Below are 69661 nucleotides of genomic sequence, written 5' to 3' on the forward strand. Positions count from 1 at the left end.
GCTCACGGAGACCTAAGGCAATTTTGAGGAAGCCTATCATTGGATATACAAGCCAAGTTATATAATGAAAATTTTCCACTAGCTATATGGTGGTGACAAAACGAGAGACTCTCAATCATAAAGATCAAGGTGCTTAATATGCACAAGTGTGGAAAAAGTGGTAGCATTGTCCCTTCTCTCTTTTTCTCTCATCATTTTTTTTTATTTTTTTTGGTGGGCTCTTTGGCCTCTTTTTTTTTGGGTGGGCTTCTTTGGCCTCTTTTATTTCCTCACATGGGACAATGCTCCATTAATGATGATCATCACACTTTCAACTCAAAACTTAGAGCAACTATGACTCTATATGGAATGCCTTCGGTAGTGTACCGTGGCAATGATCTAGCATGGCATAGACATCAACGGAAACATCATGCTAGCTATATTATGATCATGCAATGACAATGTAGACGTGGTGGCACATGTCATGGTGGTAGTTGCATGGCAATATATTTCAGAATGACTTTGAAAAAGCCATAGTAGGTAGGTATGGTGGCTGTTTTGAGGGAGGCTAATGGTGGGTTTTATGCACCGGCGAAAGTTGCACGGCACTAAGAAGATAGTGATGGTGGAAGGTGAGAGTGCATCTAAACCATGGACTCAACATTAGTCATGAAGAACTAATATACTTGTTGCAAAAGTTTTATTAGTAATCGAGACAAAGCATTCAACGCATACTCGTAGGGGAAGGGTTGGTAGGTATAAACCATCGCGCGATCCCGACCGCCACGCAAAGGATGACAATCAATATACTAATCATGCTCATATTTCATCACATAGCGGTTCACCATACGTGCATGCTACGGGAATCACTAAATTCAACACAAGTATTTCTAGATCCACAACACCTTACTAGCATGACTTCAATATTACCATAACCACAACTCAAAACTAATTGAGATGAATCAAACTTCTCTAACTATTCAATGCACATGAAGGTGGAAGTTTTTGTATCCCTTTGGATAACTACCCCTTTTGAGACTACTTTCAAAGCATAGATCAACTACCAAGCCACGCACCGCTGTGCTCTAAAAGATATAAGTGAAGCACACAGAGCAAAAGTATCTAGCTCAAAAGATATAAGTGAAGCACATGTGAGCTGAATTGTCTACCAAAAGATATAAGTGAAGCTCGACAAAATCACGGTGTGTGCATGTCTCTCTCTAGGTGTGCAGCAAGGATGATTGTGACACAACAAAAATAAAAGATTCCTACGATACAAGACGCTCCAAGCAAAAACACATAACATGTGGTGAATAAAAATATAGCCCCAAGTAACGTTACCGATGGATTGAAGACGAGAGAGGGGATGCCTTCCCGGGGCATCCCCAAGCTTAGGCTTTTACGGCATCCTTGAATCTCTTGGGGTGCCTTGGGCATCCCCAATCTTGAGCTCTTGCCACTCTTTATCTCTTTGTCCATAAGAACTTCACCCAAAACTTGAAAACTTCACAACACGAAACTTAAACAGAAACTCGTGATAACATTAGTACAAGAAAGCAAACCACCACTTCCTTAGGTATTGTAGCAAACTTAAATTCTACTTGTGCTGATGTTGGATTACTGTATTTTCACTCTTCCATGGCTAATACCCCCCGATACTATCCATAGTTTCATCAAAATAAGCAACCAACACAACAAAAACAGAATCTGTTAACAGCAGACCAGTCTGTAGCAATCTGTATATTTCATATACCTCTGGTACTTCAAAAATTATGAAACATTACGACAGTATGAAGAATTTGCGTAGCAATCAGCTGCAAAAAGAATCAACTCAAAATCACTTACAGAAAAAAATGAAAATTCTTTTCGTGAGCAGAAAGTTTCTGTCTTTTCCAGCATGACCAAACGATCATCCCCAAGACTAATCATAACGGTTTTGCTTGACACAAACGCAAAAAGAAACACAAAAAAGACAAAACAGAAAGAAAAAGGATAGATTCGTTGGGTTGCCTCCCAACAAGCGCTTTTGTTTAACGCCCTTAGCTAGGCGAAAGGAAAACATCTCTAAGTCTAACATACTTTCTATGCATAGGCATTTTATAGGAAAACAAATTGGCAAGACAACCAATAGCTACCATATGCAAGGAAGAAGAAAGAGACAATAGCAATCTTAACATAATGAGAGGTAATTTGGTAACATGAAAGTTTCTACCACAATATTTTCCTCTCTCATAGCAATTACATGTGGGATCATATTTGAATTCAACAATGTAACTATCACAAAGGATATTCTTTTCATGATCCACATGCATGCAATGTTGATGCTCTTCAACAATAGTGGGATTATCATCAACTAAAGTCATGATGTCTCCAAACCCACTTTCAATAATATTGCAAATATCATATTCATCTTGAGGCTTGAACAAATTTTCAAGATCAAAAGAAAAATCATCACCCTAATCATGATCTTTGCTACAATTAGTGGTCATAGCAAGACTAGCATCCCCAAGCTTAGGGTTTTGCATAATTTTAGCATGATTGTCACTAATAGAATTTATAGTGAAACCATTGCAATCATGATTTTCATCCAAGGAGCCCTCGTGAATCACTTCATGAATTTCTTCCTCACAATTTTCAGATTCACGCATCTTAAGCAAAACTCCATAGAAATAGCCAAGTGCCCTCAACTCACTAGCAATTCGTTCCACATAAGTGGGTCTCTTAAAGAGATAGCTAGTGGATGAGGATCCATATCAAAGGATTTTTAGCAAGCAAAGATGCAAGCTAAAAGAAGGCACATGGTAACACAAGCAAACAGAAAGCGAGCGGAAGAAGGGCGAACGGAAAAAGGCAAAGGCAAGAGAAAACGACAAAGGAGAAAGGCAAATGAAAACGACAAATGTGAAGTGGAGGAGAGGAAAACGAGAGGCAACTGGCAACAAAAGTAAATGCAGGAGATGAGTTTGTGAGACCTACTTGGATAGATCTTGATCTCTCCTCCCCGGCAACGGCGCCAGAAATACTTCTCCTACTGCAACAAAAGACCCTCCAATGGCGTCAGGAATAGGAGTGTTGCTTGATACTCCCGCGCCAGAAATACTTCTGCTGCGGTTACGCCTTAAGGGACTTCCTAGGCAAGTATGCAAAGGATTTCCCCCGTGGCCTTGGATCCTTGCGTTGGTGTTCCCTCGAAGCGGAAAGGGTGATGTAGCGTAGCGGTGGTAAGTATTTCCCTCAGTTTGAGAACCAAGGTATCGATCCAGTGGAGGAGTATCACAAGAGCCTGCACAAACACAAAAAGCTTGCTCCCAACGCTATGAAGGGGTTGTCAATACCTTATAGATTGTTTGCCAAGTGAGAACTGAAAGCAACAAAGTAACAAAGCAAAGTAAAAGCGGAGGTGTAAACGATGGATCTGAATAGACCCATGGGGCGTAGTGTTTACTAGTGGCTTCTCTCATGAAAGCAAGTAGACGGTGGGTGAACAAATTACTGTCGAGCAATTGATAGAACCGCGCAAAGTCGTGACGATATCTATGGCAATGATTATATCTATAGGCATCACGTCCAAAACAAGTAGACCGATACTTTCTGCATCTACTACTATTACTCCACACATCGACCGCTATCCAGCATGCATCTAGTGTATTGAGTTCATGACGAATACAGTAACGCCTTAAGCAAGATGACATGATGTAGAGGGATAATCTCAAACCAGTGATGAAAATCCCATCTTTTTACCCTTGATGGCTACTACTTAATGTGTGCCTTGATGCCCCTACTGTCACTGGGAAAGGTCACCACATGGTAGAACCCAAAACCAAGCACTTCTCCCATTGCAAGAATCATAGATCTAGTTGGTCAAACAAAACCCAAAACTCGGAGAGACTTACAAGGATATCAAATCATGCATATAAGAAATCAGCAAAGACTCAAATATATATCATAGATAATCTGATCACAAATCCACAATTCATCGGATCTCGACAAACACACCGCCAAAGAATATTACATTGGATAGATCTCCATGAAGATCATGGAGAACTTTGTATTGAAGATCCAAGAGAGAGAAGAAGCCATCTAGCTACTAACTACGGACCCGTAGGTCTGAAGTGAACTACTCATGAGTCATTGGAGGGGCCATGATGATGAAGAAGAAGCCCTCCAACTCCAAAGTCCCCTCCGGCAGGGAGCCGGGAAGGGTTTCCAGATGAGATCTTGCGGAAACGGAAGATTGCGGTGGCGGAATAGTATTTTCGAGGCTCCCCTGATTTTTTGCTGAATTTTTGGGAATATATAGGCCAAGGATCTAGGTCAGGGGGCGGCCAGGGAGGCCACAAGCCCTGACACCGCCGCCTTCCCCTGGTGGCGGAGTGGGAGCTTGTGGGCTCCCTGGAGCCCACCTGGCTTGGCCCAGAGGCCCCCTGATCTTCTTCCGTTCGGGAAAAAATCATTTCGGGGTTTTTATTCCGTTTGGACTCCGTTCCAAAATCAGATCTGAAAAGAGTCAAAAACACAGAAAAAACAGGAACTAGCACGTGGCACTGAATTAATAAGTTAGTCCCAAAAAAGATTAAAAAGGTACATAAAACATCCAAAATGACAAGATAACAGCGTGAAACCATCAAAAATTATAGATACGTTTGAGACGTATCAAGGCCCTAGGATTTACAAGAGTCCTAGCCACGCTACAAATTGTGGTCTTCCTTATCTCTAAGTCGCCGTGCTTTCCAAGACTGAAAACTCCTTGGCGGCCTATCCTCTGTATAGCTCCTGAACCGTCATCCGGCTCTTGGGCCCCTTGGGCCAAGGCTTGTATTACCAATGGATGAGTCACCCCTTTAGTGACCCGGCCTAGCTAGGGCGGGTTACACGACAGGTAATATCCCCAAGAGCCGCGCCCGGCCCGCTCGAGGTCGTGGCTGCAGCCACCCGTGCTGCACCGCCCGGCCGCCGCCCGTGCCAGGCCATGGCCGCGACCGGCCCTCTCAAGGTCGTGGCCGCAGCCGCCTGTGTCGTGGCTGCCCGCTCCACGCCGTGGCCGTTGAGGCGACAGTTACGGGGCCACACAAGAGGACGAAAGGGCATCTTCTCCCTTCAGCCGTTTCTGGATTTAGCCTTGGACCTTATCTTAATGTTAAATTGGTCCAAGTAAATTCTGATTCGATCCTCATGCTTACGAATCTTTACACTTTAGCTCTACACTTTACTGCATTTTTCAATTGAGCAATCTGGCTCCTTGGATTTTGCATTTCATCTTTTTTTCTGTTGAGTTTTAACATTCCAGAAGATACGTGGTTGTTATATGTGGCATGTTCAATGTGTTTGTTATTTTAGCAATAGCTGTAACATGTCTTATCAGTACAACGACATTGTTTTTATGATTGAGATTAAGTTTTTCTTGCACAACAATATTGATTTGCGATTAAGAGATATATATTTTCTCGCAAAACAATCTCATTGCGATTGAGATCAACTTTCTCTCGCAAAATATTAATTCACTTTGCTGAATTATCTTGCAACTTGATACAAGATCATCTCACTTAATTTGAGGTTTACACAATTCATTTTTTTTACTTGAGCATCAAGTTAGTAACATCATTACTATTCATTATAATAGTAGTGTATTTCTGTTGAGTACCGAGTTGTATTCCAGATCTTAAGTTGGTGTAATATATTTCCACGTTTATCACGTGTTGAGATTAATTGCGTCCATTTGCAATAGAGATTTTTAATCTCTTGCAACTATAAATTCAGTACCTCGAGAGTATTGTATCTCCGTTGAGTACGATGTATCCCGGAGTATTTTCTATGATGTGTCTACTTCCATGTTAAACACATGTCGAGATCAATACGTCTATTTGCAATTGAGATTTTCAATTTCTTACAAATACACTTGCAAAATTCAAAGTGATTTTCTTCAAATTGATGCTTGGGATCACAAGGTATTCATTTGGATCTACTGTTTATGCAGATTATCGATGACTAGTGATAAAGCCTACATTTTGTTTTGACATTATGGTTGCTTTACAAAGTGTTCTCCCACACATTTTTCTAAGTCGTGACATAAGGCATTACGAGTGAGTATCTACTGATTTCATCAGATTATACTCCCTAGTGTTGCGAGATCTACTCCATTTTGGAGATTATCTTCAAGGTGTCATACTTAACAATTTGAATTTCACATTAATGGTTTCAAGATAATTTCTTGAAATACCCATTAATTTTGCTAGGTTCATTACAAGACCAACCATGATGGTCTTTATTACTGAATGTAAATTAATTATCTCTGGTTTACCCATAGAGGTAACATATGGCTATAGAATTTGAGGCATTCGCCCTCAATGGCCACCACAACCCTTTCTCGGCTAAGGACAACATGACCACTCTTGTGCCTCGTGAGATAATGTGTGAAATCCAAGACCATAAGATTCCTCTCTGGTGAGGATCACACCGCTAACAGAAAAATATTGTCTTATACATCATAAGGTGTTATATTGATTCATATCTCAGCATCTGGTATTCTGTATCAGCAATTCTTGAGACATAATGAACCTCAAGGTCAAAGGTTTGAAAGTCAGTTCAACCTTCAACGTGAGATCACCAATGATGACAGGACCTATGGGCATGGAGAACGTGGTAGTTGAATATGCCTCAACCGACATGCTTGGAGACTATGAATAGTCCCTCAATCTCTTGAGTGGTCAATATTTATTTATGTCCATTTATGATGTTGTATTAACAACATAAAGTATTGTTGTCATCATATATTGTATATCACAATATATTGTATCAACACTTTGGTACAAATACATTTGTATGTATTTTATATATGTGACAATGATTTTCATATTGAGAATCTTCATGTCTATATATAGATTTCTACGGGCGTCAATCTGATGAAAGATCAATTGTGACTTGTGGACATATGCGCCACGAACTCTATACTCAAGGAAGTGAAATATTTCCACCCTCGTTGAGAGCAAGGCGATATTTTAAAATCTCTAGATGCAATGAGGTATTTGTTGGCTCAACTTGAGTCATACTTACTATCCGTGTGGGTACTCGAGTAACGCCAGGATGCCTTATTGCTCCTGGTTTAACTCGTACCCTACTAAACTATAGAGGTGTCCGTCAAAATAGTTTCCATAGCGAAACTTATGATGACAACAGAGATGACTAACTTCTCTTTACCATATACAATGGATATGGCAAGCACATTCTCTATGTATCATCTAGATTGAACTACATATATTACAAAGACGTACCACATGTTGCGTCCAAGATAATTTTCCAAAATGTCTTGTACATGACAAACTTGTCATACTCGCTTTGGTCATCGAGACATTAGGTTGAAACCGAAACTATCAGCAATTCCAATAGTTTATGATTATTATGATGCTAAATTCTAACAACTTTTGGATTTTTGTGCAGTACATGTGACACAGGGAAGCTAATTTTAAGGCTCGCGCACCTTAAAGTCTACGCTGAACTACTCAGACTCCTTGAATGTATCAAGTTGAGGCAAATGGCTCTTTCCATTCATTGACTAGACTATTCAGGCGTTCCATGGTTGTAAAAGGCACATCTACATGATGGTCTTAAAGTGTGTGCTTTATTCACACAAAAACAATTGGCTCATTATCCTCACATCGATTTCAAGCAAATCGAATGGACGAGTTGCAGGATTCTCCTTGTGTGCCTTCTCTTTGGCCCTAGGATTGAAGTTTAGCACTTTGTACTATTTGTCTAGACTAAAAATGGTCTGGTAGAATCGTATCCAAATAATTAAGCTCATTGCATGATCTTTACTTGCAATTTACCAACTTTACGTTGGAGTCATGCAATTTTACACGCTCATGACCAAACTGCATAATATTATTCCCCTACATCTTTGATACGTGGAAATCTACCAAGTATTTCCCATTTACGGTAATTCAGTTGCATACCGATATTAGCACCTCACATACATCATTGGCCCTTCAACATATAGTTGGGATCTATGTGAGGAATAACTGTATTCCCGTCAATACCTCAAGCCCCTCACATGGGGAGTTATTCAAGGCCAGTATGCTAATCCAATGAGGAATATTTCCAGGCATTAGGGGGAGAATTCAAGTACCATAAAGGATGCCAGGAAATTAGTGGAATGTTCAACGCATTTCTGCTTCAAATCCACGTACCCAAAGATCTGAACCATGCATTCAAAAGATTTGTAGCACATTGCAAATAACCTGCCAGGTTCATTTACTCACTATAAAGGTGTCACCCAATCCTACAATTCTATAAAAGTATGCCTGAAAGAGTGGAGGTACCAACAAAAACCACTCCACTCCCCGTTCGAGACAACAGGGGGAGATGTATGGCAAAAATACATCGGGATTCAGCTTCTTGCAAGCAAGGATATCAAGGCCTATGAATCAGTAAATGCAAGTCAACTTCCCGTTGACAGACACCTAATGGTAGCATACCCAGTGGATGGGAAACCTTCACCAACCCAGCTCATAGTGCACATAATGATTGGGACATCGGAATACCCGACTCAATCGCATTGGGAAATATCGAGCAGTCACCATGGATAACGATATTTCCATCAACTATATCTTGATATATATATTCTGGAGAAACATATAACCGGAAGTCTACAAGTGTCGACACATATTTCTCAACTAGATTGCAAAACCCTTTCAAATGATTTAGATCCAAAGACCATGGCCATGGCATAGTGTGAACAACACTCGGACTGAACTCAAGCAAAGGTTATAATCTAGGTAGAAATAATCTTGCTCAATAATGGGAAGGTATTCATAAGCAATACGTACACCAATTTTCTTCTGAAAACAGAATTGAGAACAACAAGGTGGTGAAACATACAACAAGTATTGTAGAACAAGGGTTCACGCAGATACCCAACTATTCTCGAGAGGTGGAATCTCTTTCCCATAAATTATATCATTGGCAGTGCAAAATCATCTATCTCTGCAGTTGATAGATGTAGTGATCACATATCCATGTGGATCACTACATTCAAACATATATGATTGATTCGGAGGGAATCTCACTTTTGATTCGAAATACAAAATGCAACATACATTGTGTAAAATCAATAAGTCACCATATGACTTATTATTATCGTCGGTACATTTGGTACAACCGACGTAGTGAGTTCCTTATGCACAAGGATTACTCATATAATGATGATTATCCATGTTTGTGTGTATGCACTGACGACACATGTAATCATCTAAATGACGGAGTTTACAATGAAGGATCTGGGTAAACTAAAATACCGCTCGTTACTACGACATGAGCACCTTCATTCATACATTATGGTATACTATGTTGTCTATATCCGAAATATATTGGTGAAATTCATTGTGGACAAATCTTATCCATCCTTAACTCTCATGGTAGTTCATTCTCTAGACGTAGATAAAGATCTATTTAGACCAAGAGATGATGGAAATAAGATATTGGGACTCAACGTTCCATAATGACATTGGATCCACCAAACACAATTGGTTGGGAAGAATATCTATCGATATCTCCAAAGGCATCAAACATGTTGTCCTGGTTTTTCAGTTTCACAGAAATGTGAACACCGATATCTTTGGATACATCGATCAGATCCCCACTATGTCGGATCCTAGACAAGCTTAGTGTTCCTACTAGGTGTGGTAGCCCTCTCATGAAGAGTCTTTGAAACCGATCTCATGGCTACATCCACCAACCATTATCTCAACGATAATGTCTCGTGTGTTGCCCGGATGCAAACAGGTTACTAATAAGCAATATATTTATATTGCATATCTTGCAAGTTAAGTCATGTGACTCATTTCTTCATGAAGTCTCTACCAACTTTTTCATTCCAGAAATATGTTCATGGAGTTGGTATGTGACGGCTTTGAGATTTGCAAGAATCGGGGGGAGTATCTTCCTGAATTGTTCATGTTCAATGCATCATATTGTACTCTTTTTCCCTTCATGAGTTTACTTTACAGGTTCTCATAAAGGTTTTTAATGAGGTAATATCAACATGAGATCATATGTCATACTTTCTGTTTCCCCATTGGAGTTTTTAGGAAAGTATATACGACATATTTATTGTCGTCTAAACTCTATGGGTTTTCTCGTATGGAGTTAAAAGAGACAATAATCATTATATGTTGCATCATTTTCTCCTTATTTTTCCCATTGGGTGTTGAAGGAGTTTTAGCAACATATCAAACACATATCTCCTCATATTTTTCCCACATGGTTTTTGAAGGAGCTTTTCAAGATGATGATACTATATGGACAAGTGCAGATTAGGGGGAGTGTTAGAGTTAATTAACATGCATTAATTAAGGGGGAATCTTGTTGGGGTATCGTAGCATAAATTCAAAAAATTTCCTACGCATGTTCAGATCTTCCAATGGAGAGACCAGCAATGAGAGAGGGGTAAGAGCATCTTCGTACCTTTGAAGATCGCTAAGCGGAAGCGTTGCTAGAACACGGTTGATGGAGTCGTACTCGCAGCGATTCCGATCTAGTGTCGAACAACGGCACCTCCGCGTTCAACACACGTGCAGCCCGGTGACGTCTCCCGCACCTTGATCCAGCAAGGAGGAGGGAGAGGTTGGGGAAGAAGACCAGCAACACGACGGCGTGGTGTTGGTGGAGAGACAAGGTCTCCCGGCAGGGCTTCGCCAAGCGCCGGCAGAGAGGAGGAGGAAGAAGTGCAGGGCTGCGCCGAGGGAGAGGGAAAACTGTGTCCTCCAAAGGCCAAAAGTGCCCACTATATATAGGGGAAGGGGAGAGGGGGTGCCACCCCTAGGGTTCCCACCCTAGGGGGTGCGGCAGCCCTCCCAGATGGGGGGTGTGGCGGCCAGATGGGGAGGAGGGGGTGGCGCACCCCTCTGGTGGGCCTAAGGCCCACCTAAGTTAGGGTTCCCCCCCTCTTTTTCTTTCCCCTGCGCCATGGGCTGAGTGGGGAGGCGCACCAGCCCAACTAGGGGCTGGTTCCCACCCCCACTTAGCCCATCTTACCTCTTGGGGTCGCAGCCCCCCTTCGGTGGTCCCCCGGGACCACCTCCGGTGGTCCCGGTGGTCCCGGTACGTTACCGGTGATGCCCGAAACACTTCCGGTGTCCGAAACCATCCGTCCTATATATCAATCTTTACCTCCGGACCATTCCGGAGCTCCTCGTGACGTCCGGGATCTCATCCGGGACTCCGAACAACTTTCGGTAATCTCGTATAACAATTCCCTATAACCCCAGCGTCATCGAACCTTAAGTGTGTAGACCCTACGGGTTCGGGAGACAGGCAGACATGACCGAGACACCTCTCTGGCCAATAACCATCAGCGGGGTCTGGATACCCATGGTGGCTCCCACTAGCTCCACGATGATCTCATCGGATGAACCACGATGTCAAGGATTCAATCAATCCCGTATACGATTCCCTTTGTCTGTCGGTATAGAACTTGCCCGAGATTCGATCGTCGGTATACCTATACCTTGTTCAATCTCGTTACCGGTAAGTCTCTTTACTCGTTCCGTAGCACGTCATCGTGTGACTAACTCCTTAGTCACATTGAGCTCATGATGATGTTCTACCGAGTGGGCCCAGAGATACCTCTCCGTCACACGGAGTGACAGATCCCGATCTCGATTCGTGCCAACCCAACAGACACTTTCGGAGGTACCCGTAGTGCACCTTTATAGTCACCCAGTTACGTTGTGACGTTTGATACACCCAAAGTACTCCTACGGTATCCGGGAGTTGCACAATCTCACGGTCGAAGGAAAAGATACTTGACATTAGAAAAGCATTAGCATACGAACAATACGATCTAGTGCTAGGCTTAGGATTGGGTCTTGTCCACCACATCATTCTCCCAATGATGTGATCCCGTTATCAATGACATCCAATGTCCATGATCAGGAAACCATGATCATCTATTGACTAACGAGCTAGCTAACTAGAGGCTTGCTAGGGACACATTGTGATCTATTCATTCACACATGTATTACTGTTTCCTGTTAATACAATTATAGCATGAACGATAGACGATTATCATGAACAAGGAAATATGATAATAACAATTTTATTATTGCCTCTAGGGCATATTTCCAACAGTCTCCCACTTGCACTAGAGACAATAATCTAGTTACATTGTGATGTATCGAACACCCATAGCATTATGGTGCTGATCATGTTTTGCTCGTGGAAGAGGTTTAGTCAACAGGTCTGCAATATTCAGATCCGTGTGTACTTTACAAATATCTATCACTCCAGTTTGGACATGGTCCTGGATGGAGTTGTAGCGGCGCTTGATGTGCTTCGTCTTCCGGTGAAACCTGGGCTCTTTGGCTATGGCAATGGCTCCAGTGTTATCACAGAAGAGTGTCATAGGACCCGACGCGCTTGGAACCACTCCAAGGTCGGTGATGAGCTCCTTCATCCAAATTCCTTCATGAGCCGCTTCTGAAGCAGCTATGTACTCCGCTTCACATGTAGATGCTGCCACGACTTCTTGCTTGCTGCTGCACCAGCTCACTGCCCCACCATTCAACACATATACGTATCCGGTTTGTGACTTAGAGTCATTCGGATCTGTGTCGAAGCTAGCATCGACGTAACCCTTTACGACGAGCTCTTCGTCACCTCCATAAACGAGAAACATTTCCTTAGTCCTTTTCAGGTACTTAAGGATATTCTTGACCGCTGTCCAGTGTTCCGCACCGGGATTACTTTGGTACCTCCCTACCAAGCTTATCGCAAGGTTTATATCAGGTCTGGTACACAGCATGGCATACATTAGAGAGCCCACGGCTGAAGCGTAGGGGACAGAACTCATCTTCTCTCTATCTGCTGCCGTGGTCGGCGACTGAGTCTTACTCAATCTCATACCTTGCAAAACTGGCAAGAACCCTTTCTTTGAGTTTTCCATATTGAATTTCTTCAATATCTTGTCAAGGTATGTACTTTGCGAAAGACCTATGAGGCGTCTCGATCTATCTCTATAGATTTTGATGCCTAATATGTATGCAGCTTCTCCAAGGTCCTTCATTGAAAAACTCTTGTTCAAATAGGCCTTTATGCTCTCCAACATCTCTATATCATTCCCCATCAATAATATGTCATCCACATATAGTACGAGGAAAGCTACAGAGCTCCCACTCACTTTCTTGTACAGACAGGCTTCTCCGTAAACCTGTATGAACCCAAACGCTTTAATCACCTCATTAAAGCGAATGTTCCAACTCCGAGATGCTTGCACCAGCCCATAGATGGAGCGCTGGAGCTTGCATACTTTGTTAGCACCTCTAGGATCGACAAAACCTTCTGGTTGCATCATATACAACTCTTCCTTAAGATTCCCGTTAAGGAATGCTGTTTTGACGTCCATTTGCCAAATTTCATAATCATAAAAGGCGGCAATTGCTAACATGATTCGGACTGATTTCAGCTTCGCTACGGGAGAGAAAGTCTCTTCGTAGTCAACTCCTTGAATTTGTCGAAAACCCTTTGCGACAAGTCGAGCTTTGTAAACGGTTACATTACCGTTTGCATCAGTCTTCTTCTTGAAGATCCATTTATTTTCTATGGCTCGCCGGTCATCGGGCAAGTCCACCAAAGTCCATACTTTGTTCTCATACATGGATCCTATCTCGGATTTCATGGCCTCAAGCCATTTGTTGGAATCCGGGCCCGCCATCGCTTCTTCATAGTTCGAAGGTTCACCGTTGTCTAACAACATGATTTCCATCACAGGGTTGCCGTACCACTCTGGTGCGGAGCGTACCCTTGTGGACCTTCGTGGTTCAGTAGTAACTTGATCCGAAGCTTCATGATCATCATCATTAACTTCCTCTTCAGTTGGTGTAGGCATCACAGGAACAACTTCTTGCGTTGCGCTACTTTCCTGTTCGAGAGGGGGTGTAATTACCTCATCAAGTTCTACCTTCCTCCCACTTACTTCTTTCGAGAGAAACTCTTTCTCTAGAAAGGATCCGTTCTTGGCAACAAAGGTTTTACCTTCGGATCTAAGATAGAAGGTATACCCAATAGTTTCCTTAGGGTATCCTATGAATACGCATTTCTCCGCTTTGGGTTCGAGCTTTTCTGGTTGAAGTTTCTTCACATAAGCATCGCAGTCCCAAACATTAAGAAACGACAACTTAGGTTTCTTGCCAAACCACAGTTCATACGGTGTCGTCTCAACGGATTTAGACGGTGCCCTATTTAAAGTGAATGCTGCAGTTTCTAATGCGTATCCCCAAAATGATAGCGGCAAGTCGGTGAGAGACATCATAGATCGTACCATATCTAATAAGGTGCGATTACGACGTTCAGACACTCCGTTGCGCTGCGGTGTGCCAGGCGGCGTTAGTTGTGAAACGATTCCACACTTTCTTAGGTGTGTGCCAAACTCGTGACTCAAATATTCTCCTCCAGGATCAGATCGTAGACATTTTATTTTTCTGTCACGTTGATTCTCAACCTCACTCTGAAATTCCTTGTAGACATTTTATTTTTCTGTCACGTTGATTCTCAACCTCACTCTGAAATTCCTTGAACTTTTCAAACGTCTTAGATTTTTGCTTCATCAAGTAGATATACCCATACCTACTCAAATCATCGGTGAGAGTGAGAACATAACGATAACCACCGCGAGCTTCAACGTTCATTGGACCACACACATCAGTATGTATTATTTCCAATAAGTCGGAGGCTCTCTCCATTATTCCTGAGAATGGAGTCTTAGTCATCTTGCCCATGAGGCACGGTTCGCATGTGTCAAATGATTCAAAGTCAAGAGACTCTAGCAGTCCATCAGTATGGAGCTTCTTCATGCGCTTAACGCCGATATGACCAAGGCGGCAGTGCCACAAGTATGCGGGACTATCATTATCAACTTTGCATCTTTTGGTACTCACACTATGAATATGTGTAACATCACGATCGAGATTCATCAAGAATAAACCATTCACCAGCGGAGCATGACCATAAAACATATCACTCATACAAATAGAACAACCATTATTCTGACTTAAATGCGTAGCCGTCTCGCATTAAGCAAGACCCTGATACAATGTTCATGCTTAAAGCTGGTACTAAATAACAATTATTAAGGTTTAAAACTAATCCCGACGGTAGATGTAGAGGTAGCGTGCCGACGGCGATCACATCGACCTTTGAACCATTCCCGACGCGCATCGTCACCTCGTCCTTGGCCAGTCTCCGCTTATTCCGCAGTTCCTGCTTTGAGTTGCAAATGTGAGCAACAGCATCGGTATCAAATACCCAGGAGCTACTACGAGCGCTGGTAAGGTACACATCAATAACATGTATATCATATATACCTTTAACGTTGCCGGCCTTCTTGTCCGCTAAGTATTTGGGGCAGTTCCGCTTCCAGTGACCTTTTCCCTTGCAGTAGAAGCACTCAGTCTCAGGCTTGGGTCCGTTCTTTTTCTTCTTCCCGGTATCTGGCTTACCGGGCGCGGCAACAGCTTTGCCGTCTTTCTTGAAGTTCTTCTTACCCCTGCCTTTCTTGAAACTAGTGGTCTTGTTGACCATCAACACTTGATGCTCCTTCTTGATTTCTACTTCTGCAGACTTGAGCATCGAGTACAACTCGGGAATGGTTTTCCCATCCCTTGCATGTTGTAGTTAAGCACAAAGCCTTTGTAGCTTGGTGGGAGAGACTGGAGGATTCTGTCAATGATAGCATCATCCGGAAGTTCGACTCCAAGTGAAGTCAGACGACCGTGTAACCCAGACATTTTGAGTATGTGCTCACTGACAGAACTGTTCTCCTCCATCTTACAGCTGAAGAACTTGTCGGAGACTTCATATCTCTCGACACGGGCATGAGCTTGAAAAACTAGCTTCAGCTCTTGGAACATCTCATATGCCCCGTGTTGCTCAAAACGTCTTTGGAGCCCCGTTTCTAAACTGTATAACATGCCACACCTGACCAGAGAGTAGTCATCACTCCGCGCTTGCCAGACGTTTAGAACGTCCTGGGCTACTGCGGGAGCGGGAGGGTCACCTAGCGGCGCATTAAGGACATAAGCCTTTTTAGCTGCTTCAAGGATGAGCTTCAGGTTGCGAACCCAGTCCGCATAGTTGCTACCATCATCTTTCAGCTTGTTTTTCTCTAGGAATGCGTTGAAGTTGAGGTTGACGTTGGACATCTACAATATTTATCAAGACAACTTTTAGACTAAGTTCATGACAATCAGGTTCATTTAATCAAATTAAGTATGAACTCCCACTTAAATCGACATCCCTCTAGTCATCTAAGTGATACATGATCCATGTTGACTAACCTGTGTCCGATCATCACGTGAGACGGACTAGTCACCATGGTGAGCAACTTCATGTTGATCGTATTCAACCATACGACTCATGTTCGACCTTTCGGTCTCTTGTATTCGAGGTCATGTCTGTACATGCTAAGCCCGTCGAGTCAACCTAAGTGTTTCGCGTGTGTAAATCTGGCTTACACCCGTTGTATGCGAACGTTAGAATCTATCACACCCGATCATCACGTGGTGCTTCGAGACAACGAACCTTCGCAACGGTGCACACTTAGGGGAATACTTTCTCGAAATTTTAGGAGGGATCATCTTATTATGCTACCGTCGTTTTAAGCAATAAGATGTAAAACATGATAAACATCACAATGCAATCATATAGTGACATGATATGGCCATTATCATCTTTGCTCATTCGATCTCCATCTTCAGGCATCGCATGATCATCATCGTCACCGGCGTGACACCATGATCTCCATCATCATGATCTCCATCATCGTGTCTCCGTGAAGTCGTCACGCCAACTACTACTATCACTACTACTATGGCTAACCGTTAGCAATGAAGTAAAAGTAGCAAGCACAAGGCGTTGCATCTCATACAATAAATTAAGACAACTCCTATGGCTCCTGCCGGTTGTCATACTCATCGACATGCAAGTCGTGAAACCTATTACAATAACATGATCATCTCATACATCATACATGCAACATCACAACTTTGGCCATATCACATCACATGTCAAACCCTGCAAAAACAAGTTAGACGTCCTCTAATTGTTGTTGCAAGTTTTACGTGGCTGATTTGGGTTTCTAGCAAGAACGCCTTCTTACCTACGTGACAGCCACAACGATGATATGCCAAAGCTATTTACCCTTCATAAGGACCCTTTTCATCAAATCCAATCCGACTAGAGTAGGAGAGACAGACACCCGCTAGCCACCTTTATGCACGATGTGCATGTCTGTCGGTGGAACCAGTCTCACGTAAGCGTACGTGTAAGGTCGGTCCGGGCCACTTCATCCCACAATACCGCCGGAAAAGAATAAGACTAGTAACGGCAAGCAAATTGACAAACCATCGCCCACAACTTTTGTGTTCTACTCGTGCATAGAATCTACGCATAGGAAACCTGGCTCGGATGCCACTGTTGGGGTATCGTAGCATAAATTCAAAAAAATTCCTACGCATGTTCAGATCTTCCAATGGAGAGACCAGCAACGAGAGAGGGGTAAGAGCATCTTCGTACCTTTGAAGATCGCTAAGCGGAAGCGTTGCTAGAACGCGGTTGATGGAGTCGTACTCGCAGCGATTCCGATCTAGTGCCGAACAACGGCACCTCCGCGTTCAACACACGTGCAGCCCGGTGACGTCTCCCGCACCTTGATCCAGCAAGGAGGAGGGAGAGGTTGGGGAAGAAGACCAGCAACACGACGGCGTGGTGTTGGTGGAGAGACGAGGTCTCCCGGCAGGGCTTCGCCAAGCGCCGGCAGAGAGGAGGAGGAAGAAGTGCAGGGCTGCGCCGAGGGAGAGGGAAAACTGTGTCCTCCAAAGGCCAAAAGTGCCCACTATATATAGGGAAGGGGAGAGGGGGTGCCACCCCTAGGGTTCCCACCCTAGGGGGTGCGGCAGCCCTCCCAGATGGGGGGTGTGGCGGCCAGATGGGGAGGAGGGGGTGGCGCACCCCTCTGGTGGGCCTAAGGCCCACCTAAGTTAGGGTTCCCCCCTCTTTTTCTTTCCCCTGCGCCATGGGCTGAGTGGGGAGGCGCACCAGCCCAACTAGGGGCTGGTTCCCACCCCCACTTAGCCCATCTTACCTCTTGGGGTCGCAGCCCCGCTTCGGTGGTCCCGGTGGTCCCGGTACGTTACCGGTGATGCCCGAAACACTTCCGGTGTCCGAAACCATCCGTCCTATATATCAATCTTTACCTCCGAACCATTCCGGAGCTCCTCGTGACGTCCGGGATCTCATCCGGGACTCCGAACAACTTTCGGTAATCTCGTATAACAATTCCCTATAACCCCAGCGTCATCGAACCTTAAGTGTGTAGACCCTACGGGTTCGGGAGACAGGCAGACATGACCGAGACACCTCTCTGGCCAATAACCATCAGCGGGGTCTGGATACCCATGGTGGCTCCCACTAGCTCCACGATGATCTCATCGGATGAACCACGATGTCAAGGATTCAATCAATCCCGTATACGATTCCCTTTGTCTGTCGGTATAGAACTTGCCCGAGATTCGATCGTCGGTATACCTATACCTTGTTCAATCTCGTTACCGGTAAGTCTCTTTACTCGTTCCGTAGCACGTCATCGTGTGACTAACTCCTTAGTCACATTGAGCTCATGATGATGTTCTACCGAGTGGGCCCAGAGATACCTCTCCGTCACACGGAGTGACAGATCCCGATCTCGATTCGTGCCAACCCAACAGACACTTTCGGAGGTACCCGTAGTGCACCTTTATAGTCACCCAGTTACGTTGTGACGTTTGATACACCCAAAGTACTCCTACGGTATCCGAGAGTTGCACAATCTCACGGTCGAAGGAAAAGATACTTGACATTAAAAAAGCATTAGCATACGAACAATACGATCTAGTGCTAGGCTTAGGATTGGGTCTTGTCCACCACATCATTCTCCCAATGATGTGATCCCGTTATCAATGACATCCAATGTCCATGATCAGGAAACCATGATCATCTATTGACTAACGAGCTAGCTAACTAGAGGCTTGCTAGGGACACATTGTGATCTATTCATTCACACATGTATTACTGTTTCCTGTTAATACAATTATAGCATGAACGATAGACGATTATCATGAACAAGGAAATATGATAATAACCATTTTATTATTGCCTCTAGGGCATATTTCCAACAAATCTCCCTTTGTCTAACCGCATGCAGTTGCCTGCTTGGCCACCGCTGCGTCGGTCGTCTCCTTCCCGAACAGACACCTCTCGTGATCGGTCACGTATGGTCCACCTACATAAATACCTTGACCATCTAATGAAAGAGGGATCGAATTGATTACGGTTCATTGCTTGTCTCTCATTTTATTCTAACATTGCTTGTCTCTCATTTTATTCTAACAGTTGAAATTTCATAATTTTGTTTGTTATTTCATTTGGTGTGTGAGATGTTTTTCTTTCATAACGAGGTGTTTTGGTGGGTTTCTTGGCATATGATTATTTGCTATATGCTAATAAACTCATACTTATGTGATAAAATTTATTACGTTGGAGGCCGCATGTATTATATTGATGTTACATTGTCATATATTGATCCTTCTTTTTTCTAGATGGTGAGAGATGTACCGGACTGATCTGTTTTTTTATTAGGCTGGTTGTTGCCAATTAATTGAAAATTGTTGACCCCATAAAATCATGAATCAAATCCAGGAAATATATTAACTGAATGAGAGAGCTCCTAGAAAAATTATCGACCTGCTCAAAATTGTAAATCAATTCCCGAATCGAGCACAGAAGTGCCCAAAAATTTGGCAACATGGAAGGTGGTTTTTTTTTTTTTTTTGACAAGTAACATCCCTTTATTGATTAACTCACATTAATACAAATAGTTTGCCGGATGCACTCCGGAATAGAAAGGAAAACCTCACTAGAAGTAACACTAACACAAGATTTAGCTAATGCATGTGCAGAACCGTTCAGAGCTCGTCCCACATGGACGAAGGAGGACGAAGTGAGCACACTGGTTAAGTTTTTGATACCACTAACCAGAATACCCACCGGAGATCTGTCCAGTGCCGTGGAGTTTAGCCTTTGGATCAATGAGAGACAGTCAGACGCGAAGATCGCCTTCCCAAAGCCCCTCTCTGCTACAAACTCCACGGCTCGACGAACGGCCAAGGCTTCAGCTTCCTCGGGAGATCTAAGTCCCTGGATCACATTCCTACAAGCTGAGACAAAAGAGCCTAAGTGATCACGGATGATCACCCCCGCACCCATCTTCCCATTGACCTCAAAGATTGCCGCATCAGAGTTGACAAACACCGTTCCCGGCGGCAGTGGAGACCAAGCAGCTGGGGTTTTTGGCTCACACTTAGAAGCCAGGGAATGGGTAGGGGCTTGTGAACGGATGAGGTCAACATAAGCGAGAATTCTCGCACTTGTCCCAACAGGACTGGGCTTCGCTGTGGAGTTTCGAGCTTCATTCCTTGCATCCCAAACGTGCCAGAAAGTAACAGCCAGTACCGTTTTTTGAAGCTCACTGGACCTCTCAAGGAAATCGAAGAGCCATTGTGCATGGGTGCCAAAACCCTTTCGGTCCAGCTTGAGATGAACACTCCGTTTCACCTCCCTCCACACCACTCGAGCAAACTGACAGGTAAGGAGAGCATGCTCGATGCTCTCAATTCTGCCACAGAATACGCACGGACCGGTATCCGGTACCCGCCGTGTGATTAACTGGATGCCGCTTGGAAGACAGTTGTGTATAAACCTCCATAAGTGGATTATCATCTTACCCGGCGCATTGATCTTCCAAAGACGCTTCCATTGATCGTTGTTGTCCATTCCATTGGAGCTAATGCCGCAGCCGGTCCTGCTCCGCCAGGAAAGGAAGCTCGCAGACCGAGCCAAATTGTAGCCAGACCGAACTGAATACGTGCCATGCCGAGTAAATGGCCAGCAGGGGAAATCACCGTCCATTTGTGCTGAGATTGGTAGCTGCAATATCTGGTCTGCTATCCTTGGTGCGAAGAAAGCATGCACATTTTCATGATTCCATGCATCACCTTCCTCCACCATTAGGCACTTTACCGTAGCATGGCTGGGGATAGGAGATAGAGAACGAAGCATCTCCGGAGAGAACCCTGGAACCCAATTATCCATCATAATCTTCACCGAAGCCCCATCCGCGATGCCCCATATGATGCCTTGATACAGCAGGTCCCTCCCATGTAGTATACTTCTCCATGTGAAGGATGACGAACGCGGCTTGGGAGCGTGCCAGAAGCTCGTATCGGAGAAGTACCTGCCTTTGAGGACTCGGGCGCAAAGGGAGTCAGGGACCGTGAGCAGGCGCCACCCCTGTTTGGCCAGCAAGGCCTGGTTGAAAAGGCCGAGATCGCGAAATCCCATTCCTCCCAGTCCCTTAGGAGATGAGAGCCACTTCCATGATCTCCAATGAATTTTCCTTTTACCATCCTCAATTCCCCACCAGCTATTAGCTATAGCCGATTTGATTTTGTTGCAGATTGCTAGAGGTAATTGGAAACAGCTCATGACAAAGGTAGGAATGGCCTGAACAACCGCCTTCAGCAGGGTCTCAATACCAGCCCTGGAGAGGGGTCTTCCCGAAATTCCATTTAGATATTTCCACACCTTGTCATATAAGAAACTGAAGGTTGCTATAGGGCCACGCCCCACAGATGTTGGCATACCGAGATAGAAATCATTAAGATCCTCATTTTGGACTTCCAACTTAACCTTCACTGCATTTTTCACTTGATCAGACACATGGTGGCCAAAGAAAACCGATGATTTTTCCAGATTAATCAGCTGTCCAGAGCCATCACAATAACTCTGTAGAGTGTACTTGAGAGCATCCACACTCTTATCATCACTCTTTGCAAAGAAGATGCTGTCATCTGCAAACGGTAAATGGGATATAGGGGGACCAAGTCTACCATTGCGAATACCATAGAGCTCACCTCGGTCCTCCTTTCGTTGTAGTAAACATGACAAACCCTCCGTGCATAAAAGAAACAAATAAGGGCTAATAGGATCTCCCTGACGAATACCTCTAGATGGAACCACCGGCTCTGTCAATTCTCCATTAACCTTGACAGCATAACGGACGCAGGTCACACACCGCATCACCGATTGGATCCAATTTGTGTCAAAACCGAGCTTACACAAGCAACCATGCAGGTAGGCCCACTCCACCCTGTCGTAGGCTTTCATCATATCAATCTTGAGAGCAAAGAAAGGTTTCTTACTTCTCTGGTTGCGGATGGAATGTAAGCACTCGAAGGCAATAAGGGCGTTATCAGTAATTAGTCTACCAGGGACGAACGCACTCTGCTGTTCTGAGATGATCTCCGGTAAAATCACTTTCAGCCTGTTTGCCAAGACTTTGGAGGCTATTTTGTAGAGGACATTGCACAAGCTTATTGGGCGGAAGTTTTTCAACTGCTTTGGCTTGGCAACTTTCGGAATCAGGACAATGATCGAATCACAAAGCCCCTCCGGGACCTCTCCTCCACATAAGAAGCTCCTCACAGCACTACAAATCTCTGTTTTAAAGAAGTCCCAATGCGTTTGATAGAACAACGCCGGGAAGCCGTCCGGTCCCGGTGCCTTCGTCGGGCCCATTTGGAAGAGGGCCGTCCCGATCTCTTCATCAGAATATGATTTACAGAGATCCACATTCATTGCTTCAGTAACCTTCGATGGAATAGCATCAAGAACTGCATCCATGGATGCACACGGGTTAGCTGTAAAGAGTTGTTCGTAAAAACTATGAACCAAACCTTTGATTTCCCCTTGTGAGTCACACTTTGAGCCATCATCCCGGACATGGAAGGTGGTTTTGATTGTTCCAGGGGCTTATGGCCCGCCCAACCGGCCAGGCCATCGATCGCTGTTTGCCAATCACAATACGCCTCTGGTTGTCATGGTTATAGGGTCACCTCTGCTCTGTCACCGGTCGCCTGCAACGCACTCCTCGTCGTCATCTTTGTACACATGACAACGGGGATCGAAGACAATCTTCCAAATTTAATCACAAACGATGCAAACAATTATTTTCATGATTTTAGTTTCACCCCCAAAACTCATGGTACTCCGTTGGATTTTATACAAAATGGCATGATTTATGCATGCATTAAGAACAAAAGAGTTGTCTGGTAATAAAAGAAAACTGGATGAAAATCGAAGAATTACCCAGTTAATTAATAGAAACTGTGTGCAAAACCGTCACAAATTACTATGGGGCATCACACAAAACACACACACACCTCAACATAAAGGGCGGGTGCCTACCTGGTCTCTGAGCCCTACCTCCACGCTCGTTGGCCCAGAATCCCGTGCGATGCCGATCTCCTCCTTAAAATTTCTCATAAAAACATCTCCAACAGCCTTGCTATATAGACGACGCGTTAAAAAAGTAGTCATTTTAACGCGCGCTACCGTTCCAGTCACTTCAGCGGACGCGCAAAAACGACATGCGCGGCATATGTAATTCAGCGCGCGGGAGAAAACGCCATCGCGCGCCGCTTATTTGCTGCGTCCGCTCCCGCGCGCTAAACTCTCGAGCGCTCGCGCGAAACTCCACCTACACATCCAGCCGCGTCGTCGTTGCCGCCCACGCCACCCCGTTTTTCCGACGACCGTTCCGGCACTTCCCCGATCTGTATTTCAGTGCGGCTGCTGGAGCCAACGCCTAGCGCCGCGCTAAACCTGGCGATGGACGTGCTGTAAATCAGTTTTTTAGGCGCCGGACGAAGCGCGTCTGTTGGAGATGCTCTAATACTAGGCTGGATCGTGATCTCCAGGACAAAAGTTGTGAGATGACTGTTTTGTAGCTATATTTTGTCGTAAAGAGCTTTGTCTTTGGATCCTTTTAGTAGCTTGGTTGGCTTTGTTTTCAGTTTGTTATATGGGGCAGTCTACTCTGTTCCCTTTTAGGATTATTGGTTACTGTTTATCTTTTGTATGGTATTGAAAGAAAATGAAGGGGACTCAAAGTTAACACTGAAAAAAAATTCACTAACTGTCATTTTTTTAGTTCAAGTAAGGTTAAAATTTTGATATGAAGTTATGTTGAACACTAAAAAATAACTCTCTCCCTGTTGATCTAAAAGCCTCAACATAGAGGGTCCGTCAACCCAAACCTTACCATAAAGGCAGTGCGGAAACACAAGAAGGCATATGCCATAACTCAGCCATCCATGTCGAAGCCAGTGTAGCTCGAACAGACGACATATCGTTGCCACAATGGCCCCACCATCGCTCTGACCTCAGCGCAACAAAATAACCAGAGACAATCCACGGATACGCTGAAGAAGAGCTAACTACCACGAAACTCTCTAGAGGATGAAACAACACTAAGGTGACGCCATTGTTTGATCACACCGAAACTAAGGTTTTCCCCGGAGTGAGGTTCATGAGAGAGGTGTGCTGAAACAATACAACAATGCCTCAAGAAGGTGTTCGAACCACCGCCATCGTTGGTCACAGGTACACTACTAAGACTATTGGCTTTTAAGATAGTAACTACTCCTTTATGGTTTATTATGTGGAGTACCAGTTCATGTTAGAACTCAACTTAATACCGTCCAGGAACACTCCATCAAGTTGATGCCCCTCAAAGTTTTGGAGGGGATAAAACCGTTACGATAATCCACTCTGCTGATAATTCCAGGTAAGTCTTTTCTTTCTTGAATGTCCTTTGAAAACCATCTCAAGGGACAATTTAGAGAGAGAATGGTTTAGGGCGCAACTAACTTTGGCTGTGGTTGGCTGTGGTGTCGAGAGTGTTGCAGGTCATTTGGCTACTTATCGCGTTGACGGCACACCCCCATTTGCCATGTACAAATGCATGTTCTAGCCAATGCAATCAAAAGATCGATCCGATGAAGGAGACTAGACAATACATTTATACATAAAACACTCCCTTATGTGTGGCTCCCTCATGCCTAAACATTAACAGAAATGGAGTGCAATTTAATTGCCCCAGCCGGGTCTTGAACTCGACCTCTTGACTCCGATGCCATGTAAAAATGCATAACCAATGCAACCAAAAGACCGATCCGATAAAAAAAAACTAAGCAATACAGTTATACGTCAAAAATACCCATCACATAACCTGACCTTGCTGGACTGGTGTGAGCTGGTGAAAACAAAGGGAGTCCTAGCTAACAACCAACTTATGATTAAAGGGAGTCCTGGCTAACAACCAACTTATGATTACCCCCTCTCGCAAGCATCCGCAACTATGAAAGAAGATTTAAGAATAATCTAACCATAACATTAAACTGGGATTTAAGCTTCTGTCACTCTCGCAACCCATCATCTATTTGTTACTCCACAATGACTTCCCTTAGGCCCATAACATGGTGATCTAGCAGTGAGATGCAAGCCAACAAGTGGTAACTCTGCAATTCACTTTCAATAAAATGGAACGGTGCCACGAGGGCTTTTTATCTAAAAGGATTCAACCTCGCCATCTGAACAATAACAAAATCCCCAATGAACATGAAACCAGCCTCAAGAGAAAAACGAACAGGAAACTTATCTTCTGCCCGCTGGCAAACTAGTGTTCAACTTAATCCTAAAAAAAAGTGTTCAACTTAACTGAGGCTCTTCTCAACCCAAAAAAAAAACTTAACTGAGGTTGCCTCTGGAACAAATCAGACAGTTGCCAGAGATAAAAAATTAACATTTGATGAAACAAACGGGGATCTGACCAAAAATTTCAGCATGCAAAATTTATCTTTGGATGTAAAAACGTGTACAGGTTCAACTATGCTGAATGGCCAGTGCACAGTGGTTTCATACTAAATGCAATATTAGGCCACAAGTACTTCAATAACAATTAAGGACTGGCCTAATATTGAAAGCAAAAAAGCATCCCCATCCTGAAGATGAAGACATTCCCATACAGCACAGGCAGCAGGCAGAAGACGGAGACTATGCAGTGCAATCCAGGCAGCAGGCAGAAATATAGTCGTGTTGTCGACGATAAAATGAAGCGCACAGATGAAGTCAAGACTATGCAGTGCAGTGCAGGCAGCAGGCAGAAATATAGTCATGCTGTCGCCGATAAAATGAAGCGCGCAGATGAAGATGAAGTCGAGACTATGCAGTGCAGTGCAGGCAGCAGGCAGACTATGCAGACTGCGAAGAACATGAATGCCGAGAATAATGCTGATGAAGTCTGCAGAACTGTAAGTGGATTGACTCTCGGTGAAGCCAAGATGAAGTCCACAAAACTGTTTAAATGGATGACTCTCGGTGAAGCCAGCCTCATCAAATTCCTTGATGCTCAACTAAAGAGCGCAGCTCAAGGCCCATTTTCTCCCTATGAACAAGATGTAGATTTAGTTTCACTCGAGTGCTGCACGGTCAATACCTTGCTGACTCCTGGTTCTATATACAAAATCAATGGCCTGGTTACTTCAACAAGTTGCACTTGTCAGCACATCCAAACTTAGCAATTTGAGATAAAGAGATTACTAATTTTGAAGGCAGCTCTTCAACGAAGAACATCGGAGGCATCGCAGGCAGGGGATAATGGAGGATGCGCGAAGCAGTAAGGGCGTGCGAAGAATGAAGAGCGAACAACAAAACCACGAAGACAACAACTGAAGAGCCGTAGTTGGCTGAGTCGTTTAAGCAGAAGTGCAGGACGATGCCTTCTTAACACACAGAAAGACAGGTAATAGGTCTCAGTTGCATACCACATCCACCACATAATTTTTTTAATGACAGAATCAGAAGCAAACATAAACTATAGATAAAGTTGAAACCTTAACAGAAGTCAAGAAGTTGACGTCAGGTCTCAGTACTCCTAGCAGGCAGAGCTAAAGAGTAACTTCTCGCAGAGAACATGCATCGGACACAGGCTTCAGATCTAACTCCGGCTGCGGCGATACCTGGGAGAGCAGTCCAGTATGAGAATGGAACACGGTAATTTTTATGAAGAAATGCAACAAAGCAGACAGGTGATATTTCCACAGAATCTGCATTACCCTTTAGCATCAGGAGAATCATCCCTGGCACGGACTGGTGACTTGCTATAGCTGCGACCACGGGCTGGGGCTGGAGAAGCACTGCGGCGTCTTGGAGAGCGATCACGAGGGCTGTAACTTCTGTTTGCAGAGTAGTTAGTTTCTAAGAGTTCATCCTTCAATCATAATCCTAGGCATAAAATGACCACAAAGTAGGAGATGCCCATAACCAACAATAACAAAAAGAAAAGAAAAACGAGGCACCCCAGCTTGTCATGGCAGGTAGAAGAACAAGCAACCATTTTTAACATAAACAGTTACAAGGAAAGGAACAACAAAGCTAACCTAAACAACTGGGACTTATAAAATACTGAATGCATTAACAAAATTTGTTACCTTCTGCCATAGCTCGGACTCCTGCGGTACCTAGGACTGCGGCTGCGGCTGCGGCTCCTGCTGCGACGCCTTCCACTGCCCAGACCCCCAGCACCAATACGCAGACGACATTCACGAGCAAAGTGCCCAGATTCACCACATTCATAGCATTTCATATCAGACCCACCACGATCACGACCGCCGCCGCCACCACCACCACCACCACCACGGCCTCCACGGTCACCACGGTCATTGCGAGACAGCTCAACCCTCCATCCATTCTTGCCTAATAAAAGAGAAACAAAACATTGGAATACGATCTATGAACACGGATGAGATAACAAAGTGTGCATCTGAAAAGGCAATGTTCATGATCTAAGAACTCGGAAAGATTGGCTAGTGGCTAGGATGTGTATATAATCTCAAAGAAAAGAAATTATTTTCTAAGTTTATTAAAAGAAAAGATATCATTTTCTAAGTTCTAACCATTGAAAGCTTGCTTCCTTAACCCAGAAAAAGAGCAAAAAAGACTGCAAGTTCTACATAATTTTGCTAATCAGACATTTGCCATTAAAATCAGATCAGGAAACAAAGTAATGACGTAATGTCCTGCCCAAGATTCAAACAAGCCTCCACAAGAGAAATGGTTACATTACCATCTAGATCACGAAGTGCATCTTCAGCATCCCGCTTGTCATCAAAATCAATAAACGCAAAACCAGGTGGTTTACGTGCAACCCATACACTACATTGAACACAACAGCCAGTTAAACATGTCAAGAGATAGAGAAAATCTTAATTTACACCATGCCATTAAGTATTTACAAAGGAACAACTGGTCATCTCATCAGCTGAATGATACAAAAGATATGAAGTTCTGAACCACACTATTTTAAAGGAAAAAAGTGTTCAAGGTTCATACACAATTAAATAAGCAGCATGTCTCGGTGTCCAAAAACTCAATTTAAAAGTCCATACTTGTACATCAGAGATACGAGTTCTTAAGACAAGCACCACTAGAAGTAGAAAGCATTTCACTGGGTAGCAGGACATGTTTGAATATACGAGTTACGAAGAGAGTCGATTCAAACATGAATGAAATTCACTAAATAACAACTTCAACTGTAAACAACATAATTGCTTCAAAGAACAAACATCCATTTATAAGCACTGGCATGCATGATTATCCTTGCGGTACACAATGAGTGAATTCACGCATAAAAAAAAATCCATATAAAGAAAATACTGCGAAGGCAAAATGTAATGAAACTGACCTTCGCAAAACTCCAAACACACGAAACTCATCTTCAAGTTCCCCAGCAGTCACCCGGGCATCCAAGTTGCCAACATACAAGCGGGCCATGGTGAACAGATCCCTGTGTTCAGTAAAGAGAAGAAGCAGTTATAATGAGATTGCTCTTCCCGAGGTACACGAGCAAACACGGCAGGTAAAGCCGACAAGATCCTATACACTTGTAGGTCATCAACTCATAGCACAGTGTATGCCAGCCTAGCAAGCAAATTTCCTCAAGTACTTACCGAGAGCAGTCGTTATAGTAAAACCTCAAATCCTATCCAGGAGAAACAGCAACAACGCCCAACGCCCAGATCTGGAATGTGGAGATCTGGGGAGTCCCCGTAACATCAATTCGACTACAGCCCTAACAAAAACTCCGCGAGTTTTCTACATCGAGATACTGCCTATCCTCGTGCTGAAAGCAAACGCAAAAACCGAGGGGGCTGATTCCACGAACATTTCGAAGGATCCCCAAAGCACCGAACCGGGAAGAACTGGTGCGAATCCGTGGAAAACAACCGAGACCTAGGAGCTGCGAAATCAAGCCGACCTATCGCCCATCTAGCTCAGAATATCGCGACGAGGGGGCCGTAACTACTTGCCGACTGGTTTCTAGGGTTCCGAAACTTGGACGCCGTGGAGGGTTAGGTAGGGTGGAATCAGATGGAATCCGGGAGTCTAGGGATACCTGCGCCGACGAGGGGCGGGAGCTCCGTTCGTAGGGGGAGCACGGGCGAGCTCTGCGTCGCGGCAGCGACGGCGGCGGCGGAAGCGAGGCTTCCGGGTGGCTTGCGGGAGAGAGAGAGGGGCCGGTGGTGATACACGGGTGCCTCGTTTTATTTATTTTTCCTAGGGGATTTGTGTGGACCTGGTTTGATGCGTGCACGGGCGGGCGCACAGGGCTAGTGGGCTTATTGGGTTGGGCTGTACAATGCACCATACTTGAAGGGAAAACATCACTACAAAACACTTGAAGGAAAAAACCACAACATTCTTTAAAAAAAATCATTGCCAAACTAATCTCCCTTTGTATTTGTAATAAAAATCATTAAACCTTTTTATTTGGGGATATATATCCTGGAATTTCCCTAAATATATCCTCCGGACAACCCTAGAAATATCAGTGCACATGTATTTTAAAGTATCAATATTTATCTGATTATGGGATTATCAACAACTTCTTTGTAAGCAATAAATATAAGAAAATATGTTATATTGCATGATTTCACTTTGTATTACATAAATATGTATCCAAATTTCTACACTTTTTCTAATTTTCAGACGTATGTTTTCGATTTAGTTTTAGGTCGTTTTTTCATCCGTCCGATAAGCACGAATCTCGACGTCTTTGTTTTCTGTGCGGGCTTTCTTCCTTCTCGGTTGCGGGCTTGCGGGTCTGCGTTCCTCCGTGTTTTTTTTTCTGAATTCCCATTCAGTAGGTGTGTAGCCGAGAGAAGGGATTTTCTCAGGGTGGCCGGAGACGGCGGCGGAGGCTGCTGGAGGTCCATGGCGCGCGGCGAGGCGGACGCAAGTAACGCGTCCACGCGGGAGAGGCACTTCCCTGCAATGGGGAGGGGTACCAGAGATGGTCTGGTGGGCTCGGCGGAGCTGTCCCGTCGGGCACTCCTTCAGCCAGCAGCCGTCGCAAGGGCGGGAGGTGATAGCCGTCGTCGCCGCTCAAGCGGAAGGTACTGGTGTGTTCGCTATTTGTACCCCCTCCCCTCTCCCCCCCCCTCACTCCCCGTGTCTGATTTTTAATTCAAATTTTCCAGTTGACCCTGAGTTCAGCATTTTCAGCAAACCTATCATTCTACATGTGAGTTCAGCATTTTCTAAATCAAGCCTGATAGAAATTCTCATTCTGCAGTCATGTATGTTTTTGTGGGTTCAGTACCATCAATTAGAGGGTTCCGTACCACAAATTGCTCAGTACCATCAATCAGTATTTGGGTGTTTGTAGTTTACTGTTATAGTAGCTTGTATATGGTAATGGGTACTTTCATTTTCAGTATCGAGCTAGCGAGCGAATTGAATCAAATTAAATCTTGTATTTTCCAGTTTATATTGTCATTCGTTCATGGTTACGACTGCAGAATGAGAGGCATATTGGGTTAATTGTTTGGGGAGAAATGCGATCCAAAAGTCTTTTCTGCATCATACAGGCCATATGCTTGTAAATAAGCAAGCAAATGCATGGAGTTAACTCATTACCTGTCTTGGGATTTCTCATGTTTTGTATTTAAGATTACAGGTGAGATGGCGAACCTGAATCGATCACTCCAATGATGATATCTTCACCATACTTTGCTTTTTTTTAGTAGTCCAAGTTGTTGTGCTGGCTGGTTATGGTCAAGGCCAAGGAAGTCTCAGCTTAGTTGTGTGCATTTGGTGAAAATTGTTAGGCTTCACAGAGACAACTTCAGGAAATTCTGCATTCAAAATCTATGTTAATTAGCTTATGCCGATCATACAAGTAGATATAAGGTTTGTATATATGATATTTTTCATGGGTACTTTCTTTTTCAGTCACATTTATTCTCCTCCCATGCAGGTGTGCAGAGTTTGCGGGTCACAGGTCATCATGTAGTGGGTTCGAACCCAACTACGACCCTGATGGTGGTCTGTCGGACAGCGATGGTCTTGAGGATAGTAGTGCATCGACTGATGATGTATGATCATGTTTTAGTCATTTTTTGCAGTGGTTTATGGCCCTGATGGTTGACTAGTTTCTTCCTTCTTCTTTTTTGTTTATTCATATTTTTGTTTTGCAATAACAGGAGAACGTGTCTAGGCAGAAAAGGTTGTTAGAGGATGCTTTGTTTGGTTTTTTCAAGAAGGAGGTATGCTTCCTTTTTATTTTTTGTTAGTTATTTTTTTTTCTATGACGGCATTTCCTGTGTTTTTTATGTCACCTTTCTGACAATGCTCTATTTTTTTGTGTATGTTTATTCTTTGGGAAGGCTACTAAATCACTCAAGAGAGATTTCTCAAAGTTTTGCCACAATGCCAAGTTTTCATCCCATGTTGTTTTGTCAACTCTTAGTGATTTTTTTCTATAGTTTCTGATTTTCTTATTTTCTTTGTTCCGTTCTTTTCAGTTACTGATTTTATCACTTTGTGTTTCTTCAGAATAAAAGGCTAAAAGCACCAAGTGTGGGAAGGGATGCATTCAGTGTGTATTCTGGCAAGTATTTCTCTGAAATTATCAAACGCATGCCAATAGGACGGAAGGATGTTATCTCAAAATACAGATATGAGTGTCTTCTAAAGTATGAGAGAACAGAAGTCCCTTCTCCTTTTGTCAGATGGCTTGTTGGTTGTGTCGATACGGTGTCCTCGCAATTAATCATTGTCGATGAGAAGATTATAGAGCTGTCCAAACAATCTGTCCATCTTGTTTTGGGTTTGCCTAAGAGTGGTGTTGTAGCAATGCCTAACAAGGAGAGTGGGAAGAATTTCATTCTGTCTCGGTTCAAATTAGCAGAGCTCCCCAACGTCACTTACTTTGGCAATTTGCTCATGTCGTCTGAAGAGCTCAGCGAAGAAGATACTTTCATTTGCTTTATGATAGTACCTATGTCATGTTTCTTGTTCCCTTCTTCAAGCAATCAGATACACACCGATGTCTTTTCGATTCTAGAAGATCCTTCTGCTACAAGGGGCTTCGATATGTGTTTTCTCGTCTACGAATGGATCCTATCTGGCATCAACAAGTATGTGATGTTGAGTAGGGAAACTGGCCGGAAACCGAAGGTCTTTGACTTTTGTGCCTACTGCCTCGCGGTTGGTCTTTTACTTCTTTCTCTTTTTATTTCCCTGTGTTGTTTGTGCACCTATTTATTTTTTTGTTCTTCCTTTTCCATGTTGAATATATGTGTGATTTTATTTGTTGGGCGTAATTTGTCAGGTCTTATACCTTGACAAAGCTTGACTTTGGTGTACGGGTGGTCGATCAAGGCGTCCCTAGAACTACTGCTTGGAAGGGGAATTTGATAAAGCACTTTTCAGAACTTGATCGGAAGAGGAGCAACTTGTTCGGAAGGAGACAATTCAAGAAACATGTATGTTTTTTGTTGCTGTTATCCTTGATTATCATCTTTCCTTTGGTCTTCATAAATGTGCTGATCCATTTTTTTGTTGTGGGGCCAGGATGATTCCAAAGCACATGTTGGGGCTCGGCATAGCAACACAAGGTCAATGGATGTGTCATTAGCCTTCAAGGACAATTTGATGTCTACTTTCGCTAATGTGCTACCTGTTCAGGCAAACGGTTTTATCTATCTTTCTTTTCTTCATTTTTTTGCTTCACCTTATATGTTTCTCTTTTTTGTGTTCTTGTTTTTTGGTTACTCATCTAGTTTGACATTACTATGTTTTATCTTTTTTCAGATCATCAATGGCATCTTGGAAAGCACCCACTCTCTCAATACTAAGCAGCGTAGCTTGCAAAATATCCAAGAAGAAACCACGTTAAACGTGCTGAACTTCTCGTCTAAATACAAGAGATCATCACTTTTCAGTGTCGCTGGCGAGGAGAATTTTCAAAAAACAGGATCAACATTTAAAGAGAGTACTAGCATTTTGATTGAGAAGGGAAAAACCCATTGTGAAAGGAGTTCCGGTATGCTTGTGTTTGTTAGATAGTAGTTGTTCTTTTCGCGTTCTATTGCTCTAGTGTCATTTTTCTGTTTTTATATCCACCCCCCATATCATTGTTTTTTAAAAAAATTGTTTGCTTTTCTTCAGCAGCAACCGTTGGCATGCACACTAAGATTGATGAGAAGCTCAAGAAGGAAGTATCGTGATCAAAGACATACTCCCTGAAAGCAATAACGACTTTGCTCCATCAGCTACAACTAGCAAACATCAACCTGCACAAGCGAGTAACAAATTTACATCGCTAGAGCCTATAATTGATAGCAGATTGTCTACAGTTGAGAAGAACTTACACGACGCAACAGGTTATCATGCTGCAACACCAGAGTGTATGATAACAAAAATTGTAGGGCCTAATGACAGATCGGGTAACTCGTCTTTTTCATCGCTTTTCTCATTCAATTATATGTATTTTTTGCATTGTTCTAATTTTATTGTTGTCCTTTATATTTAGTGATGCCCTTATTTTTTATTTTTGTAACTGTAGCGAATACTTAATCTTACTGTCCTTTATATATTTTTATGATTTGGAAAATTGTGAGTGATTTCTTATTTTTTTGCTCTCAGCACCTCGATTGCCTATAGCAAAGAAAGTTAAGGCGAGGGTGTGTAACCGTATGCATCATGAGCAAGAGTTGTCCCTGCTGAACACCTACCCAGCAGGGTCAAAAGATCGAAGCTCTTTTTTTCAGTACAGTGTTCAACATACTGAGGGTACTTTTGTTTCCCCCGCTGGCCGCACGGATGCAAAATATGTTATTGGGTCTCGGTTAGTTTCTTTAAAAGCAAAACAGAGCAGCTATTTGATGGTAAACAAGATGTCTCAATTGACTCGCACCAATTTGTCTAACGAGTTCAATGAGAAGGTCTGTTATTTTCCTTTTTTCTTGTTCCTCATTCTCTCTCTCACACCATCTTTTTTCATGTATTTATCATGCTTTAAAAAATGACTCTCAATGTGTGTAGGATTGCCAGAAGGATAATACAGTGGAGAATGCCGCACATGCAACCAACCAGGTTTCAAAATGCATCAACAAACTTGGGACTAAAGAAGCACCAATTCCATTGGGTGATATGCCCCCCCAACCACCGACATTGGTAATTGTTTTGTGCTTTTTTTACATTGTTGTGTTTTCTCAGCATTGCTATTTTTTCTTCTTTTTTTAGAATCTATAGTTTGATCCTTCAATTGTTTTCTTTACTTCTGTTTCTACAGGTGGTTGAGAGGCTTTCAAATGTTAAGATCACTAGTCCAACAAGTTTTGGTGTTAGGCAAAGTCAGTTAGCCAAGAATGCAGACGCTCTATACAACAATATGCTCGCAGCTGTTGTGAATTGGCAACATCAAACCGCCACAAGTGCTGAAGATATCACCTACATGCCAATGAAAACCACAGAGCATATTATCATTGATGAAATTGAGAAGGAACTAGATAACAACTATGACGCAAAAGATGACTTGATAATAGTCAAGGAGAGAAGCTTTTGACCCTCCCCTTTGAGCAAAACACAAGGTTCCCTGTTTCCGAGGAAGAGTGCAAGAACTATAACACAATAATTGAACTAGCATACACTAAAGGTGTTCAAAAGTATGTTTTCTCAATCCCCTTTTTAGTTTTTCCTTTGTTGGCATATTTTTTCTTCATTGTTTTAATTGTAATTTTCTAATTCTCTTACTTTTCTTTCTGTAACATACATACAGGAATTATGCTTTGATGTTCCCAAGGGTTCATTGTAACTACATATCATTGGGCCAATGCCTCATGCCAACCGGTCACATGGATAATTTTCTTCTTCCTTGCATCTGCCGCAAGTTCTTTGAGGACTGCCACCCAACGGTCTCTCGAAGGCATCATTTTTTCCCACATATTGGGGTAAGTTAGTTGAGTTATCTATCATCTCCTCTTTTTGGTGTGTTTACACCATTTTTGTATTATGACTGTCCTCCTGCTCTTCAATTGAACTTTTTTTGTGTTACATTTTGTTACTTCATTCCAAGAGAACATCTTGAATTATAGAAGCAACAAGCAATTAAAAACGATCGCGTTGTCTTTTGTTGGGGCAGCTTCAGCAAGGAGGAGGAAACGACTGGATAATTCAGACAGGGTTAGTATCTTTTTTTTGTTTTTTGTTTTGTGTATGTTGTTTCAGGTTTCTGTCCATAACATTTTCGGTATTCTTATTTTGTGTTTGTAAATTTCTGTTCTCTTAATATTTTATTTTTTTCATACAAAACAGTTGTTCTTCCCTATTGTCATTCAAGGCCACTGGATAGTTTTCGCTGTTGATTTCCATTATAAGCTTTTTGCTTTCTTGGACTCACATTATGGCAAGGATTCAAATTTTCACACGTCAATACGAGAGAAAATGGTAAGTGTTCATTTGATCTTTTTTCTTTTTGTATCCTCACAACACATTTTTGTAAAATGTATATGGTGCTCGATAGTCTGCATTTTTTTCATCTTTTTCTCTAATGCAGATCGACAACTTCATCAATTTGTGGGAAATCATATTTCAAACTAAAGAACACGATTTTCGTACTTTCAAAAGGATGTACCCTCATGTGCCTAAACAGGGCAACGAGTTAGTGCCCCCTGAAAAACCCGCGTTGTGCATGTGCTTTCATTCATTTATTTTTTGTTTTATTTCTTATGAAATAAATATTTTTTAGGAATGATTGCGGTATTTTCGCTGTCAAGTTCATGGAGTTATGGGAACCAGCTATGGATATGAGGAAGTGTTTCTCACAAGCCGACATAACACACATAAGGATTCAATACATGAATCAGCTTTATTTCTGGAGTAAGAATAGCACCGACAAGCGTGTAGTTACCGATTTCAACTTAGAGGTATATTTTTATTTATTTTTTATTTTATTCCTTTTACGTTTGTCATTATGTCACCAATTTCTTTTTGTCTGTACTTGTGTCTCAAGAGTTTTGTTTCTGATTTTGTTTTCCTCTTTTTCTTTGGCAGGGTGATTTTGTTGGAAACCATGGACAATAGAAACTGCTGATCTATGCTCTTGGGATTTTGTCAGATGGATATCAAGATGGGGAATTCATCATCTTTTATCAGCCAGTTCGCTGCGGCCTGCACATGTGGCTTTTTTTCTTCCTTCTTCTAGATGTATCCGAGTGCGTCTGGTTGAAAAGAAACATTTTTGTGACATGGGTTTTTTGTTTGTCAATGGGGCATTTAGTGACATGTATTTTTTATGGTAACAGAGAATGTGGGACAAGTTATTTGTTTGTTGTAATATCTTTTTTGTTCTATGTACGATGATAAAGCAAGACATGTATATATGTTCGACAAGTTATTTGTTTGTTGTAATCTCTTTTTTGTTCTGTGTGCGATGATAAAGCAAGACATGTATATATATCTTTTTTCCTTCAGGTTGAACCATACAGTTTAAGCTCATATGTTAATCAGTTGTAGCATTTTTTTCTATTTTTTCAACTTAAATTGCACATATATTATAGCAGCATACTGCACACACACACCTTGAGGATAGACACAGTTGAAACATCACCATGAGCAGAGACACAGTTAAATACCATTAACAACATGAAGTAGCTTACAAATAGCATAAACAACATCAATGTGTCCCAGATTTTTTGCCTTTTTTTGTCCTTGTCGCTTTTGATAACCAAAAAGCCGAATAGTTGACGTCGCTTCGAATTCTTCATCTACTCCCTCGCCTATGTTGTGGCCTGAGTAGGTAAGCTGCTGCAACTACTATTTTTAGTTTTCTTCTTCTTAGCATCTTTTGCCCCTGCGCGCATAGATAAAAAAAATTCTTTTTTGTTAGTCAATTATTTTTTCTCCATCAAATTTTGACTAATCTTATTGAAAAAGGTTTTATTTAGTATCACCTAAAGCATTTGTTTTTGTCTCATTTATTTTCCTAGACCTTTTCTTTTTCGGGATGTTGTATTCTTTGTCAAGATTAGGACACTTCTTTATTGTGTGGTCATGCTCATTGCAGTGGCTACACTTGTAAAATCTTTTGGCTCTTATCCTTTCAGGAATTGTCATCATTCTTGGTCGCCCTTTTCTGTGTACCTTATCGGGATTCAGTAGCTCAATAGTTGAGTTTTTGCCCATGCTATCTGGCATAGTGCTGAGGGTTCCTATTGTTAAGTGTGTACTGTTGCATTCCTCTGTTTGTGCATCATGTCCAGCTACATCTTCTTCTTTGTCCATGGCATCAAAATGTTCATCAGCCATGTCCATCAATGTCAGCAGGTACTCAAACTTCTTCTGATTCTTTGATGCAGCTGTGCCTACTTGCATTAGCCTGAACCCAATAACATTATACCTGAGAGAATCATTATCTAAATGCATAGGAACCGCCTTGCTTCTCTTCATCTTCTTGCTCCTTTTCCGCCATCTGTCGATTATGTATTTTTCTGGTATCTCGTTTATCTCCAAGTGCAGTATCACTTTCAGTATATGAGAGCACATAATGCCATACTTTTCAAACTTGCAACATATGCAGGAACATTCCTCCCTATCAGTATCCACTTGCACTAGATAAAGCCTCGCCCTATGTTCTTTCTTGTGGTAGTTCTTTGCCTGGTACACTGTGTATAACTTCATTTTTTCCTCTTCTCTAATTTGCAACCTTGTTACATCATTGAGTATGAACTGAATTTTTTTGAAGATGCTTATATTGTGCAGGTTGTGAGCTTGTCTTTCGATGTAATAATTAATTGAGAACGATCTTGACGAAACTTTCTTGTGTAATGCATTGTGGTCCAGCTCATCCTCATTTGCATGTATGTTGTCTAGTATTCTCTGGTATTCTCTTAGAAAGCTTGTCATGCTGAACTGTGGCCCAACACCTTTTTTGAACAATGCGTTTGTGCCCTCACTTCTGGTTGTTGTTTGAATGAACGGGAAGAACTTTGTTTTGAAGTATACTGGCACAAACCTTTTCCTCGCTGCCCACATGTCTTGGAAGAATTTCACCTCACCCACTTTGTAGTCATCAATCATCTGTTGCCAAAGTGTTTCAAACTCTTTTTCTGTCAATGAGTGGTCTACTATGTCTTGAAACTCCTCATAAAGTCCCTCATTCAGTTGGAACACTCTGCCCATTTTTTCTTTAGCTTTTTTCTTCACATGAAACAAGCATGTCCTATGGGTTGCTTGCGGGAAGACATATTTTATTGCATTCTCCATGCCTTTGTCTTGGTCAGTTATTATTGATCTAGGGGCTTTGCCTCCCATTGCTGCTAGGAACTGTTGAAACAACCACTTAAAAGTGTTAGCACTCTCGTTGACAATAAGAGCACAAGAAAACAAGTATGTCTTCGCATGTGGAGAAACACCAACAAAAGGGGCAAACGGGAGATTGTATTTGTTAGTTAGGAATGTTGTGTCAAAGCTGATGCAATCCCCATACTCTTGGTACATAAGTCTTGACCTTGCATCTGACCAAAAAACACTCATGACCTTGTTCTTTGCATCTACCTCTATTGAATAACAAAATCCAGGGCTCTCGGCTTGTTTCTTTTGGAAAAACTGTTGCACTTCCATCACATCAGTATTTTCCATTTCTCTGCTTATGGTTGTTCCGTAATTACTCACTTTCCGTTTGTTGTACGGTAGTTTGTCCATACCTTCCCTTATGCCAGCACCGCTACAATTTTTCTTGTTGGAATGTTGCACTGTTTCATTGTTCTGATCAAAGCTTTCTCTTTTGCAGTCATGTAAACGTGGGACCTAAAAAACCTACTCCCAGGGTCAAGTGGATGGTTATGTTCTAGATGGACATTTGTTATGCGCCACACCCCATCTTTCAAAGCAATCAGTATTTTGACTTCACAATTTGTTTTGTCTATAACAGTGCTCTGCCTTTCTGCAATCAGCTTTTCCCTCTCAACCTCCGTATTGTGTCCATACTTGTTGCATTTTAGTGTCACTCTTGTGACCTCCCCATCTTTTTTTTGCTGGTCGTGCGGGAAGTCGAGACGATTGATATGGAGAAACCAGCTACGAAGGCGTAGAAGTTTAAGAATTTTTGAGCCTCTTCCCTTGTTTGAAATTGCATCTCTGTTGCAGGTTTCAGCTCACTGTCAATGCTTCTATTGTTCCCTTCATGAGAAGCATGTCTTTCACTCTCCAAAAAAGCGTATATGGTTTCCTCACTCATGTCGTTCTCTTCATTCTCATTGTTTTCTGTTTGTTGTCCATCTGCATCAAGCGACGTGCCTTGCTCCCGATCCTGATCGTCATAGGAACATTCATCAACAGTTGTTTATTGATCCAAATTCCAAGTATGAATTTGCTTTTTTACTTTAGTCCCTTCACCTCCTGCATTATTCGTTTCAACCTGCATATGAAAAGCATACAATGATATGTTAGTTTATTTTTTTCATCTGTCCCCACAATAAAAGATATTGCATTAGATAACTAAACTTTTTTAATGTGCCCCCACCCCCAATAAAAGATATTGAAATAAATAACTATTTTTTTCATGTTTTGTGGAACTAACCTGGTCCAGCTGTATATCATCAAACAAGGTTGTCCTCCAAGGATCTCCATCAGTCTCATCATTGGAGACATTGTCTTGTTGTTGGCGGACCGGAATCATTGCATCTTCTTCACCAAGATTGGGACTATGAGTTGCATAACTCTGTGGCCCATCCATAAAGACACCCATTGTCACGCCCAAGATGCGACCCTATCCTCAATTTGGCACGAAGGCCTCGTCAGGGATAGAAGCGCATCTCGTCGTGTCACAAGAATGGATATCGTTACAAGTACATGTACTGAAAAGAAGTGATATATATACAGAGTTGGCTTACACTCGCCACAAGCTACATCAGAGTCACATCAGTACATTACATAAACATCAAGAGTAAGAGCAGGGTCCGACTACGGACAAAAACAAACGACAAAAGAAGAACGACGTCCATCCTTGCTATCCCAGGTTGCCGGCCTGGAACCCATCCTAGATCGATGAAGAAGAAGAAGAAGAAGCAACTCCAAATGAACAATCAACGCGCTCGCGTCACGTAACCTTTACCTGTACCTGCAACTGGTGTTGTAGTAATCTGTGAGCCACAGGGGGACTCAACAATCTCATTTCCAAAGGTATCAAGACTAGCAAAGCTTAATGGGTGAGGTATGGTTAAGTGGTAAGGTTGCAGCAATGACTAAGCATATATTTGGTGGCTAACTTACGAGTACCAGAAATAAGAGGGGGAAGATCTACGCATAGCGGACGTGAACTACAGATGATCAAATGAATGATCCTGAACACCTACCTACGTCAGACATAACCCCACCGTGTCCTCGATCAGAGAAAGAACTCACGAAAGAGACAGTCACGGTTACGCACACATTTGGCATGTTTTAATTAAGTTAACTTCAAGTTATCTAGAACCAGTGTTAAACAAAGTTTCCACATTGCCACATAACCGCGGGCACGGCTTTCCGAAAAGATTTAACCCTGCAGGGATGCTCCAACTAGTCCATCACAAATTACCACAAGCCGCATAGAAATCCTCAATCACGAAGCTCGCGATCTCGTTGGATTCCCTAGTGGAAAACCTCAACTCTGAGATTACCCAAAGCATCACCGGAATCCCGATGCACAAGATATTTCATCAAAGGTAAAACTAATCCAGCAAGGCCGCCCGACGTGTCGACGAACCCGATAGGAGCCGCGTATCTCGTTCTCAGGACACGACGGATGGAAAAGCCTACAGGTGCCAAACCTCGAGTTGCCCCGTGGTGGCCCCGCAGTCTGTCCAGTTTGAACCAACACTCATGAGGAGCACTGGCCCGGGGGTTGATTAAATTATCCTCGGGGTCCGGAAAGTCCCTATGCAATTTTATTAGGTGATTAGGCAAATGTAGTACCAAAGTTGGGCCTTGCCAGACCAACTTTAATCTAAAACGAATTATCAAGGGGGTCCCCATAACAACCCCGATCATGTTAGGAGCGCTCAATTATGGTACATAACACCGGTAGCCGAAACTAAGGGGGCAAAGGTGGAACAAAACACCAGGCTAGAAAGGCCGAGCCTTCCACCTTTTACCAAGTATATAGGTGCATTAAATTAAATATCATTTAATAGGGTGATATAACAAGGAACCCAAGTTATCACCTGGAAGCAACTGCACCTGCAACTAGCAACGCTAACACAGGGTTAAGCAAGCAGTAACATAGTCAATCAGTGGTTTGCTAGGTTGAACAGGTTGAAGGTTTCATGGCATTGTTGAGAGGCTGGTATTTAACATGTGGTAGGCAACGAGACTTAATCGATAGAAGCGATAAAACTAGCATGGCAATGATAGTAATGGTATCTGGGGAAATGGTCATCTTGCCTGAGATCCCGCTTGGAAGAAGAACAACTCCGAGAAGTCGGCGAACCAACGTAGTCGTACGGGTCCTCACATTCTGACACGCTTGCGGAACTCTATCGAGACGGAGCAAACCGGAAACAAGCATCAACACAGATATTCACCACGGCAAAAGCAAGACATTATGCAAACCCTAATATGATGCATGATTAGTTCATCTATGCAAGGGATGGAATGCAATTCACATCACGCAAACACTACACTTTAAGTGAAGCTCGATATGCGACGGGTTGCATATCGACAAAACTCCATGATTAATTATTTAATTCACTCCCAATTATTTACACGGCATTATTAAATGTTGTTAACATGGCAAGGGGGTGAAGCACAAATTAATCTACCTAGCTAAGCATTTTAAATGAGGTCGGAAATGACATATAGCACCTCCGAGACGACCTCACATGTTAATTTACAATTCTGTCCAGGTCTGAACTAACACATTTAATTAGTTGTTAAACAGCAACACAAATAGGTTCACGTAATTCTACGCGTTGATACAAACAATTTACACATAGAAATCATCTCCAACGGAGCTACGGTTCAAAAGATACAAGCACCGCAAGATATGATGACATGAATGCAATATGTGTGCAACGACGGTCACGAGCACTTTAAAACATACAACCAGCAAGAGATAATGAAACTACATGAGATTCTAAGCAATTTTCATGTAGGACACGATCAAATCGGAGCTACGGTCAACAACTACGAGCAAAACCAGAAATCACTACAATCTGCCAAAATCAGCCACATAGCATTTTCTACACCCCACAACTACGGGCTACACAACTCCGATATGCTCAAGCAAGGCATGGCACGGAAGAGGGCAAGAAGCACTACTACAAACAACTAACAACAACTAGCATGGCATCATGGATCACTAGGGAAAGAAGTCACAAAAAGGCATCCCACTCACTATTTCAGACTTAGTGAAAATTACACCTCATGAAAGTGCAGTTTTCGGTCTGAAGGCATATTGACAGCAGCAAAACCTATAGATACATGACTCCAAATGGCATGAAAATTTACAGCATGCTAGAGAAACACAAGGGGTACAACTAAATCCATTGGACCAACCTCAAAAGAGCTACAGATCACAAGATGCAAGCAAGACAAGACAACAACAAAATATAACAGATTCCAGACTTAGAAATATTTCAGCTCCTCAAAATCAGCACTATTTCTAGCAACTTGAGGGCAATCAAACCACACCTAAACATGCTTTTCTATTATAACTAAAAAATACCAGGGGCTAGACTAAACACCCAAGAACAACTCCCTAGTTGACAACTCCGTCAAACGAAGAACAGATTAAATCCTACGAATTAAACAAAAGGGCAACATGGCAAAATATCTCGCGAACTAACTTACTCAAAAGCTAAAACTAATTGCACAGAAAAATCCCATGGATTTTTTCTACCCCGAAAACATATAAAATATGTGGGGTTGCACAACAAAATAATGCCGCACATAAATGCGAGAAAATAACCTATATACGGGAAAATAAACTAGAGGCAATTCCTACACGCAAAAATACAAATGACCGCTCTAAAATACACGGAAAAATAGTCCCTAAAACATGGACATTTAATCTACGGGATACGGGTAATCCGGACACGCACGAGAAATAACTACGGATCGGATCATATTGAAACAACATGCAAAATGATGCATTAGGCACTTCAAACTACCTCAAATAATTATGCAAGTTGGATAATCGTGTTCTACTCGCGAAGCTACCCCAAAACCATATAAAAAAACGCCTCGTCCCGACTTACGGATAAAAAGTTACGGGGATAACAATATTCGTCTATTTCCTGAAATCAACTAAACCCAAGAAAAATCCCTAAGGGAAAAAATAAGCTACCGGGCCGAATCATGTGGGCTCAACTTAGCTAAGACGCACCTAGTAAAAAAACTAGAGGCCGGGGGTTGACTCACCTTGGGCCGGCTTGGGGGGAGGAGGCCGAGGCCTGGTGGAGAGAGAGCTGGGCCGAGGCGGCGCGGGCGACTGGGCCGGGAGGAGGCCGAGCGACGAAGCGCCAGCTGGGGCGCTGGAGGCCCAGGCGGGGTCGCGCTGGCGAGGGAGCGAGTGCTCCCGTCGGTTGCTCCCGATCCCGTAGGAGCCGGCGGCGGCGGCGCAGACGAAGGGGGGGCCGGCGGCGAGGAACCAGCAGGTGCGGCCGGGGATCGCGGGAACCGGCGAGATCTGGCACGGCGGCGAGCGGCTCGCCGGATCCGGGCGGCGGCAGAAGGGGAAACGCGGGCGGCGCGCCATGGCGGGGCGGCTAGCTCCGATGAACTGCTGCTGCTGCTGGCGGCGGGGCAGGGTCCGAGGCGGCGGGGCTCCGGCCGATGGTGGGCGGTGGCCGGCGAGGGAGCCTGCGCGCGGGAGGAGCACCCGGCGGCTGGCGGTGATGCTAGGGAGGCAGGGAGCAGGGAGGCTCGGCGGCGACGGGGCGATGGGCTCAGCCGGGCCCAGATGGGCTCGAGCGGGCTCAAATCGGGCCCCATGGGCTGGTGGCTGGAGGAGGAAGAGAGGCTGAGGGTTAGGGTTTCGGGGCTGCACGGATTTCGAGGCACAGGGTGTGAGGGGGCTGTCTAAAATGCACCGGGGGGTATTTATAGACATATGGGGGCTAGGTTACCCGGAATTTCGTTCCGGATCCAACCGTGCGGTCGGATTCGGACGATTCCGAACGCGGAAATGGGTACGCGGCCGTGTAGGGGGGATATCCGAAGACGAGAGGGAAAACGGGCGACGCGGCAACGCGATTTTAAAACACCGAAAAACGTCCGACGGTAGACCGAATACGGTGCCGCTACGGTCGACCGTTCGGGTACCACACGGACTCCGATCGCGACGAAATTCGACATGCGGCCTAGTTAAAATAAAATAAGACCGCACGTCAAATCTCAACCCGATTAGAGAAAGTTTTACGCACACTCTTTAAAACAAGGTTCGACGGTGCCGCTCGCGCGTGCGTGTGCGGTCGGACTTAGAACGGACAACGACGAGAATCGGCAACTACTAGCGGATGCAAGTTTTTGAAAACGGGCGGCAACGGAGACGCCGATGCAATGCTTATGATGCGCATGATGCGATGATGATGTGACAAAAGAAAATACACACACGACGAAAACGGAAAGAAAAGGGGAATCTTCTGGAACGTCGGTCTTGGGCTGTCACACCCATCCCCCCTAATTCCTGGAACATACATAGATCCACGAATCATTTTTCCATGGTCAACTAATACAAAGGGTTGGGGTGAGTGTCTTTCCCCTTTTGTTATCAACGTTTGTTTATTCATTTGACGTACCTGATATCCTGCAGCGCTGGTTGATGCATCGTTGTCTTCCAAGTTTTCAGCAAAACTTTGATCAGTTAAATCATCCTCATAATCAGCATCAACATTTGATTTTGTGTGTTCACCTGAAGTAACACATAGCTCATGGTCCTGCATACATTTTGAACATAGTTAATAGCAATTACCCGTTCGTATATAAATTTTCATTTTTGTTCCTCCTTTTTTCTCCTTTCCTGTAATCAAAACTATTTTCCTTTTTTTCACAACCAGCTTACCGTGTGATCCAACAGATGTTGTCCGTTGGTCATATCAAGATATTCACGCAGCAGCGCAATGTAAGAGAAGTTTGGCTGTATATTTTATGCAACAAAATTTTCTCTTCTATCATCAGTAAGTTTTTTATCAAGAATGAATACATAAAAAGGAGTAATTCTTTATCAGTTACCTGCATGAATAATCTTTCTTGGCTTCCAAGGCAGTTATGTGGGATGTAATTATCCCCAGAACCATGTCCGTGAAAATAAGAATAATGCAAGTAAGTTCTTCATGTCCATAGTTTATTCAGTTATCAGTATTGTAGTTATCATCAGTGTTATTTGTATCTCATTATCTCATTACTTTCCTTCATTATTCAGTTATTTCAGTTTTTCAGTGTTTCGTTTGCCATCATTTTATTGTCAGCATTCATATTTTAGTGTTGTTCAGTCACTTTTCATCAGTTTCTTTTCATCACTGCATTTTGTTCAGCCTCATTATTTATTCAGTATATGTCACTTTTGGTTCAGTTATGTGTTTTATTATTTTAAGTTTTCAGTATATTTGTCCCTACTCATCAGTGTTTTCTCCGTCTTGTCATTTAGTCTTTAGCGCTTGAGTATTCAGCCTCATTATTTATCAATTTTTTTAGTTTCAACTGATTTTATTATTTCAGTCTATCATCACTACTGGAAAACTGTAATTTGCCATCAGCCACGGCTTTGCCGTCTGCTGGCTGATGGCCAAGACCCTCTTTGCCGTCAGCTGACCTAAAGCGGACGGTAAAGGGCTCACTAATGGTAAAAAGGATATTTGCCATCGGCCAGGGCTTTGCCGCCCGTCAACGGACGGCAAAGGTAGTGAAGGCAGACGACAAACCTTTCCCACCCACCTCTCCTCTCTCCCCACCCCACCCCTTTGCCATCAGCCGAACTAACTTTGCCGTCTGCGGCAGACGGCAAAGGGGATGGACCCCCTAACGTTAACGGTCGTCCTACCCACCCGCGCGCTCCCCCACTCTCTCTCCCCTCTCTCTCCACCGCAACCTCCACCCCCAGCGCCGCTGACGCCACCCCACCCCAGCGCCGCCGCCCCACCCAATCCCAACGCCGCCGCCCCACCCCAGCGCCGCCGCTGCCACGCCACCCCACGCCCTCCTCGCGCCCCTCACCCTGCGGCCCTCCTCCCCGCGCCTCTCCTCCTCGCGCCCCTCCCCCCTGCGGCCCTCCTCCCCACGCCCTCCTCGGACCCCTCCCCCCTGCGGCCCTCCTCCCCGCGCCTCTCCCCTGCGTCACCGGATCGAGGTCAGTTTTTTTAGCTTTTTTTGTAATAGTTTTGTTTAATTAGTTATAGGTTTTAGGTTTGTTTTGGCTTAGGTTTAGTTTTAGTTTAGGTTTAGTTTTAGCTTAGTTCACGTTTATGTTTAGTCTTAGGTTAGTTTCCTGTTTAGTAGAAGAAAATAAGAAAAAGTAGAAGAAGAAGAATAAGTAGAAGAAGAAAAAAGGAGAAGAAGAAGAAGAAGAGCTAGAGGAGGAGGAGGAGGAGAAGAAGAAAAGAAGAAGAAGGAGAAGAAGAATAATAGGAAAAAAGAAAACAGAAAATAAGAATAAGAATAAGAAGAAGAAGAAGAAGAAGAAGAAGAAGAAGAAGAAGAAGAAAAATGCGAGAGGAAGAGAAGAATAAGAGGAAAGAAGAAAAAAGAAAATAAGAAGAAGAAGAAGAAGAAGAAGAAGAAAAACATGAGAGGAAGAGAAGAAGAAGAAAAGAACCTTGGTTAGCTCATGAATATTATATACTTAGCTTGTTTTCCTCTAAAATGGGATAATTAGCCCATTTAGCTCCAAAAAGATATAATTAGGTAATTTAGCTCCAACAAGAGGAGAAAAGGAGAAGAAATAGGCAAAATGAAAAGAAAGAAGAAGAAGAAGAAGAAGAAGAAGAGAAGAAGGAGAAGGAGGAGGAGGAGGAGAAGGCCAAGGACCTTCTAGTCCTTCTCATCCTCCTCCTTCTCCTCCTTCTCCTTCTTCTTGATTTCTTCTTCTTCTCCTCCTCCTCCTCTTTCTTCTCCTCTTTCATATTATCCTTGCTTTAATTTCCCCAACAATGACATAATTAGCCCATTTAGCTACAAAATACCATAATAAGCTCAAAATGGCATAAGAACCTTGGTTAGCTCATGAATATTATATACTTAGCTTGTTTTCCTCTAAAATGGGATAATTAGCCCATTTAGCTCCAAAAAGACATAATTAGGTAATTTAGCTCCAACAAGAGGAGAAGAGGAGAAGAAATAGGCAAAATGAAAAGAAAGAAGAAGAAGAAGAAGAAGAAGAAGAAGAGAAGAAGGAGAAGGAGGAGGAGGAGGAGAAGGCCAAGGACCTTCTAGTCCTTCTCCTCCTCCTCCTTCTCCTCCTTCTCCTTCTTCGTCTTGATTTCTTCTTCTTCTCCTTCTCCTCCTCTTTCTTCTCCTCTTTCATATTAGCCTTGATTTAATTTCCCCAACAATGACATAATTAGCCCATTTAGCTCCAAAATACCATAATAAGCTCAAAATGGCATAAGAACCTTGGTTAGCTCATGAATATTATATACTTAGCTTGTTTTCCTCTAAAATGGGATCATTAACCCATTTAGCTCCAGAAAGACATAATTAGGTAATTTAGCTCCAACAAGAGGAGAAGAGGAGAAGAAATAGGCAAAATGAAAAGAAAGAAGAAGAAGAAGAAGAAGAGAAGAAGGAGAAGGAGGAGGAGAAGGCCAAGGACCTTCTAGTCCTTCTCCTCCTCCTCCTTCTCCTCCTTCTTGATTTCTTCTTCTTCTCCTCCTCCTCCTATTTATTCTCCTCTTTCATATTATCCTTGCTTTAATTAACCCAACAATGACATAATTAGCCCATTTAGCTCCAAAATGCCATAATAAGCTCAAAATGGCATAAGAACCTTGGTTAGCTCATGAATATTATATTCTTAGCTTGTTTTCCTCTTAAATGGGATAATTAGCCCATATAGCTCCAAAAAGACATAATTAGATAATTTAGCTCCAACAAAAGGAGAAGAGGAGAATAAATAGGAAAAATGAAAAGAAATAAAGAAGAAGAAGAAGAAGAAGAGAAGAAGGGAAGAAAAATACCTTCTCCTCCTTCTCCTTCTTCTCCTCCTCCTCCTTCTCCTCCTTTTTGATTTCTTCTTCTTCTCCTCCTCCTCCTCTTTCTTCTCCTCTTTCATATTATCCTTGCTTTAATTTCCCCAACAATGACATAATTAGCCCATTTAGGTCCAAAATGCCGTAATAACCTCAAAATGGCATAAGAACCTTGGTTAGCTCATGAATATTATATACTTAGCTTGTTTTCCTCTAAAATGACATAATTGGAATATTTGTGTTGATTGGGTGGATTTACATGTGATAGTTGTCTCGTCGCTGTGATGTCTGTTGTGCGAAGACCTGCCCGTGCGTTGTACAAGCTCCGCCCCTGCATTCGTGGGTCCGTACAAATTTCATCTCCTCCCCGCCCCTTCATTTACTGTGGCTCGGTTTCCGGATGAAACTTTCTAGATTTAGGTAATTCAATTAATTTATCAGTATGCGTGACCAGTATGCGTCTCCCGTTCGAAAGGGCGACATCTATAAATATGCATGTCTTTGCATATTTATAACTGCCATCCTTTCGAATTGTCGAACATTATCCATGGACAGCCCGAGTATGTGTAGATTGGGTTCGTTTTCCCGTATGCTGTGCTCTGGATCCGATGCAGAATTTTGTCAGTGCCTCCCCCGTTGTTCTCCGGATGCACATCCTCTTTGTTTATTGCGGAGACGTGTATCAGGAACAACGGGGAGGTGCTGCCGAAATTTTGCTTGGATCCGGAGCAGAGCATGGGAAAACGAACCCAATCTACACATACTTGGGTGGGATTAGGACCTATCTTTACCTATTAGCGTGTAGGTTGCCTGGACGTAATAAAAATGGCGAACCTGATTAACCAATGAATATAAATTCTAAATTATATATAAATATATTTCTTCTGTCTTTAGTAGCTACGCAAGATGAGTGATCGTGCGTGGATGTATACTGGTCACCCTAGTCAGAAAGAGATGACGAAAGAATGGTTTGTAAAAACAAAGGAATTTGTGAAAGCCGCATTCGCAAATGGCCAGGAAAGAAACTATTGCCCCTGTCCTGGATGTGACAACTAAAAAAAGACGACAGAGGCTGTAATGATTAAACACCTGCAGAGGAGGGGTTTTAAGCCTAATTATACGGTGTGGACATTTCATGGTGAGTCTATACAACGCACAAGAGCTGAGGTGGTCCGTCGTCGCACGGACGAGCATGGTACCGGGATCGAAGACATGGTGCAAAACTTTGATGATGCTCGGGATTCGGAAGATGAGATGGAGGAATCTGCAAAGGCCTTTTATGAAATGTTGGAGTCTTCAAAACGTCCTCTCCATGAGCACACTGAGCTCTGTCAGCTGGATGCAATTGCACAAGTAATGACTCTGAAGGCTCAGTTCAACTTGGGAAGAGAATGCTACAACGTGATGATGACACTATTTGGACATTTCCTACCCAAAGGCCATGTCATGCCTGCAAACCTGTACCAGTCGGACAAAATACTTCGTGTACTTAAGATGCCCTATGAGAAGATACATGCATGTGATAAAGGATGTGTCTTATTTAGGAAGAAGTATGCACACTTGGACTATTGTCCCAATTGCGAGTCTTGCAGGTATCTTGTGGTAGACAACGGTATGGGTGAGAAGAGGCAGACCAAAATTGCAGTTAGTGTTCTTCGGTATATGCCAATCATACCAAGACTTCAACGTCTTTTCATGGTCGAAGAGACAACCAGAGAGATGACATGGCACAAATTGGGCAAAAGAACCGAACTAGATGCGAATGGGAATAAGATGATGGTACACACATCGGATGGGGAAGCGTGGAAACATTTCGATGGATTGCATCAGGATAAAGCGGCAGATCCAAGGAATCCTCGAGTCTACGCCGCCACGGATGGTTTTAATCCCTTCGGCATGACGGCAACCCAATACAGTTGTTGGCCTGTAGTTGTCATTCCACTAAATCTCCCCCCCGGGCAGATTATGCAAAGAAAGAACATATTTATGACGTTGATAATTCCAGGGCCCAATTATCCGGGGAAGAATATGAATGTGTACCTGCACCCGCTTAAGGATGAATTGGAGGAAGCTTGGGAAAATGGGGTCAAGACATACGATGCCGCTAGAAAAGAAAACTTCAAAATGCATGTGTGGTACATGTACTCTATGCATGTCTTGCCAGCGTATGCGCTATTCTCTGGATGGTGTGTTCATGGAAGGTTCCCGTGCCCCCAATGCAAGGCAGCTCTTCAGTTTCATTGGTTGCAGGAGGGTCGGAAGTATTCTTGCTTTGACTTGCATAGACAGTTCCTGGATCCTGACCATCAGTTCAGAAAAGACAAGAAGAACTTTACCAAAGGTAAAGTTGTCAAAAACTTGGCACCACCTGCGTTCACAGGACAATAGATCCTGGATCAGTTAAACGCCCTCGAGCCTGATCCAGAGCGTCTAGGGTATTTCAAGGGGTATAATTCAAAACACGCCTGGACTCACAAGCCATGCTTCTGGGATTTGCCTTACTTCAAAGACCTCCTTCTTCCACACAATATCGACATGATGCACACTGAAAAGAATATCGGAGAGGCTATTTTTGGTACATTGTTCGACATAGATGGGAAGACAAATGATAATATTAAGGCTAGAGTCGATCAAGAGACACTATGTCATAGACCGTTACAAAACATGCGAGAAGGCAAAGGAAAGCAGAAGTGGTCGAAGCCAAAGGCCTGGTTCAATCTTGAAAGGCCAGCTATGAGGGAAATTATCTTGTGGGTCAAAATGCACTTGATGTTCCCCGATGGGTATGCAGCGAATCTAAATAGGGGAGCGAGTCTTGAAAAATTAAAAATCTTTGGTCTCAAGAGTCATGATTGGCACATATGGCTAGAGCGGGTAATGCTGGTGATGTTACGTGGCTTTATTCCTGAGGATGAATGGCCAGTACTGGCGGACTATTTCTTCCGTGTTCTTTGTGCGAAAGAATTGTCGCCTGGCGTGGTAGAAGACATGGAGGAGTCTGCACTGGAGTTGTTGTGCAAGTTAGAGAAGATCTTTCCACCGGGCTTCTTTAATCCAATGCAGCATTTGATTTTACATCTACCGACCGAGGCAAGATTGGGTGGGCCCGTGCAAGATCGTTGGTGCTATGCAACTGAGAGGATGCAGAAGACCCTTCGAGCTAAATGTAAAAATAAGCGTAGAATTGAAGCATCGATGGCTGAGGCATTCATTACTGAGGAGGTGGCAAACTTTGTGACAACACACTACGAAGCCAAAAATCATCATTTGCATAATCCGAAGCCTCGGCACAATGATGCAGACCCTTAAAAAGGTGGGTCCAACCTCAGCCTATTCAAAGGGAAGCTCGCACCAGCCGGTGCTTCGAAACCAATAACGTTGGATGTCGAAGAATGGCGGAACATTTTGTTGTATATCTTCAACAACCTAACAGAAGTGCGGCCGTACATCGAGTGAGTTCTCGGCACATTTTCCCGTAACTTCTAATTCATTTGAACTGCTCTTATTCCCGGATATTTCAAACAGCCGTTACGTCGTCAAATTCTCGGATGGAGCAGTGATCGAAAATGATTCCGTCGAAGAGTATGAGCTTCTGTCAAAGACAGGAGGCGGCTATCCCGGTTTCATCTCTTGGTTCAAACAAACGGTAACTATCAATAATGGACCATTTCATTCTTGGTCTAACTTGCGGCTAATGCAACAACCGTTTCGTATTAAACTTGTAGGCTAATTCAGAGTCTATGGACGCCGAATTGAGACAAGTCGCTAATGGTTTTGACTATAAGGTCCGTTCATTTGAGAAATACAACATCAACGGGTATCTCTTTCGTACCTTTGGCAAAGAACTATCTATGCCCGACCGGAAATCTACAAATTGTGGTGTCTCTGCTATCGGCGAAGGTGTTATCGAGTATTATGGAAGAGTTGAAGCAATTTATGAACTTCAATTCTATGGTGAAAACCCACCGAACGTCGTAGTCTTCAAATGTTATTGGTTCCAGCCAAAAAAGACTAGAAGGACTCATGAACATATAGGACTAGTCGAAATCAATCCGAACACCCATTTAGATGTTCCCGATGTCTATATTACGGCTCAACAGGCGACCCAAGTTTTATATCTACCGTGGGCATGCCAAACGGATAAGAATCTGGAAGGTTGGTATGTTGTTTATGAAGTGCTGCCATATGTCAGACCACCTCTCCCAAATGAACAGGATTATGAACCTCACATTAACCCAGACACATATGATAGAGAATTCTTCCAAGAAACACGTCTTTCCAAGAAACTTTTCAAGAACCGCCGTGGTTCACCCAAGAACATGGAAGTAGACAGCGACAATGAATCCGACTCCAGCCCTGAGCCGGAACCAGAAGACCTAGAACTCGTAGAGGTTACTGATGTGGATGACCTGTCAATGCTTCAACGATTAAAGGAAGGCCTTTCACAACTTCACGCCGTTGAACCCGGCGAGCACGTCATTCATGAAGACATGCGTGATAGTGATGATGATGATGCATTTATTGATGATGATTATTAGTTTGTAAGATTCACAACTTAAATTATATATTTTTTAATCTTTATTATTCATGTACATATTATTATTCATGTCAGTTATTCAATTTTTTTATGTTGTACTAATTTCTTTTAATCTTTATCATGGCAGGTCACCAGGTGTGGAAAGATGGTGGGCGCTCGTCCAGATCGCTCGACGGGTTCTTCCCAGGCGCCCCGCACGAGGGGTGGTACTTCCCTTCCACCCCTATCTCTCCGTAGAGCCTTGACAGACAGTCTGTCGACACCACCCGTGGGTTCTTCTTCGTCGGCGGCATTGCCCACTGGGAGAGGTGCTGGTCGGGTAGGGAAGAAGGGGAAGGGTACAGGGAGAGGTGGTGGCTGCGGAAGATCCAAGAGGACTGTTGAGCCGTCCTCGCCACCACAACCAGCTCATTCACCCGAGCATAGGACTAGTATGGTCGACCCATTTGCGGAGGAGGCTACGGGGACTCTGTTCCAGGAGCCTGTTGTTGACGGGCATTCGTCCCATGAGACTCCGGTCCAGGAGCAGCCTCGGGTCGAGGTGCATTCGGCCCAGGAGCGGCCGGAGGAGACTACGGTTCTGGAGGCTTCACCCGACGTGGAGAGGCCCGGATGGGAGACCTGGACGGATCGTACCGAGTTGCCGGATTGGACTGAGGGTCCGGGTGGCTCAGGGGGCGGGGATGGCGGGGATGAGCTTACGGATAGTGAGGGCGATGTGCAGGTGGACGGGGCCACCGTGTACAAGCGTGGTAGTACACGTCTCCCGGTCGCCCCGGCTACCCGCGAGCAGAGGCCGGTGATTAAACCTGAAGGAGATAGGTAAGTACATTTACCCTTTTTTTAGCTTTTGCCTTCAAGTTTGTTCAAATATCTAATACGTTGACCTTATCATACCGCAGGGGATGGGTACACCCTCTTGGAGTCCGCAGGCCAAACTCCGTCCTTGGTGTGCTTTGCCGGACAGATTTCCCGGGGTTTGTCATGTTGCCTGGTGAGGGTCAGGTTCCTACACTAGGATTTACCTGGGAGCACTACCAGGCTGCGCAGGCCCCGCCGGAGGAGATTATAGATGGTGTCTTGTGCCACACGAGGGCCGAGATGGTGATCAATAGCTTTTGGGTAAATTATCCTTTTACAGAATCTAAAATTAACAATATAGCTAATTATTGTACTAATCGGTGTTTTCACGTTTGATTGCAGACCTTCTATAGGTGTGAGGATGGATATGAGGAGGAGGCGGCCAGGGTTCTCGAGGCCGAGTGTAGGCGGTTACTACAGAACTTGCGCCACGAGGCTCGGCCGCAGGCTATTCGAGATTACTACGCCACGCGTGGTATTAAGAAGTAGAAGAAGGATTGCCGTGGAAAGTTTCTGAAGAAGGAGCAATACATGAAGGTAATTACCTATTCTTAAGTCCTTCTACGTAGTTTTCTTGATTTCATTCATAGGCGTAGCGCTGAAAATTCTTTCTAATAACTTACAGGTGCCCCCGAGATGGTGTACAGATAAGATGGATTGTTGGGAGGCGTTGGTTGATGAGTGGTGCACAGGCAGCTGGCGAGCCGTCCACGAGAATGCGAAGGATCGGCGTAGCCAAATGGTTGGTGTGCCACACCATCAAGGCAGCGCCAACTTACTTCAGTTTGGACGAAACTGGGTATGTGATTTGCTTCATGATTCATGCAATTCATTATTGATGCTAATATTTTGTTCCTCTCTTTTAGGCGCATCACAATAAGACTGAGATGCCACACTTGTACGACCTTTATGGCATGGCCCATACTGCCTCGTACAAGAAGGCGAAGGCATTCTCTGAGTCTGACCTGGATGATCCCAATAACTTCACCAACATATCATCCCACCAGAAGCTCGTGGCATACAGGGACCCGGGGAAGGCTACGAAAGGGGATGACTTTAACCCTAACCAGGAACCTTTGGATCCATAGCTGGTGATGATATCTGGTGGCGGGAGGCCCCATGGCTCGATAGCCATTGGAGATGGGATAATACGTTGTCCACTCACTCTTCCGGAGATCAAGGCGCGCTAGTCGAGCAGCTGTCCTCAGATAACGCGTCATCCACGGCCAGTCGAACTTGCCATCGAGGTTAGTGTACGGACTAAGAACACTTTCATCCATTTCATTATGTGTGTCACCATAGATCATTACTGTGGTAACGAGGAATGGTGTTTCAGGCTGCTCTTCAGAAAGAGAGAGCGGCAAACCAGGCTGCTCTTGAGAAAGAGAGATTGGCAAGCCAGGCTGCTCTTCAGGCTGCTCTTGATGAGAGGGACCAGACCACGGCACGATTGCTTGAGGAGGAGAGGGCCCGGAATGAGGCAGGTCAACGGGCCCTGTACGAGCTTTTTGTGGTATGTTTTTTTTTCACATTAGCCAAATCATGTGTGTAATGTCTGTTTCATTACTAACTAATACGACCCACTCTTCACGGTCTTTGCGAGAAGAGCGGTCAAGTCCCTCCGCCGATGCCCGTCTTCTCTTCGATTGGCACGGTGAGTTCCATTATAAACTAGTATTAATAATTGAGTGTCATCATGCTAACTGAGACATTGCAAAATATATTTTATGCAGAATAACTCCCGAGCGGCATCGCACGACCCTTCTCCAGGGCAACCGTCTCCAAACGAAGCCGCCGCGAGTAACCGTGGTGTTTCTCCTCCTTGATGACCACTACGGTAAGTTTCTCCTCCAAACTTAGCCTGTTTTACTCTAAAATGAGATAATTAACCCATTTAGCTCCAAGAAGACATACTTAGGTAATTTAGATCCAACAAGAGGAGAAGAAATAGGAAAAATGAAAAGAAATAAGAAGAAGAAGAATAAAAGAAGGAGAAGGAGGAGAAGGAGGAGGAGGAGGAGGAGAAGGCCAAGGACCTTCTAGTCCTTCTCCTCCTCCTCCTCCTCCTTCTTCATTTCTTCTTCTTCTCCTCCTCCTCCTCTTACTTCTCCTCTTTCATATTATCCTTGCTTTAATTTCCCCAACAATGACATAATTAGCCCATTTAGCTCCAAAATACCATAATAAGCTCAAAATGGTATAAGAACCTTGGTTAGCTCATGAATATTATATACTTAGCTTGTTTTCATCTAAAATGGGATAATTAACCCATTTAGCTCCACAAAGACATAATTAGGTAATTTAGCTCCAACAAGAGGAGAAGAGGAGAAGAAATAGGAAAAATGAAACGAAAAAAGAAGAAGAAGAAGAGAAGAAGGAGAAGGAGGAGAAGGAGGAGGAGGAGGAGGAGGAGGAGAAGGCCAAGGACCTTCTAGTCCCTGTCCTCCTCCTCCTTCTCCTCCTTCTCCTCCTTCTTCTTGATTTCTTCTTCTTCTCCTCCTCCTTCTCTTTCTTCTCCTCTTTCATATTATCCTTGCTTTACTTTCCCCAACAATGACATAATTAGCCCATTTAGCTCCAAAATACCATAATAAGCTCAAAATGGCATAAGAACCTTGGTTAGCTCATGAATATTAGATACTTAGCTTGTTTTCCTCTAAAATGGGATAATTAGCCCATTTAGCTCCAAAAAGACATAATTAGGTAATTTAGCTCCAACAAGAGGAGAATAGGAGAAGAAATAGGCAAAATGAAAAGAAAGAAGAAGAAGAAGAAGAAGAAGAGAAGAAGGAGAAGGAGGAGGAGGAGGAGGCGGAGGAGAAGGCCAAGGACCTTCTAGTCCTTCTCCTCCTCCTCCTTCTCCTCCTTCTCCTCCTTCTTCTTGATTTCTTCTTCTTCTCCTCCTCCTCCTATTTCTTCTCCTCTTTCATATTATCCTTTGTTTAATTAACTCAATAATGACATAATTAGCCCATTTAGCTCCAAAATGCCATCATAAGCTCAAAATGGCATAAGAACCTTGGTTAGCTCATGAATATTATATTCTAAGCTTGTTTTACTCTAAAATGGGATAATTAGCCCATATAACTCCAAAAAGACATAATTAAATAATTTAGCTCTACCAAGAGGAGAAGAGGAGAATAAATAGGCAAAATGAAAAGAAAGAAGAAGAAGAAGAAGAAGAAGAGAAGAGAAGGAGGAGGAGGAGGAGAAGGAGAAGGCCAAGGACCTTCTAGTCCTTCTCCTCCTCCTCCTTCTCCTCCTTCTCCTCCTTCTTCCTGATTTCTTCTTCTCCTCCTCCTCCTCCTCTTTCTTCTCCTCTTTCATATTATCCTTGGTTTAGCTTCCCCAACAATGACATAATTAGCCCACTTAGCTCCAAAATACCATAATAAGCTCAAAATGGCATAAGAACCTTGGTTAGCTCATGAATATTGTATACTTAGCTTGTTTTCTTCTAAAATGGGATAATTAGCCCATTTAGCTCCAAAAGACATAATTAGGTAATTTAGCTCCAACAAGAGGAGAAGAGGAGAAGAAATAGGCAAAATGAAAAGAAAGAAAGAAAGAAGAAGAAGAAGAAGAAGAAGAAGAAGAAGAAGAAGAAGGAGAAGAAGGAGGAGGAGGAGGAGAAGGAGAAGGCCAAGGGCCTTCTAGTCCTTCTCCTCATCCTTCTCCTCCTTCTCCTCCTTCTTCTTGATTTCTTCTTCTTCTCCCCCTCCTCCTCTTTCTTCTCCTCTTTCATATTATCCTTGCTTTAATTTCCCCAACAATGACATAATTAGCCCATTTAGCTCCAAAATACCATAATAAGCCCAAAATGGCATAAGAACCTTGGTTAGCTCATGAATATTATATACTTAGCTTGTTTTCCTCAAAAATGGGATAATTAACCCATTTAGCTCCAAAAAGACATAATTAGGTAATTTAGCTCCAACAAGAGGAGAAGAGGAGAAGAAATAGGCAAACTGAAAAGAAAGAAGAAGAAGAAGAAGAAGAAGAAGAGAAGAAGGAGAAGGAGGAGGAGGAGGAGGAGAAGGCAAAGGACCTTCTAGTCCTTCTCCTCCTCCTCCTTCTCCTCCTTCTTGATTTCTTCTTCTTCTCCTCCTCCTCCTCTTTCTTCTCCTCTTTCATATTATCCTTGCTTTAATTAACCCAACAATGACATAATTAGCCCATTTAGCTCCAAAATGCCATAATAAGCTCAAAATGGCATAAGAACCTTGGTTAGCTTATGAATATTATATTCTTAGCTTGTTTTCCTCTAAAATGGGATAATTAGCCCATATAGCTCCAAAAAGACATAATTAGATAATTTAGCTCCAACAAGAGGAGAAGAGGAGAATAAATAGGCAAAGTGAAAAGAATAAGAAGAAGAAGAAGAGAAGAAGGAGAAGGAGGAGGAGGAGGAGAAGGAGAAGGCCAAGGACCTTCTAGTCCTTCTCCTCCTCCTCCTTCTCCTCCTTCTCCTCCTCCTTCTTGATTTCTTCTTCTCCTCCTCCTCCTCCTCTTTCATATTATCCTTGCTTTAATTTCCCCAACAATGACATAATTACCCATTTAGCTCCAAAATACCATAATAAGCTCAAAATGGCAAAACAACCTTGGGTAGCTCATGAATATTATATACTTAGCTTGTTTTCCTCTAAAATGGGATAATTAGCCGATTTAGCTCCAAAAAGACATAATTAGGTAATTTAGCTCCAACAAGAGGAGAAGAGGGAAGAAATAGGCAAAATGAAAAGAAAGAATAAGAAGAAGAAGAAGAACAAGAGAAGAAGGAGAAGGAGGAGGAGGAGAAGGACTAGAAGGTCCTTCGCCTTCTCCTCCTCCTCCTCCTCCTCCTTCTCCTCCTTCCTGATTTCTTCTTCTTCTCCTCCTCCTCCTCTTTATTCTCCTCTTTCATATTATCCTTGCTTTAATTAACCCAACAATGACATAATTAGCCCATTTAGCTCCAAAATACCATAATAAGCTCAATATGGCAGAAGAACCTTGGTTAGCTCATGAATATTATATACTTAGCTTGTTTTCCTCTAAAATGGGATAATTAGCCCATTTAGCTCCAAAAAGACATAATTAGGTAATTTAGCTCCAACAAGAGGAGAAGAGGAGAAGAAATAGGCAAAATGAAAAGAAAGAAGAAGAAGAAGAAGAAGAAGAAGAAGAAGAGAAGAAGGAGAAGGAGGAGGAGGAGGAGGAGAAGGAGAAGGCCAAGGACCTTCTAGTCCTTCTCCTCCTCCTCCTTCTCCTCCTTACCCTCCTTCTTCTTGATTTCTTCTCCTCCTCCTCCTCCTCCTCTTTCTTCTCATCTTTTATATTATCCTTGCTTTAATTTCCCCAACAATGACATAATTAGCCCATTTAGCTCCAAAATACCATAATAAGCTCAAAATGGCATAAGAACCTTGGTTAGCTCATGAATATTATATACTTAGATTGTTTTCCTCTAAAATTGGATAATTAGCCCATTTAGCTCCAAAAGACATAATTAGGTAATTTAGCTCCAACAAGAGGAGAAGAGGAGAAGAAATAGGCAAAATGAAAAGAAAGAAGAAGAAGAAGAAGAAGAAGAAGAGAAGAAGGAGAAGGAGGAGGAGAAGGAGAAGGCCAAGGACCTTCTAGTACTTCTCCTCCTCCTCCTTCTCGTCCTTCTCCTCCTTTTCTTGATTTCTTCTTCTTCTCCTCCTCCTCCTCTTTCTTCTCCTCTTTCATATTATCCTTGGTTTAGTTTCCCCAACAATGACATAATTAGCCCATTTAGCTCCAAAATATCATAATAAGCTCAAAGTGGCATAAGAACCTTGGTTAGCTCATGAATATTATATATACTTAGCTTGTTTTCCTCTAAAATGGGGTAATTAGCCCATTTAGTTCCAAAAAGACATAATTAGGTAATTTAGCTCCAACAAGAGGAGAAGAGGAGAAGAAATAGGCAAAATTAAAATAAAGAAGAAGAAGAAGAAGAAGAGAAGAAGGAGAAGGAGGAGGAGTAGGAGGAGGAGAAGGAGAAGGCCAAGGACCTTCTAGTCCTTTTCCTCCTCCTCCTTCTCCTCCTTCTTCTTGATTTCTTCTTCTTCTCCTCCTACTCCTCTTCCCTCTCCTCTTTCATATTATCCTTGCTTTAATTTACCCAATAATGACATAATTAGCCCATTTAGCTCCAAAATACCATAATAATCTCAAAATGGCATAAGAACCTTGGTTAGCTCATGAATATTATATACTTAGCTTGTTTTCCTCTAAAATGGGACAATTAACCCATTTAGCTCCAAAAAGACATAATTAGGTAATTTAGGTCCAACAAGAGGAGAAGAGGAGAAGAAATAGGCAAAATGAAAAGAAAGAAGAAGAAGAAGAAGAAGAAGAAGAAGAAGAGAAGAAGGAGAAGGAGGAGGAGGAGGAGGAGGAGGAGAAGGCAAAGGACCTTCTAGTCCTTCTCCTCCTCCTCCTTCTCCTCCTTCTCCTCCTTGATTTCTTCTTCTTCTCCTCCTCCTCCTCTTTCTTCTCCTCTTTCATATTATCCTTGCTTTAATTAACCCAACAATGACATAATTAGCCCATTTAGCTCCAAAATGCCATAATAAGCTCAAAATGGCATAAGAACCTTGGTTAGCTCATGAATATTATATTCTTAGCTTGTTTTCCTCTAAAATGGGATAATTAGCCCATATAGCTCCAAAAAGACATAATTAGATAATTTACCTCCAACAAGAGGAGAAGAGGAGAATAAATAGGCAAAATGAAAAGAAAGAAGAAGAAGAAGAAGAGAAGAAGGAGAAGGAGGAGGAGGAGGAGAAGGAGAAGGCCAAGGACCTTCTAGTCCTTCTCCTCCTCCTCCTTCTCCTCCTTCTTCTTGATTTCTTCTTCTTCTCCTCCTCCCCCTCTTTCTTCTCCTCTTTCATATTATCTTTGCTTTAATTTCCCCAACAATGACATAATTAGCCCATTTAGCTCCAAAATACCATAATAAGCTCAAAATGACATAAGAACCTTGGTTAGGTCATGAATATTATATACTTAGCTTGTTTTCCTCTAAAATGAGATAATTAACCCATTTAGCTCCAATAAGACATAGTTAGGTAATTTAGCTCCAACAAGAGGAGAAGATGAGAAGAAATAGGCAAAATGAAAAGAAAGAAGAAGAAGAAGAAGAAGAAGAAGAAGAAGAGAAGAAGAAGGAGAAGGAGGAGGTGGCGGAGGAGGAGGAGGAGAAGGCGAAGGACCTTCTAGTCCCTCTCCTCCTCCTCCTTCTCCTCCTTCTCCTCCTTCTTCTTGATTTCTTCTTCTTCTTCTCCTCCTCCTCCTCTTTCTTCTCCTCTTTCTTATTATCCTTGCTTTAATTAACCCATTTAGTTCCAAAATGCCATAATAAGCTAAAAATGACATAAGAACCTTGGTTAGCTCATGAATATTATATTGTTAGCTTGTTTTCCGCTAAAAATGACATAATTAGCCGAAAAACATCATATTTTGTTCTTCTCTGACTTTCTTATTCACATTTTTGCAGATTGGATATACTACATACATGGGAGCTGACATTCATGGAGTTGAACAATGTCGATGGATGAACTTTATGTGTATATCATCTAGTTTTTATTTGAGTTGATGAACAATGTCGAACTATATGTATATGTATATATAGATAAATAGTGCAATACTTTGTATGTTGGTTCTTTCGATATATGGGGATGTACATTGATTTATATGTATATCATATATGTGTGGTGAATTATATATATGTGTTGGCAAGTATATGTGCGGTGAACTATATATCATATATGTGTGGTGAATTATATAAATGTGCTGTCAATATATATATATATATATATATATATATATATATATATATATATATATATATATATATATATCTGTGTGTGTGTGTGTGTGTGTGTGTTGTGTGAAATAATATAAAACAAAAAAAACAGGTACTATATGGGCTCTTTGCCGTCTGCCAGCTGATGGCAAAGACCTGTGCCATCAGCTCGCAGATGGCAAAGGTGTCACATGACACCCAGCTGTGCATCCTGGGGTGTCTATATAGGCTCTTTGCCGTCAGCCTCCAGGGTGGGCAGATGGCAAAGAAGAGAGCACAGAGGAGGGGGGGAGGAGGAGGCAGACGGCAAAGAGTGAAGGGGGGAGGCAGACGGCAAAGAGTGGAGGGGGGAGGGGAGGAGGAGGCAGACGACAAAGAGTGGAGGGGGGAGGAGGAGGAGGCAGACGGCAAAGATAAAGGGGGAAGCAGACGACAAAGATAAAGGGGGAGGCAGACGGCAAAGCCTCCGTTAACCCCTAACGGAGGCAACACCTGTTGGCTGCCGTCTCGAGCACTTTGCCGACTGCTCCTAAGGAAAGCTGACGGCAAAGAGCTTTGTCGTCCGCTTTGGGGGGGCAGACGGCAAAGAAGGTCCTATGCCGTCGTAGGCTGACGCAGAAATTTTGCCGGCCGTGAGAATCTTTGCCGTCTGCTGTTTTGTCTTTGCCGTCCGGGATTTTGTCTTTGCCGTCTGTGATGGCAGACGGCAAAGAAGCTGATTCCTGTAGTGCATATAGTATTTACATTTCAGTATATGTCAGTATATGTCACTTTTGGTTCAGTTATGTGTTTTATTATTTTAAGTTTTCAGTATATTTGTCGCTACTCATCAGTGTTTTCTCCGTCTCGTCATTAAGTCTTTAGCGCTTGAGTATTTAGCCCCATTATTTTTCATTTTATTGTTTTCGTCAGTACTTTAAGTGTTAGATGTCATTATTTTAAGTTTTGCCTTTTTTCAGTTTAGGTGTCATTTATTTCAGTTTTTCAGTGTTTCGTTTGTCACCATTTTATTTTCAGGATTCATTTGTTAGTGTTGTTGAGTCACTTTTCAGCAGTACCTTTTCATCAGATTTTTTTTTGTTCAGCCTCATTATTTACTATTTCAGTCCATCATACATTATTTACATTTCAGTATATGTCACTATATGTCGTCTTTGGTTCAGTTTTGTGTTGTATTATTTTTAGTTTTCAGTAAGTTTTCGAATACAGGTTGTTGATATTCAGTTCTGCTTAGTCTCACTCGTCGGGCATTCAGTCTTCATGTAATTTTTTCTATCATTGTAGCTTTAATTTTAGTGTCAGTTTTCAGTCTTGTATTTTTATCTACCTATGTTCAGTCATGTTGTAGTTAGCTTCAGTTTTTTTTATTTCTCTTTGTTTTAGTTTCAGTAGGTCAATCTTGATCAGTTAAAAAAAATTAGAGAGAGCACCCCCATTTCCTGAAGTTTGTTCTTTTTAATGCCAAACCATATGAATAGCAAAACCTTATCTCCTAAAATAAACATAGTGTCGTGCCGAACCATTCGGTTGGTCTACAGTTTCTTCCTTTCAGAAAACAGAAGTTTGGGTTATAACATTTTGTATCACCGAGGCTTTGTATTCCTGATTTTGTATATCAACACCCTGTATTCATGTTTTGGAATCTTGTTGTCGGTTTTAGGAAGGTGTTTTTTTTCTCCAGGCCAACTAGTTAGCGCTCTTTTGTTCTTTGATGGTCAGTATATGTGTCCTCTGTTTTTTTGTTTCAGATTTCTGTATTTTGTCATTAAATTTTAAAATCACTCATTCTGCAATATTTGTGATTGCCCAGTCTTTCAGTTTTGCCTTCCTAGTCTGGGTTTGGGCATATGTTTGTTTAGTGCTCTATTTTCATTCAAAATCCCAGCTCATTTATCTGCAGTTCTGTTTCTCAAACGTTTTTTCAGTTTTGTTATGCATGTTCAGACATTCAGGTAATTCAGTTGTTGTTCAATGATCTCTAATCAAGCTCTCAATCCTAGTGGTTTAGATTGTCAAGAAATCCTACCTAGAGTAGCAAGTTTGGTCATATAGTCTTCAATTTATATGCCAAGTTAAGCGGGTGGGGTATGCAGGTCGGCAGATAGGCACGGAAAAGCACACGTGCAACACCAGACACGGCTGCCACGAGAAAGCAAAGCATACTCCTAGAGCTAGCTCACGTGGCCAGCGTTGGCATCTTGGTGTGTGAATGATTCCTTGGCTTTGGGGACTCGACTCGGCAACAAGCAAGCAAAATCTCCTACCGTATCACTGTATCAGACAAGTAGCCAAAAATCTTGCTCGCTGGCTGGCTGGATCAATCCACTTCACCTACTTGTGTTGCTGCTGCATCAGCTCCACATCCACACCAACATACGACTTCTCTACACTGACTTGACATACGCACACCAACTAAGAAATGTATGTCATTTCTGAATTTTCAGTTTACGTGCACAACACTAATTTTCAGAATGCAGGAACGGGATGGGGATGTTGCATTGCTGGGGCAGGGAGAGGCGTACCTGGTCATGCTTGGTCTTGAAGTTGCTTCCCCCACCACCCGCAGGACCCCTCCCTGCGTTCTTTGTTTGAGGAGGGGCGTTGCCACCAATGCGAAGAATCAGCTCCTTCACCATTGCACTGGCATGGTTGACCTGATCAAACGATCCCTCGAGCTCAATGTTTTTATGGTTGGGGTCTGCCTCATTATCCCGGATGGCCAGCTTGGCCCCAGTCATTCGGGATATGTGCTTTGTGTTGACTCCACCCTTCCCAATAATGGCGCCAGCAAGGGATGTATCAACACTGATCCTGGCTGTGGCCGAAGCGCCAAAGGTTGAGGGAGGAACCATGTCAGGGCCAGGCATCGGTGGGGGCTGGAAGTGACCATTGGGTCTTGGTCCCATTGGAGGTGCCATTGAGTTGTTCAACATCATGGAGATTGATTCCCCATGCGACGGCTTCAACTTGTCATGATCTGGATTGCAAGGAGCTCCAGTTGCATCAAACCCCGGATCAATCTCCATGTCCTCTTCCCTCTACAGCCGCCGTCACGCAGCTAGGGCAAAGGGAGACGCCCGGGGACGGGTCATGTCAGGGGCTAGATGAGTGGTGGGTTTCCTTCACGGGTCCGAGTACGCGGCCCGTTAAGAATATACTAGTGACCTGAGCCCAACTACGTATCCTCGGACGCATAAATCCGGCCTGAGCCCAGAAGAGAAACAAACGTTTTTTATAATGAGTTGTACACTAATTAATGACCATAGACACGTGTCTAAATGAGATTGGACTTAGAAAGTGGCCTAAACCAAATAAAAAAACCAGATGTGTGTTCATTAGACACTAAAAACACATTATCTGCTAGTACAAACAAAAGATTTAATTACAATTGTGAGGTGAAAAACATGCATGCTTTACTTTGTAGTATTTCATAAATCAGCACATTTGTTCAATAATTTATGAGTTGTCTGAATATCATTCGATACGGCATAGCATAGAGTATATGGTTGGTGTTATAAGACATAATGTGTAGACCATTGTAACCTGTTATGTGGGGCATCCTTAATGGAAAATTTGATTGATTTGAATGACAGATCCGAGGTCAACATTTTTAGTTAAACTATGTAACACAATAAAAAATAAGTTATACTATAATTTGTACCTTTTAGACATTTGGTGGAAATTCTAGTTTGTATTCCATGTATTATGAAGAAGAGATGCAATAAAAACTACTCCGTATTTTACTTTATACTGTATGTATGAACCCACTTAGATCTTCTACATAATTCCTGAAATTTATTGAGTCGCAAGTCAACTTCATAGCCATCTCATATCGTACTGGTAGCGTTCATGAGCATTGATGGATTTACTGTGTTTCTTTTTGTTGAGGGGATGTTAAATTAAAAGGAAAAGGATATACACGAGGAGCATTGATGGATTTACCGTGTTTCTTTTTGTTGAGGGGATGTTAAATTAAAAGGAAAAGGATATACACGAGGTTTTCTTTTGGAGATTTTGGACTTTGGAGTTGGGCTTCCGAGCTTGGGCCATACCTGCGCGACTCGCGGAACAGACCCGGAGCCCCTAACCCTCCTTCCTCCTCCCCGAACCCCGAGCTCGCTCCCAGAGAACCCCCACCGATTCCGCCGGCGAGACTCCTGTCCGGGAGACGCCGATCTAGAATGGCGGCCAACTTCTGGGCGTCGTCGCACAGGTAAGGACGCCGGCACCCCCACCCGGTCTCGACCGATTTAGTATCTCCCCAAGTTGCCCCGTGAACTTTCGAGCTGCTGATTCGGTGCGCGATGACTCCGCGCGTGCAGCAAGCAGCTGCTGGACCCGGAGGAGGTGGACGTGGTGCCGGCGGCGGACCGGGAGCGGGGCATCACGCCCGTGGAGTTCCGCCTCGTCAAGATCCACATGTCCTTCCGTGAGCTCCTCCTCCGCCGTCATCCCCATCCTGCTTTCTTTTGCTCCCTCCAGCATCTCGGCCGTCCAGATTAGCAGCAGTCTGTTTAGTTTATAGCAAGCCTTAAAATGTGCACATTTTGGTGTAACTGCGGTTGGGATGGGGTGCTGTGTCGCGAAGCATAGGACGATTGGGTTGGGCATAGGGCGATTGCGAATTATAGAATTGGCGATAAGCCTGCCCGGTAATAGATGTGGATTTTATAGCGTTCAATGTGGCAACAGTGGCTTGTTTTTGAAGTTTGGAGACCCCGTTATTTGGGACGAACATTGTATGGTATGCAACCATACCCATGGGTGTACCGTGACATGTGCCTTTGTAGCATAAAATTCGCCACAATGCGTGTTGAAAATTTTCCTGTCATTTCTGCTAGAACAAATATATCATTGTCTTTTTTTTTAACTGAATGGAGAGTATCTTACAGCCTTCTTATTCTGCTAGAGCAATTTTCGCTGACGCAAGTTGTCCATTTCTTGTTTTCAGTAACTAGCACAACCCTAGCTGTAAATTACAAGTAGTAATCTAGCATATATGTGTAATAATGTAAAAAAATAAGTAGCAATTTAGCATGCACTTAAGTGATTAAGTCACTCCATTCGAGTTGTAGCAGTCACGGGGTAAATACCGTGGTGATGATGGTAGGGAGTGACGGCTTTTCTTTGGTGAGAGAAGATAATGAAAATGGGGATGAACTCACATATATAGATGAGCTAGGCTAGCCCCTAACGACATAATGTAAACGAAGTAATAGGAATCCGTAACAGCATTATCTTGTCTATGCGAGTCTTACATAAATCAACTAAAGACCTAATCAACCACCTTGCTGCCTGCGGGAATCCGGATGGGCACATTGCAGTGTCTTACTAGAATTTACGCTTATGTATTATTTCAGATATATGGCGGTTGGCCCAGCAGGTCAAAGTTAGACAAAGGTTAGAGATATTGTTTCCATTTCCTTATCTGTCCTTTGTTTATAGTGTGTATGATAACTGTAGACTTCAATGATCAAACAAACTTACCCATTTTTTCTTTAGACCATAATTAGCAAGATTTTGTTCTATAGTAGTGTGTACAGTTACATTTTTGAAGTGGCTACCATTGTATCTAAGAAACTTTAACATATTGGCATATATATATTGCTGGTTTACTACCTCAAACACATTAATTTCTTGGTGTTATTTATTCTTTTCTTCATGCAGTTCTTATTTCTAACTTTTCTGTGGAGTTTGGTTAAATTTCAAGACTGACATAGTGATACCGAAAGCTAACTGCTTTTAAGAGAAAAATGAAAATGACAGCAGCATTCCCATCTCCTTTATATGTAGAGTGCTGCAATTTTTGTTAATGGATGCTACTGAATGTTTGCTACTCCAGTTTTTTTAATGTCTGCTACTGAATAGCTCACTTTTCCAGTTTATGATATGTTGTCCATTCTCCACCAGACCTATCTGGAATTATCTCATGATGCTGACGATCTTAAATCATTGTTATCTCAGAGTCATAGCTACTGCAATCACGTACTTCAGGCGTGTCTACACAAGGTATGATTGTCTATTTAATGATAATGCATCAGAGAGAAAGAAGGCCCCTATGGTTTCTAATTTTGCTGTCTGAATTTGACTGTTTTTTTTACTAGCCAGAGAAATGAAAACATGGTAGCATTAATTGTTTTTCTAATAAGATGTTGTGCTACTAAGAAATTAGCAAGTATATATTCTTATGATGTAAGATGGTCAACTTACAGCACAGTAAGAGCAATATACTTCTTAAAAAAAGTAAGAACATTATACTGTGATTGTACGTGTTTAGGTGTTTCTCAAAATTTTCCGCGCGAACTTGTGTGCTTCACTCAGAACTCTATAATTCACCTAGCTTCATTTAGAACTTGTGTGATTGTAGATGTGAGATTCTTATAAAGTTGCTTCCATCAGAATTGGTATGATGTCTTCAACCAGAAATATTTAAAATATAATTTACAAGCAGTATACTTCAAGCATCAAACTCGTGTTTCTATATTTTGTGTCAACAAATATTGGACGTGAAGGTTCATATTTATTGCCTGTTTCTACATAATTCCTTGAACATTTAATTCCTTTTTAATGGAACTTAAGTATTCAAAACTGTTTGTTCCTGGTTATAATAATAATAATATTCAGAACTGCGTCCAATTCTATTTACAGAAAGAGCATGACAGAGTATGATCCTCGTTTGGTAGCACCAGCTTGTTTGTATTTGGCGTCAAAGGTTGAGGAAAGCACAGTGCAAGCAAGGCTGCTTGTATTTTACATCAAGAAGATGTGTGGTGAGTCTCGTGATCATATAGATAGACTCATGCTTACCTGGAAGGCTGGAAGAGCTGCACAGACTACTAACCATTTACTCCCCTTCCCCTAAATTGTAGGTTCTGATGATAAGTACCGATTTGAAATCAAAGATATCCTTGAAATGGAAATGAAGCTCCTGGAAGCACTCGACTATTATTTGGTTGTTTACCATCCATACCGCCCTCTTCTACAGTATGGCTTTGTTTCCCCTATCATCTCAACAACAGTGACATTTCCACTAGAATTACTAGAATTGACGCATTTCTGCACTGGCACTGCCACTGAGAGATGTTCTGCTTTACAGGTTATTGCAGGATGCTGGCATAACAGATCTGACACAATTTGCCTGGTAAGCATATCTTCCTGAATAAGAATATTGAGGACCATGTTCTGCTAATCTGCAATGGAACTTGTAGGCCTTTCTAATTTTAGTCACACGGTGTACTGTTTTTTTTTTTGTGAATGGAAGCTGAATTCTGTCTTGTATGCAAGAAAAGTTCCTTGCTATACTTTGGTAATATCCGTTATTAAAATTAGCCTTTATTTGAAACATTTTATTACGAGTGATTTTAGTCGGAGCAAACAGACTGTCCTTTCAGTGTCCCTTCTCAGAATTTGTCTGCACATGTATTTCATTCAAATGAAGAACATTTACATTAATGGATCATTCCTGGTAGGAATGCAGGACCGTGGGGATAATACAAATGCCTCTACCACATTTTCCTTCTCACTTAAGTATACAGTAGTATGATGAGATAAATATCTTTTACATGGAATAGCAGGGATAACAAATATAAGTGAAATGCTTTTTATTATGATTTATGGGTTTATTGTATGCTCGGTCATCAACTTGACCTATATCTATGCTGATTAGACATTCTCACTTGCAGGGGTCTTGTCAATGATACATACAAGATGGATCTTATTCTCATATATCCTCCCTATATGATCGCACTGGCCTGCATATACATCGCAAGCGTTCTTAAAGATAAGGACACGACTTCATGGTTTGAAGAACTCCGTGTTGACATGAACATTGTAAGTGTTCCCTTGATATCTTCCCTGTAGGTATGTAATTTCATCCTGTCCTCATGTTAACCCATCCACATTCGTTTGCATCACTCAGGTTAAGAATATCTCGATGGAAATCTTGGACTTCTACGACACCTACAAGATTGATCCTCAAAGGGGCCTCCAGGAGGACAAGATCATCCCTGTGATGAACAAGTTACCATCCAAGGCCTA

General features: G+C 42.9%; 6 protein-coding genes across 8 annotated transcripts in view; 3 read left to right on the forward strand and 3 right to left on the reverse strand.

Annotated features, from left to right (window-relative positions):
- Nucleotides 1–26626: 26626 nt before the first annotated feature.
- On the reverse strand, nt 26627–29498 carry LOC123404804 (serine/arginine-rich splicing factor RSZ21-like). The gene is made up of 6 exons (XM_045098751.1): nt 29357–29498; nt 28646–28747; nt 28028–28116; nt 27393–27657; nt 27018–27137; nt 26627–26921 (listed from the first exon to the last, which is right to left on the reverse strand). The coding sequence occupies exons 2-6, from the start codon at nt 28732–28734 to the stop codon at nt 26900–26902; spliced, it is 585 nt and encodes a 194-aa protein (XP_044954686.1). The 5' UTR covers nt 28735–28747; nt 29357–29498; the 3' UTR covers nt 26627–26899.
- A 558-nt stretch (nt 29499–30056) lies between these two features.
- Nucleotides 30057–32928, forward strand: LOC123404805. Of its 2 annotated transcripts, XM_045098752.1 has the most exons (7): nt 30057–30356; nt 31220–31337; nt 31446–31508; nt 31629–31691; nt 31798–32451; nt 32576–32729; nt 32818–32928. In XM_045098752.1, exons 1-6 carry the CDS (start codon nt 30175–30177, stop codon nt 32597–32599), a joined length of 1104 nt encoding a protein of 367 aa, XP_044954687.1. In that variant the 5' UTR covers nt 30057–30174; the 3' UTR covers nt 32600–32729; nt 32818–32928. The 2 variants fall into 2 exon arrangements, with proteins under 2 accessions (XP_044954687.1, XP_044954688.1); XM_045098753.1 differs by lacking the exon at nt 31629–31691.
- Nucleotides 32929–34142: 1214 nt separating this feature from the next.
- LOC123405783 lies at nt 34143–36626 on the forward strand. Its single transcript, XM_045099341.1, has 10 exons — nt 34143–34190; nt 34291–34422; nt 34541–34662; nt 34794–34913; nt 35027–35198; nt 35323–35430; nt 35563–35694; nt 35804–35907; nt 35996–36173; nt 36301–36626. Exons 1-10 carry the CDS (start codon nt 34143–34145, stop codon nt 36328–36330), a joined length of 1146 nt encoding a protein of 381 aa, XP_044955276.1. The 3' UTR covers nt 36331–36626.
- Nucleotides 36627–39571: 2945 nt separating this feature from the next.
- Nucleotides 39572–45321, reverse strand: LOC123404806. Its single transcript, XM_045098754.1, has 5 exons — nt 45287–45321; nt 45024–45161; nt 44896–44911; nt 39827–39990; nt 39572–39664 (listed from the first exon to the last, which is right to left on the reverse strand). Exons 1-5 carry the CDS (start codon nt 45317–45319, stop codon nt 39590–39592), a joined length of 426 nt encoding a protein of 141 aa, XP_044954689.1. The 5' UTR covers nt 45320–45321; the 3' UTR covers nt 39572–39589.
- Nucleotides 45322–64083: 18762 nt separating this feature from the next.
- LOC123405784 (zinc finger CCCH domain-containing protein 44-like) lies at nt 64084–64682 on the reverse strand. The gene has a single exon (XM_045099342.1). It carries the CDS (start codon nt 64648–64650, stop codon nt 64084–64086), a length of 567 nt encoding a protein of 188 aa, XP_044955277.1. The 5' UTR covers nt 64651–64682.
- Nucleotides 64683–65689: 1007 nt separating this feature from the next.
- Nucleotides 65690–69661, forward strand: part of LOC123406332 (cyclin-C1-1) — a 4243-nt gene continuing 271 nt past the window's right edge. Inside the window, exons 1-9 of one of the 2 annotated variants that reach the window (XM_045099826.1) lie at nt 65690–65837; nt 65947–66053; nt 66985–67024; nt 67535–67633; nt 68273–68394; nt 68494–68608; nt 68721–68765; nt 69307–69454; nt 69543–69661. The exon at nt 69543–69661 is cut by the window's right edge and continues 271 nt beyond it. In XM_045099826.1, coding sequence (XP_044955761.1) covers nt 65806–65837; nt 65947–66053; nt 66985–67024; nt 67535–67633; nt 68273–68394; nt 68494–68608; nt 68721–68765; nt 69307–69454; nt 69543–69661 — 827 coding nt within the window. In that variant the 5' untranslated portion in view covers nt 65690–65805. The remainder of the gene's footprint in view (nt 65838–65946; nt 66054–66984; nt 67025–67534; nt 67634–68272; nt 68395–68493; nt 68609–68720; nt 68766–69306; nt 69455–69542) is intronic. The other variant, XM_045099828.1, reaches the window with a different exon arrangement.

This window comes from Hordeum vulgare, chromosome 6H, assembly GCF_904849725.1.
Source record: "Hordeum vulgare subsp. vulgare chromosome 6H, MorexV3_pseudomolecules_assembly, whole genome shotgun sequence".
Classification (NCBI taxonomy): Eukaryota; Viridiplantae; Streptophyta; class Magnoliopsida; order Poales; family Poaceae; genus Hordeum; species Hordeum vulgare.

What these genes read in the sequence shown, in the direction of transcription:
- LOC123404804 (XM_045098751.1), bottom strand. Translation starts at nt 28,734, where the DNA reads ATGGCCCGCTTGTATGTTGGCAACTTGGATGCCCGGGTGACTGCTGGG. An exon ending in TGCACTTCGTGATCTAGATG is followed by an intron (nt 27,658 to 28,027) that starts GTAATGTAACCA and finishes CTCTTTTATTAG; the next exon opens with GCAAGAATGGATGGAGGGTT. An exon ending in GATTCTCCTGATGCTAAAGG is followed by an intron (nt 26,922 to 27,017) that starts GTAATGCAGATT and finishes CTGCTCTCCCAG; the next exon opens with GTATCGCCGCAGCCGGAGTT.
- LOC123404805 (XM_045098752.1), top strand. Translation starts at nt 30,175, where the DNA reads ATGGCGCGCGGCGAGGCGGACGCAAGTAACGCGTCCACGCGGGAGAGG. An exon ending in CGTCGCCGCTCAAGCGGAAG is followed by an intron (nt 30,357 to 31,219) that starts GTACTGGTGTGT and finishes CCTCCCATGCAG; the next exon opens with GTGTGCAGAGTTTGCGGGTC. An exon ending in ATGCCAAGTTTTCATCCCAT is followed by an intron (nt 31,692 to 31,797) that starts GTTGTTTTGTCA and finishes GTGTTTCTTCAG; the next exon opens with AATAAAAGGCTAAAAGCACC.
- LOC123405783 (XM_045099341.1), top strand. Translation starts at nt 34,143, where the DNA reads ATGTCTCAATTGACTCGCACCAATTTGTCTAACGAGTTCAATGAGAAG. An exon ending in CCCCCCAACCACCGACATTG is followed by an intron (nt 34,423 to 34,540) that starts GTAATTGTTTTG and finishes CTGTTTCTACAG; the next exon opens with GTGGTTGAGAGGCTTTCAAA. An exon ending in ATTTTTTCCCACATATTGGG is followed by an intron (nt 35,199 to 35,322) that starts GTAAGTTAGTTG and finishes ACTTCATTCCAA; the next exon opens with GAGAACATCTTGAATTATAG.
- LOC123404806 (XM_045098754.1), bottom strand. Translation starts at nt 45,319, where the DNA reads ATGACCAACGGACAACATCTGTTGGATCACACG. An exon ending in AACATCTGTTGGATCACACG is followed by an intron (nt 45,162 to 45,286) that starts GTAAGCTGGTTG and finishes AAATGTATGCAG; the next exon opens with GACCATGAGCTATGTGTTAC. An exon ending in ATGATATACAGCTGGACCAG is followed by an intron (nt 39,665 to 39,826) that starts GTTAGTTCCACA and finishes TTTCATATGCAG; the next exon opens with GTTGAAACGAATAATGCAGG.
- LOC123405784 (XM_045099342.1), bottom strand. Translation starts at nt 64,650, where the DNA reads ATGGAGATTGATCCGGGGTTTGATGCAACTGGAGCTCCTTGCAATCCA.